This window comes from Manacus candei, unplaced genomic scaffold (assembly GCF_025592945.1).
Source record: "Manacus candei isolate 608988 ecotype Guabito, Panama unplaced genomic scaffold, ASM2559294v1 h1tg000014l, whole genome shotgun sequence".
In the NCBI taxonomy this organism is placed as follows: Eukaryota; Metazoa; Chordata; class Aves; order Passeriformes; family Pipridae; genus Manacus; species Manacus candei.
The window spans coordinates 10,308,481-10,380,569 of NW_026138062.1; positions in this window are offsets into that span (position 1 = coordinate 10,308,481).

Below are 72,089 nucleotides of genomic sequence, written 5' to 3' on the forward strand. Positions count from 1 at the left end.
AGAACTAAAAGTATTTATTTTTTGCACTTCCCATGCTGGTCTTAAAAGACAGTAATATCGTTTTAGACTTATTGTCATTAATAATAATATTTATGAGAGATGGTCATAGGAAAGAACCTTGGTTTGAAAGATTACATTAATTTTGCTTACATTAAAAGGAAACCTGAGTAAAGCAATATGCATTATGGAGGTTCAGACTTTAACATAGAAACTTCAATAAATTGAAAAAACTGGTGACTGAAATGAACATTTCAAAGATTTGAATTTCACATCCACATCATAAAAGTTTAGATTTTCATCACACTTCTATGCACTGAGGAGTGGTTATGGAAAAATTAAAGAAAAACAAAATTATCCAAGGAACAACAATCCTAAACTTGGCCTCAGTAACAAGAAGGGATATGATTATTTTTCTTGATTGATTGTGGACACTAGAGAAGGCTCAGAATAATTTTCATTAAACAGCAATTAAAGAATATAGAGGTATTAACTGGTCATGAATGAATAAAGTTTCTATCATTATAAAATAAATGTTCTGGGACAACCCACCAAACATGTCAGTGGATTAAAAGGTATGCCTTTTTAAAATAAATTTCAACAAATATGATATGATTTTCTATGATTTTAAAGGACAATGCTTATGCACAAGAGATTTTGACCTGTAAAAGGAAAAAGAAAAAATTATCTGCCTGATACAAAAAAATGATGCAAGAGTAGTAGGGTAAACGGAAAACTAATTTCGAGCAAAACAAGAGAATTAAAAAAAAACCCAAACCCCATTTTTACTATCCTTCAGAAAGAAACCTCGGCTGTTGTTGTATTCTCTTATGAGTCTTCTTTTGTCTTGAAATATAGCTTCTGACCTTTTTTTTTCTCAGGGAAATCTCCATGGTGTCTAATTAACTTTCTTTTCTGTCACTGTTGCCGTTCAAAGACTAAAGAAGTTTTTTTAATTACTAGTTTCAGCTTCATGTGAAATAACAATTGCAAATATGAGATGGTAATTAAATTTTTATATCTGTATTCAGACATATAGAGTAAATACATGTACCTTTAAGGCATCTATTAATAAATTCCTTCTGTGCTGATGGTTGGTTCTTCATTATCACTACTTATTGACTATACATTCAAAAGTATCAATCCTTAACAAACTTACACTATATTAGCTGTGGGTGTGCAGTACTATGGAATTCATGCCATACAGTTTGTACTGATGACTACAGTTCCTGATTACTCTTAGGCAATGAGGTTAACATGGTCAGGCTTGTGAGTTCCTCACAAAAGAAGTCAGAACAGAAGTAGTCTTCTTTCTTCTCCACATTTTCTCTTCTTCCTTGATATGTTTATTTTCCTTACCCACTCCCAAAAAAGGGGATTCTGGTCTGTCCCTAATACTGTTTATATTTGTCTCAGTTTTGACAGTCATAATTTCTGTGTATTTGGGATGGTCTCCTAAATACTTGCAATCCTTTAGGATTACCCAATTCCTTCTTATTCTGTAATTTGCATTCTCCTGCATGCAACTGCATGTCTTTGTTTGCTTCTTTGGTAGTCACGTTGTTTATATCCTTCGGGAAAAGTCTTATGTTGTATCTGACTATGTCACTAAAATTTTATGAAATAGTTATATACTTGTTTGCAATATTTTACTGACCTTGTATTTGAGATGAAGGAAAACAAAGAATAATTATATACTATTCACTTATAATTTATAGGACGTGGGTAGAAACAGACTGTAGGACTAATATAGTAACATGGGTAGCTTAGATTTTCTTCTGTTTTTTCTTTCCTATTTTTAGGTAATTAATTTACTGAGACATTGTTCAGCCAAGCCAGTATCCTGTTCAAAAGACTAAGTGTTCTACTGAGTTGAAATCCCTCCCCTTTATTCGTTTCTTATCTTCTCTGATGTATTTTGCCTGCCAATTGGTTCTACACACTTGTGTTATCATTCTTCACATTTATTTATCTACTTTTACTATCTATGATGCCTGAAATCATATTTCCTTTGGCATTTTTGGCAGAACAATAATTTTCTGTAATTTAGAAAGAAATCTATGTGAAAATTGAGTTGTTTTCTAGAGAGAACAACAGATTTTGAGGGGTTTTGGTTATATATGTCATAATACATCCAAGTAGTAAAACTATGAAATGTCAGTGAACAGTTAGACGTGATCCAGGAACTACTCTGTGATTCTTTCTCTTTCTTCATTTCTCTAAAATCCAATAATTCTGGTCAACCAGCCCCCCACCAAACACTCAAGAAAGATGTTATTTTAGAATAACAATATTTTTATTTTGACATAATAACATTGTATAAAAAGCATATATATGTTAGCTAATTAAGGAAAATGAAGAATTTCATAAAAATATTATCACACAATTTCTCTTTTTAGTAACAAAGGAAATGCATATACAAAGAATTCTTGAAAGACTTGGCATAGGTGTAGATAAGTAGTAACATAGGAAGATATTTTCCACGTTTCCCTTTTTACAAAGCCGTTTGTGGTAAGAAGTCATGTATAACTGAGCTATTTGTAACTTATGAAGAAGAAATCCATGATAACTCAGTAATTTTTTAACTTTTCTCCCTCCTACATAGACAGAAGTTAGTCTCACATGTAATAGTGCTATAGTAAGATAACTAGAACCATTCTATGAAATGATATTCTGGTATATTCATGTAATGCTCTGAGATTCAGTGACTGATGATTTTCAAGTTGCCACCAGGAGACAAGCCTTCTGCCTTTGTTCAGTTCTGAACTGACATATGTAAAATGATAGAAATTGGTTAAGACATATGTAAAATGATAGAAATTGGTTAAGACTATTACTTTGTCTTCTCAGTATTCTTTGGCTGAATAGAACCATGTATTTTCTTCTTTTTCTGCTGTATTTCTCAATTTTAGAAATACCTTCTTCCTATGAAGAGAGGCCTGGTGTTGTTCAGCCTAGAGAAAAGAAGGCTCTCGGATGACCTTACAGCAGCCTTCCAACACCTAAAGGGGGCCTACAAAAAAGCTGGAGAGGCACTTTTTACATGGGCAGATAGTGATAGGACAAGGGGGAATGGTTTTAAGTTAAAAGGGAAAAAATTTGGATTAGATATTAAGAAGAAATTCTTTACCCAGATGATAGTGAGGCACAGGAACAGCCTGCTCAGAGAAGTTGTGGATGTCCCATCATTGCAAGTGTTCAAGACCAGGCTGGGTGAGGTTCTGAGCAAGCTGATCTATTGGGCAGCATACCTGCCCATGGCAGGGGAGTTGGAACTAGATGATCTTGAAGGTTCCTTCTAACCCAAACCATTCTATGATTCTATGAAATCAACCCATGTGTGCTAAAACAGGTTCATGAAATGTCATCCAGGAATAGTCAAAGATATTGAAATAGCATGACTAGATACTAATGCAGTTGCCATCACTTCAGTTAATTGTTCTATTACTGCTTTTTAATTTTTACATTTTTAAATTTTCATTATACTGTTCTGGATAACATGGATCATCATACTGATATTTTCTTTAAAAAGGGAAAAATCCTGCATAATTAAAACATCGTTTTCATACTAAGATTTCAGAAAGACTTCATTATTTCTATCTGTATGTAGTATGAGCTTTTACATAATTCATTTTTTTGTAGCATCAAGATCAAATTATTTCAGCTTCTTGTTTGAAGTCTTTTCATGCTGTTTGCAATTGACTGAGGCTATCAACCACAGTACATTCATAGTTATTCGGGATTCACGGAGCTTGTTTGCTGGAAATAAATTAATTAATTCATTGCAGGGTTTGAGTTCTATGTCTTTAAATAAAATTAACAACTGGAAAATATATTAATATTTTCTTTAGAAAAGTACTGGGTGTTGACACTAGATTATATCAGATGGGAAACTTCCAATCTTCAACCTCAGAAGGGTTCAAATACAATTCTTAATACTGAGATGTCATTCTTTGTATTATCAGTAGTTGATTTGCTTGTGAAATCTTTTCACTACCGTATTTGTTCTCTTATTCTTTCCACCAGAAATCTTTTATGCTGAAATTTAAGATTAATAATTGACTTTTGTATGATGACTGATTAATTTTCCCATCTGCAGGGAATCTCAAAAGTTAGTTTTTCAAACTTTTTTCACAATTACTTTTCTTCAAGCTCTGGTGTTTCTAATGAAAAGTACTGAAATACATTTATATCAGTCAATGCTTTACCTGGCAGTGTCCTATACCAGGAACTAAAAGGTTTTCTTTTTTTCCTCTGTTATTTAGGCTGAGTAAACAATGCTATTGCACATGACAGAGTTAAAAAAGGAGTAATCAGTCTTGAATGATTTACACTACAAAGAGAAATAAAAATGGTAACAGTCTAAACCTATTGTCACAGTCCGGTCACAATTGTTTATAGAGAACAGATTATGTTTCCTTTAGCTTTCTGTTGTACTTGCCTGTATAGCTGCAGAGAAATAGTTTTGCACACATAAACTTGTCATTACGTTCCTGTTGGAGTATTTTAGAATTTATTTTTCCATTATTTACTTGAGTCTTTTTCAATCATTGGAAATATGAGTTGGGCAAACGTGTGTGACGTGGGTCCTTTTCTTTGCTTTCAATTAGAGATGATCTCAAACAAAACCAGAAGAAATAAAGGCAAAGACATTTTTTGAAAAGATGTCAAAATAGTAAGGAAATTAATACTCCTACTTTGTTCTATTTTACTTTTATTGTGTGCTTGCTTTTTTTAACCATCTGCCTAATGAAAAGAGCTAGGTGAGCGGAAAACTGTACCTGCATCAGCATTGAAGATTATTATGTACTTTAAGCATGATTAAATGACAGCATGATTAAACAGGATCTGTTATAAATAACAGACACAATAAAATGGCATATTAAAAACTGGTTCACCTGCATAGATAAGGAGAATATAACACGGAAAAGAGCATACCAGTCTTTGAAATGTTAGAGTTGGTCTGTATATTTAAGAAAACTTCTGAAAACCTGAAAATTCAGATTATTAGCCAATCTATATGTCAGTGAATAGTTACAGGTTATTAAAGCTACTCCTAGCAGTTCAGCTTGTATATAGAAATGTAAAGGCATGAAACATTTACAATCAATTTTAAACCAACATCCGAATGTATATGATTCACTACTTTACTAGAATGTTTTTAAATCCAAGTTTAAACTGTGTTTTTCACAAAGTGCCAGAGAGATAGAAGTACCTTCTAAAGAAAGTGTATCTGTTTCTCCAGCAATAAGTCAGATGATGGATATGGGAACTTCTCATGGCATACAAACAACATGTGTAAGGCCTAATCATAGATTTCAAGGATGTAAAAAAGTTAGTTTCTCTTTTTCTTTTTTGTCTATTTTCATCTTGTTTTCCTGAAAATCCATTTTAATTTTTAATTAGAAAATGACTTCCCAACTTTCATCTGCATCAAAAAGTAATATGTGAAGATTAGGTTTTAGGATCAGGACCTGAACCTTTACAAATTCTAAGATTTGTGAGTAATTCTATAGGTTTTGGGGCATATAATGAAGCCGAGCAGAAAAAGCTACTGGAATATTTATGCCTATTTAACAAAAGGAATGACTAGGTATTCAAACTCCTCTTGTTTGTCCTCTTGTAATAATATAAAGCTTATTTCTGAATATATTAATTTATTTATATAAATAAAGCTACAGCCATTTTATGTTCTATTGATCTTAAATATCTCACTTTGAACCTCAAACAGAAATCTGGTGGAATGTCCTTGGAATGAGCATCTTCTTCATTAGTATTCTCTCAAGGAAGAAATTATGCCTTCAATCAGAATAATAAGTATAAATTGCATAATTCATGGGCCACGCATGGACCTCTAATAAAAATGGCATGATGTTATTAAAGTAGCCTGAGCTAAAGAAAACATTAAGGAGTTCTGCTGAAGTCTAATTTTTTAAAATGGTTTTGTCTATTTTCAAAGAAAATAAAAGCAAATGACTGGAACTAATTTGCTGCATCTTTCTTTTTGTGTTGCGTATTTAAAAATATTTAGTCCTTCCTTTTGAAATCTTTTGTTTTGATTCCACTGTTTGTTGCTGTACTCATTTTTCATGCCATTATTATTAAGCAAGGCATCAATATATAATGTCCCGATAAACAATTCATAGACCAACAAAGCTTGATAAGTATGACACAATGTTTTCTCATCCTATAAAACTCTGTATTTCAGAATTCTTTCATTTCATCTATGCAGAAAAGCTGCACTGAGTAACAATGTCTGTTCTCAATTTCTGTGTTATATACTTTTAAATAGACATTAGTAGAGATGGGAAATGTTCCAAAAGGAGCAGAGAGATGGTTCCTTTACTTGTGGGTGAGTCTTCTAAAGAACCCTGTGAACTATAGGGAATAAAGTGCAAAGGAAGAAAAAGAATCACAGAAGAAGGCTGGGAGTCTACTGAGGGGAAAAGAACTAATATCAATCTTTTAATGAAGGATTTAGGTGGTGACCTTGGACTTCAGGCACCACACCCTCCCAGCAATCCCAAGACCACTAGCTGTTAAACAATAGTCATATCTAAAAGAGTAAAACCAGAAATTACAAACTTTGATATGGAAAAAATATATCTTTGGCAAAAACAAATGGCTACAGTGTCTTGAAAATGTCATTTTAGCCGATATTCTAAAAAAAAAAAAAACAAAAAAGAAATTAACAAAAATAAATAAATAAATAATTCTTGTCTCTTTATGACCAAATCTGGCATAAAGGAAAGAGCTTTGCACACAGATCGCTAAGCTCTGATCAGCTTTGGACCTGTCATTCATCATTCTAAGGGAGTTTCAGTGGCTTTTTGGAAGACATATAACACAGAGAGTTGATAGAAATAGTGAATTATGAATATGGAATAGGAAAGTGGTCACACACACTTGCATTAAGACATTCCAAATCACTTCTAAATGTAATACGTAGTGGGTCACAGGGGTGTAATGACAGAAAGATATTGAATAGGGTTTTGTGCTTTTTATTTTCTGAAGTCAATCTACTCACAATCTTATTTTTATTGTTTGTTTCTCCAGAAAGGTATTTGGATTTCAAAGGCACACTGCATTTTATCATGTAGCACTCAAATCATATTTATTACCACTAGTGTGTTTTATTTTACTCTTAGAATAATACAGTGGCCATAAATTTGACATCAGTTATTTTTATACAGATCTATTTGCTTAGTGGGTCAGAAAGCAATTGTTTGTCATATCAATCATAATTGTTACATTATACCTCTAAGGTTTATGATAGATAGGGTGAAATTGCCTGAAAACAAAGTTCTGTGGTTCTATTTATTTATTGGCCCCTAACATTACCTCTACTTCTGTAGAAAGTTTATCTTAAACTTTAATTAGGCAATAATTTACCTTCATGATAAAATGAATTTTATTTTTTAAATCCTACTTCACTTGTTGAGGAACATATACATACAAGTTTTGCATGGAAGACACAATGACTGTAAAATCATATAAAAGCATATACCAAAAATTACTGGCAATATCTTTTAAATTTTTTGTGGAAACTTTAAATTTTTGATATGATGTTCAGTGAACATATAGGTTGATATTTATAGTTTGTGGTTTTGGCAATCACTGTGCAGTCTCTCTATAACCTAAGAATAGAAGTAGGAATTTTCAATGGCCAGTTTCTTCTCCCTAAATTAGTAAACCAAAATACTTTCTGGAAATATTTCTTTCCTCGTTGACTATGGAAGAAGCCTGGGTAACTATTTCAAGTTAAATACCTGCCTTTTAGACAGAACTGTAATGACATAATTAATACATTTATCTCAAGACATATTCAGAGAAGACCTGCAGTAAATAATTACAGTTAGGCATTCATGGTCATCTTACTTAGGACAAAGAATCTGTCTTAATAGTTACAGGACAGTAGAAATAAGCTTCAGTACCTGCCTAGTCTCTATTTCATTGTGTCTATAACTTTACGTATACTTTCAGAACAAGTTTAGATAAGTTTTATAATTCATTTATTTTCTCATGATTTTCTGCAATTTTATGTGTTGCTATTCATATTAGACCATGTTATTCTTATTTTCAAACTGTATCCATGTAATAAATAATATAACCAACATAGAGTGTTAATTTGTATTTTTAACTTTCTGTGTAAATGCAGTATTCAAATGCCATTTCTATCTTACTAGTACTGTTATGAAATAAATTTACTTAAATACATATTTTTGCAATAGCTTCATAGACCTTTCTATTAATAATTTTTCCAATAAATAAAAAAATCAGAGTATTATTCTTTGATAGAAATATGTCCTGAATAATTGTCCTGGATATCATAGTTCTCAATTCTATTCACAAGAATTTAAATACAGCTGTTAAGAAACATGTGTTGTTTTATCATATTGTATCTTTTCTCATGACAACTTATGAAGTGATTCATTTCCATGTGCCTTTCAATGTCAAAACTTGTTCGCATAAGTTTCTTGTTAGTCTAGAGAAATACCATTTTCTAGTATCAGAACAATTTGTATTCAGGGAGAAATTAAGATCTGTCTAATGAACCTAATCAGGACATTTTGTTCAGAAAGTGATTTCAAGTCCTCTTCTCCTTATCATGAAGCCAGAATAACTTATGTTCCTTTGGTGATCAAAGCAGATGATCTTTAACTGGCCCACAGATACCTTCTCTTTATGAAAAGAGCATTGCTCTAACAGTGGTTGAGTCTATGATTCTAGTCCAAGTCAGAAAATAGATGAGGTGATATATGTTAGTCATCACTAAACAAGTCTTTTTTATAACTAAATTAAAAAAAAATATATAATTAAAGCTTCAGATGAGCCTTAAAACAAATTTGGGTAAAGCAAGTTCAATACAGTCCAGTCCTGATCCTAGTAGGATTAATGCAAAGTCTCTTAACTCTCTGCTCTTATCAGTGTTTCAACCTGATAATTATCAGGCTGAACAAATAGTTCAGGCCTATTTGTGATTTTATTCTGTCTGCCTTTTACCCATGCATGTATTAAAATATGGCAGCATAGTCACATAAGATGAAGATAACAGTATTCATCTACCAGACGGAATCAAATGACCAGCACCCAGATGCAAACATGCACCTGAATGACCTGATACTACCCAGATCCCAGAAATTAGAGCCATCTGTTTTTTAATTGATGAAAGTAGCAAGTCATTCTTCATGCTAAACAGATCTTGACCTACAGAAAAGTGTTTATAGACATCGGTGAAACACACTGGAGATTGGGTCAGAGAGAACATAACCCCTTTGCTTTTGGCTTCTTTCAGCATGGCTCCCCGTCAGAACCAACAATCTATCACATGCTTACTGCATCATTAGTATGTATGCTTAAAGTTTGATTCTTAGTTGTTAAAGATAGATCACATCTTAATCAAATGCAACAAATACCTGCTTATTTGAACATCTAGGATTTTGTTGGTGTCTCAATTGCTAAGAATTTTTTCACATCACAGTAGTCCCTAATTCCCTGCTATTGACAATTTCAATGATGGTAATAACATTTCTTGAGCTACAGGCTTACAATAGCTATATTCCCAGCTGTGCCTTTCATGAGGGAATATCCAGAAAGAAATTGTAAATAGTCATCACAGTTGATAAGAATTAGGCTCTGGGAAGAACTCTTGACTGTAGAAATAGTCTCCTAAGCATCCTGCATCAGAGATGCAAAACTTGAATGAACACTAGATCTATAAACATATGTCCCATTAGAGATTTTTTTGTGTGGTTCTTCTGTTGCAATTTTAATGATTCTTTTCTTCTCCACTGAAAGCTATGATTCCCTTGCCTGCTACCAGAAAACAAATATCAGCTTTCGCACTTATGGGCAAGCAGAAGTGTTTTGAAGACATTTTTGAATTAGGAAAGTGTCTAAGATATTGTCGCACAGAGAAAACCATGTTAATTAGAATCTTCTCTTGTATCTCAAGACAAGCATTTACCAGAATAGTGATACATATATAGAGGTAATATATGCTAGAGTTCTGCAGCTAACATCAAAGCTTATTATAGAAATTCAAAGGGAATAGTGAATTTAAAGGAAAGATTTTATTTTTTGTCTTTCTCAAGGTAAATGATATACTATAACATCTTTCCAAAGCATCATACTAAGTTTTCAAGAAAAACTATCTCTGTAGCAAATATATCCAGCAGTTAACATATATTTTTCTTGTGATTATATTGATTTTTTTTCCTAATTTTAGTGTATAGTAGCTTTTCTGAATCCGAATCTGATATAGCACACAAACAGAAAGTTATTCTCTGTCAATCAAAACCACAATTGATGGAGGATGTTTAGAATTTACTGGACATAAATAACATGAGGACAGCACAAGCTTTGGGATAAGACCTCCAGGCATTTTATTTATTATATTTTTAAAATATATGTCCACTTTTATCTGTAGGGTTCATTTTTTTTTAGCAGAGAAAAGGACTTCATTTTTTTATAGATATCACAAAGTTTGCCCCTACTCTCAAACAGGAGACATTGTAATAATGGGTTAAAGAATGAGAATCTAAGGTGTTTCATTAATAATAACAGCAACATACTAATAGAAAAGATAATTAATGAATAGCAAATAAATTAGTCAAACAACAACATTGTCTAAGGATTTTGATATCAAAATGACATTTGAGTTTTAGGGACTTTGTATATGGTAGAGTTTGTTCAAGTCTACTAATGCTGTATTCTGGTAAGTGTTAAATAAACTTGTTAACATTTGGTTAATCTATCTCTACTCATTCTTTGTCTTCTAAAGAATTTCACTCCTAGTTTCAAGCTAATTCTAGGAACTCGCACTCAGTGCAAAGTTCATTCCACTAAAACATATATTAATCTCTAGTGTCGGTATTACTATATTTTAATATGCTGACAGCCAAATTGAATTCAGCCTGTTAATATATCTCACATACCTTGCATATTGTGATGTCAAAAAGTCTCTGATGAGAATGTTTCTGATCATTGTCACATTATGCAGTGAGTTTAACCCTGAAGTCCTGAAGTGTAACCATGAAGTGTCACTGGGTCTCCCCTATGATGATCAGCAAGCAGTATCCTGCAGCTAGTCTCAAACTTGTTTCTGATGTCAACTAATATGCTCGACCTGCTATTTTTCCCTCAAGATTATTTTGCATGTTCCTGTACAACACGTGTATATAATGCAGTGAACACCAATACTTCAGAAATGTATTCCTTTAAAACAGTTTCTGTTACCTGAAAAATATATTCAGTGCTGCCTTTCAGGCAGCAAAATCTCATTGCATAATAAATAATCTAGTGAACTGTGATTCAAAGGTGAGGAATAAGAAGAACTACCAGAATATTTCACTTAAAATCATCACTGAATATACCCAACAAATATGGACTTTTTTTTTTTTTTGACAGTTTTGTGGCAACCTGACACAATACTGCATATATCATAGCAAAAATGGGCAAATCATTCCTACATGTTATTTATTCTGGAAAATTTCATTTTGAAGTTATCTACTGTTCACATTGAGCCATGGAAGCTAACATAAAGTCCTTACTAAAATATCTTTATTTAAAGACACTTTCTAAACTGTGCAAAGAACTTTTGCTGCATTAAAAGTAAATTCATTGTGTTCTCTGCTAAGAATATCAATGAATGTGGCAAATTTTAGAGTGATTGTTATAGGAATAAACAACCCTCTGCAAGAAAGACTAACATTAGGAATACATGTTGCAGAAAAAACCTCAAACAGCCACTAAATCAAAATAAAAAGGAATTAGGTTAAAATGAGTGTGATTATGTGCTTTAAAAGTAGTCTACTATTAAACTCCTTGAATTGGAGTCTGTAAAATAATTCATCCTCAAAAAAGGACACAAGAAAATTAACAATAGACATTTATTCATAGAAATCCCTGTCTTTGCCTGACCTTCAATCTTGTTTTACAGAAGAGGCAAGCATCGGCAGTCCATTGTTTAAGAATCAAAGATACTTACCAGTAAAATTAATTAGAATTTTTTTTCATTTTACCTTGTTTTCATCATTGCTATGGATACATGATATCATTTCAGGAATGATGAGACATCAGAGTTTATTAAAATATTGGTGTGGTTTTTGCCACAGTAGATCTTCTTACGTGGCTGGTACCATTTGAAAACCAAGAAAATGAAAATTAGGGAACAGTCTCTTGCTGTCAGACTCAATCTACTGTCTTAACTCCAGCCTGGAAAAGTCTTAAGTCTCTCACAGACTGGAGAATTAGGTTGTCAGGAACCTCATGTACCCAGGGAAGAAAACTCTATTCAGATACACTAGGGGTTTTGCTGACAGCCAGATGGACATCAGGCTGGAGAAATAAGCTGACATTTCTAAATGCAGTTTGAAAAAGGCATATGTAAAGTCCTGTACTCCCAGTACTAATTAGGGGCCATCCTGCTGGAAAGCAGCCTTGCAGAAAACAACCTGGAGTCCTGGTGGACAAGTTGAAAAAGAACGAGCAATGAGACATTGTGGCAAAGAAGGTTAGAAGTATTCTGTGCTGTGTTAGGTAAAGCATTGACAGCAAGTCAAGGAAGGTGAATCTATTCAGTACTGTTTGGGCCATACCTGGACTGCTGTGTTCACTTTTGGCCTTCTCATTACGAGACAGTGTGGGAGACTGGACTGTTAATGGTTAATGACTTACAACAATCGTGTGCTTTGCCGAAGCCAAATCCTGCAAGGTGGGATGGTGCCTTTTATCATGGTAATTGTTGTCCCTTACCCAACTCTTCTCAGTTGTAAAAACTTCCTCCCCTCCTCTAGGGAAAGTCTGATGGAGTATAACTGTTGACATGAGAGGCAGATGTCATGTCTTAGAAGGGGTCATAAACCATCAAAGACCCCCAAAGCATCCCCAGACTCATTTTCTGAGGCCTTCCACTAGAGGATTGAGAGCTTCCCCTGCCCAGGGGATGTACCAGGCATTCCCACTTGGCTAGAATGTATATTAACCCATAGAACTTCCTGTTTCACAGGCTTCTTCCCCACCCCCCATGGATCTTGATCCCCCATGGATCAAGACCATCACTTCTACCAATGGACAACTAAATTGCAACAATCAAGTCCCGTCATAGATCCGTGGGTGGTTATTAAGAATGTTTCTACTCTTATCCTTCTTTTTCTTCCTTCCTTTCTCTTTCCCTTTTACATTTTCTTAAGTGCTTTCATATTGCCATAAACTATAGATATAACCCAAACGGCTACACACCTGTTTTCCATTGCAACCAAATAGTACTAAAATAAGTCCTACATATATATATTTACATTCAGTGTCATTTCCCTCTGATCTGCCCCAAGAGATCTATTAAGAAGAACCTGGGTTACTCTTGCCCTTGTGGGGCAGGTCATAACACAGAGACACCGGCCTACTGGAAAGAGTTCAACAAAGGGCCATAAGGAGGGTTAAGGGACTGGAGCACTTCACATATGAGAGAAGGCTGAGAGTGTTGGCACTGTTCCGTTTAGAAACAGAAGACTTAGGAGAGATCTGATCAATGTGTATAAATAACTGAAGGTAGAGTCCAAAGAAGACAGAATCAGGCTTTTTTTGTTGGTGCCCAGTGACAGGACAAGAGGCAATGGGCAAAAACTGAAACATTTAAAATTTGTCTGGAAATGGTCCAGGACAACCAGTTCTAGGTGACACTGTTAGAGATGGGGAGTCGGACAAGATGACATCTATGATAACACATTTAAATAAGGGTAGAAACCACTATGCAACTGTTGTGAGAGATAGCAGTGAGAAAAAATATGAGAGAAATAATGCTGCAGACACTGAGATCTGAGATTCTCCTGTAGCCCATGGAGAAGACCATGGTGAAACAGGTTGTTCCCCTGCATTTCATAGAGGACAAAATTGGAGCAGACATTCACACTGCAGCTCACAGAGGACTCTATGTTGGAGCAGGTAGGTATGTATTGAAAAAAGATGCAGCCTGTAGAGAGCCCATGTGGAGCAATTCATGAAGGACTATAGTCAATGGAGAGGATCCATGCTGGAGCAGGAAAAAAGTGTGAGGAGGAAGGTGTGGCTGAGAAAAACTGCTACACAATGACCAAGGACAATCTCTCATTCTTTATCCCCCTGCACTGCTCAGAGAGGGGAGAAGAAGGTAGAGGAGTTCAGAATCAAGGAGTAATGTTGACCCTAGGAGAAAAGGTGTTGGGGAGAGAAGGTGGTTTAGATTTTGGGTTTGTTTCTCACTAAATTACTGTATTTTTAATTGACAGTAATCAGTTTAAATATGAATACTTCCTTTCCATATCCTTGTTATGAAAACAGTCCGCAAGAATTATGTTCTGAGGTATGGAATTTCTGTGAATTTTGAAAGTACACTGAGAATGGAAAGTCAGTAATATATACATCATTTTATATTAATACTACTGCTGGCCTCTTCTGACTTTCACAAATACCTTATGGGTTTTTTCACTTCTGTTTTCTTAGGTTTATAGGTAAAATATTTTTCCAAAACCTCCAGTGACTCCATACATGTTAGTGTTGGAAATACTTAAAGAGATATGAATAAAAGTGATGTATTTTTCTGCTGAGCAAAAGAAAAAAAAAATAAAAAAAAAACTAATTACTTTTTCAGATAACATGTAGCTACTTATCCATGTCGGCACTTCTTAGGATTTAAGCTATACTTCTACAAGTCTAACATATTGAACAGAGAAATATACTTACATTTCATCTTCATTTCCTTCTCTTACTCTGTTGGCATACCAGCCATAATCTTAATTATGAATATTTACACAATGTGATACATAGTTTTTAGCTTGTTTAAGTCTTTTGGTCATTATCCCATTTTGCTGCTTTTCTTCATGCTTGAGAGGTATCTATTATTTGTATTATGGGATACGAATTGGTACATCTGCATAATGAGGTGCTTAACTGCCTTCCTGTGTGCCTTCCAAAGCTTTCAGAGCTTAACATACATAATAAAAATTTCAAAAAAACCCCAACAGTTCAGTCACTTGAGCAGTAGATTGCCTCCCCCTTTTCTCCCAAGTACTCCCAATAAAATGTAATTTGTGAATTACTCACCCCAACACCCATTACTAAGCTCACTGATTGCCAAACAAGACAGGAAATGGAGGAAGAAATTATAATAGTTTCAAACCAAAACACTGTCAATTTCTGATTTAATTATATTTTATTTTTTTGATCTTTCTTACTTCTGCACATTGCAAGCATTGAAAAAAGGAGCAACACTCTTGCTTATATTTTACTGTGGTTAAATCCTTATTCAATGGCCTGAATAAAGATCATCAATGGGAAGACATTTCTTGGTTTCATAGAATCATGGAAGACACCTCAAAGAAAATCTAATTCCAAAGTCCCCACTAAGAACAGGGATACCTTCCGCTAGACCAAGTTGCTCAGGGTCCCATTGACAGGACTTTATTATATGGACTTTACAGTTATAATATGGACTTTACCATTATTATGTGGTTTCAAATATGTGTATTGCATTGTATCCATGCTACACAGTGCACAGCCTGGACATGCCTGGGCTTGCCAAAAATTTGCCTTCTCCCTGCTTCCCCGCTCCTCCCTCTGATTAGCTGAGAAAGCTGCAGAGAGGAGACAGTTATCATTCGCCCTTTCCTCCCCCGGTTTCTCCCACGTTACTCCCCCTTTGCCTGTGTCCTTACCATTTGTTCCCCCACTTGTCTGTCTCATGCTCCACCCCATGTTCAAGCCCTTTCTCCCCCTGAACTCATAAAACCCCTGCACACCTCAATAAAGCATTCCATTTGCACCTCTGCCTTGACTCTGGACCCATCCGTGCTGTGTCACGGCCACATCCCCCCTCAGACCATGGCAGACAAGTCTTGTAAATAAATTCTAAGTGGTAATAATTTTATCTGTAGGTTACAGAACAAAGATGTCCAGGGCCCTGAACATGCTCCACTCCCACTTAGGAATTCTCTGGCAAGGAAATCTATAATGCAAAGTCAGCTCTCTGATAAGGGAAACCTGTTTGAGAGGCCTCAGCTGGCCTTGTAGATACTAAGGTAAAAGCTGGAAGAAATCTCAGAAAAAGTTCCTCTCAACATCTCTACTAAGAAGCCTTAGTGGGGTGTCCCCTCACGTTTCCTCAGGAGCAGTTTTCAAGCCGAGGCTGTCATTCTTGAAGCCTGTCTGTGCCACATTTCAACTGCACTGCAGCTGTGCCTATATTGGTCATGTACCTTGCTGGCTAAAACCCTTATCTTGGTTAAGGGGTGTGAATTCTTGGCTTGAACTTGGACCTGTTTCATTCCTATGGGCTCAACCGGTAATTACCAGACTGTAGCTAACATGGTTTTTCTCTTCAGGCCTGATCTTCACCCTGTACTGTGCATTCATCTTGCACCTAGGTCATCTTCTAAGCCTCATCTGGTGATTTTGACTCTTGTCACCAACTTTGCTCTGCATATTTTGTTTAGGTATCATGGGGCTGCATCCATGTTGGTGAGGCCTTCTTATGCTACCTATTCTATGTATTCTGTCCTTCTTCTGCAGAGCAGTCTACCTTTGCTGTGCTGCTGTACACACAGTATTGTACTTAAAAGTGAAAATGAGAATACCTGCATGTGTTTGCACAGTAATCAAATCTGCTCTTCAACCATGAAAAGTGCATGAACACAAATTCACTGAGTGTAAAATGGCAAAGCATTGGTGAGGGGCAGATTAAATGGAGTACTAATAAAAGAGTTTTTATGTCTTCTTTTCTTATTCTCTCTCACAATGTGATTGTGTCTCAGCTGTATTTCGTAGCACATGCACACTGAGAGGTGTATGGGTATTGGTCTGTATTTCCCTTGTTGGCTCTGAAACATACAGTTCTAGGAAAAATAGTGTTGGAGAGTGTGCTGAAACCAAAGGTAATGCAGATGATTTTTGGAGAAAGAAATGTGAGTATTGATGATGGAAATGTCAAATAATTAATAGATTAATAAAGTGTATGGAGTTAAGAAGGCATATGGATAAATTTCAGAAAAAGGAAATTTTTGGCCAGTAATGACTCTCGTGAACTACTCAGTCTTTTGAATAATGGGCAATTTTTTTGCCTTTTGCTTTCCTTCTTCACATTATGCTGGATGTGGATATACTGTACAAAACACTAGAGATGAGAAATACAGTTGTAACAGCATGCATATTGTAAAAATTTCAAATTGCTATTTCAACTAACCTGGAACAGGCCAGTGAATGTATAGACCTCTATAAAAACAACCTCATATCCACTTTTAACACAGCAAGAGAAGTTACAAAAACTGACCTCGTCTGAATTATGGAGAAAACCTGTGATACAGGAGTCTCTGCACGGCAGACGGAGACTCTGGTGCAGATTTTGTGTACCATTTGCCTGGATGAACTAACTACTTCAATCAAATGTTATCTGATTTTAGGAAAAAATAAATCAAAGACAGCTAAGTATTTTTTAAAGACATGAAGCTTTCAAGTAATTTAAATTCTACTGCATCACAGTTACTTTCTTTCAGTCAAAATAATTAAATGAAAATTTTCAGTTAAATGACAAAACTCCTTCAAATTCCATAACAATATTGGAATAAGGAATTTTATTCTCTACACTGAAAAGTGTGGAACTGTATTCCAGTAAGACGATAGGTACAGAAATACTCAGTTCTTCATCAAAGCCATTAATAGAGGATGAACTATTGAGATCTACCTCAGAATTCAGTATGAAGTCTTTGTGCTTCTTGCAAAGCTGAAGAACAGATGGGCACCTCTTATTTTACAAAACACTGTCAGATGCTGGTAAGAAAATATTATCTTTAAAAATGAATTTATTGTTATAGATTAGGTAATAATTAGCTATTTAAATGTGTGACCTTTTTCTGTTTTCCAGCGTATCACAATAAATACTCCTGTCCTCTCTAGCGTAAACTCCATATGAGTACCCTGTACTGTTCTTGCTTTGTACAGTATTGTTGTCTTAGAACACTGTGTTAATGCATACACACACATAAAGGTCTACTGCAGAACTTTCTGTTGAGATCCAATTATCAAAAAAAATTAGACTTTCCACTGTCTGGAATATATTGCTGCAAAGGAGAACTAGAATTTGCTCTGGATTTATTAATTTAAAGTAAGAAGTATCTGGCCCTCTGAATTACAACAGACACAGTGTATCACTTTTAATATCTTCATCCCAATGAGTATTTAATAACTTACACCAAGTGACATGGGTTCAATGGGAGACAATGACCTTTCCTGCCCTTTCCTACAAGATATTGATGGAGCTCCCTTTGTTAATATCATCATCATGGTTAGGCTTCATGAACTAAGATTTGGGGAGGGCTCTACCCACGTTTGTTACAAGCCCGCTGGTGGCTAAAAAGACCAATACGAGATAGGCACGTCTGGCTGCAAAAGGCACAGCAGAAAGACTCCTTAGATGGTATATTCTGCAAGACACGATTCTTTCTGCGTTGTCTTTTCTCCTTGAGAGTGATCCTGCGTGCTTTCTCAAAAGCATCAGCAGCGTTATAGATGGTGTGTCTCCAGGCCTCCCGACTGGAGGCCAGAGTAGACCAGCTTTGTTGATCAATATGGCCAATTTGCTAATGTACTGTCAATCTAATTGTACCTTACCTCTTCAGGGCTCTAATCTACCCCACTGGGCCCTAAACTGGATCAATCATAAAGAAATGGTAAAAGAGGCACAATAAATGCCCGAAATAACAAAACTTTGTTAGAACATATTCCAGTAGAGGACTAAATGCAACCAAAACCAATGGCAGTTGCTACCGACGTGAAGTAATTGCTTCAGTATTTAGTGACGAATGAATCAGGGGAAAAAAATGTGTTTTTTTTCTTCAAATGCAAGAACATTTTTGCTGCAGAGTTAGCTCTTAGAAATGCGTAAGTTAAACTTCCTTTTCAGCAATTATCAACTCAAAGAATGATGAATTACAGCAAAGTACTGTGGCTGTTTAGTCATTGTCTCCAAGAAATTACTAACAATGCGCAATACAGCATTATTGAAATGCATATCTGAAATATGAAACTTACACAAATGTCCATGAAAACAGCTTACTATTCCCCATATCTTATTCATAATTTATATCTGTGGCTTTTAAAAGAAAGAAACAGAGACACAGACTGGCAATTTTAATGCTGGTTAGAGCCTGCTCTTAGCTACGCAATGCTGAATTAGACAGTCAGCTGTACTCCAAGTAAACTGAAACAGTTCTATTCTGCCCAGGGTGCCTGGATAATGATCACACACTGAAGGTTATGGAATTAATGGATAGAGAAAAAAAAGTTTCATCTCCAAGTTACACCTGTACATCAAATATCTGCTTATCACTGGTGTAAAAAAAAAATAAATATTGATGTCTTGCTGAAAGGGCATAAAATACTCACTGAGATGTAGGAAAGCAAGGCATTAATTGTGTGGTGCTAGGACTTATTTTTCAAAACAATTGTAACCTTTTGACAAAGAACTTCAACAGATAGAATCATAGAATAAAACAATGGTTTGAGTTGGAAGGGATCTTAAAGATCATCTAGTTCCAAACTCCCTCATCACAGGCAGGGACATCTTCCACTAGACCAGATTACTTAGGGCCCCATCCAACCTGACCTTGAACTTCCAGGAATGGGCATCCACAACTCCTCTGGGCAACCTGTTCCAGTGCATCACCACCCTCACAGTAAAGAATTTCTTCCTAATACTTAATCTAAACTTAACTCTCTTTCAGTTTAAAGCCATTCCCCCTTGTCCTGTCACTACATGCCCTTGTCAAAACTCCCTCTTCAGCCTTCTTATAGGCCCCTTTCAGATACTGAAAGGTTGTAAAAAGTCACCACAGAGCCTTCTCTTCCTCAGGCTGAAAAACCCCAACTCTCTTAGCCTTTCCTCATAGGAGAAGTGCTTTATCGCTCTGATAATTTGGTGGCCTTCCTCTGGACTTACTCCAACAGGTCTATGTTCTTCTTGTGTTGGGGACCCCAGAACTGGACACAATACCCCAGGTGGGTTCTCACCAGAGCAGAGGGACAGAATCACCTCCCTACTGGTCATATTTCTTTTGGTGCAGACCAGAACATGGTCCACTTTCTGGGCTGCAGGCACACATTGCCAGCTCATGTCCAGCCTCTCATTCACCAGCACCCTAAAGTCATTCTTGGCAGAAGGAAATTAATTATTCTAGCAATTGTCATTCAAAGCATTCTAACTCCAAGAGGCACAACTGTGACCTTCTCTGAAATTCTCAGGCTCTACATACCTCTGCAGCCACTGAGACAGGAATAAGTTATATTTTGAGATGCAATACATGTCTTTTCAAACCTTGCAGACAGGAGGTAATTTGCAAGTAGGGCAGAAGGAACAGAAGAATTACGTGGGTATGTAAGTTTTCTGAATGTTTTTCAACAATATAATAAAAGCAACATTATTTCAACTTCTGTTATTCTTTCTAGTCTTATGCTGCTTTTACAGAGGAACATAAGAGGAATGACCCATAAGGAAAACCTCTCTGCACGACTTTGTTGCAAATACTGCAAAATTACCCAGTTTTTCCCATGTAAGACTTCAACTGAAAGATGCAGATAGTAAGTCTTTTCTTTTATTGAACTGTGAACTTCACTTGATTAATTGTCTCTCATTAGGAGGCAGAAAACACAGTCCATGTGAACTTCTGGCCTACAGAGTTTATCATCAGTGAGCAAAGTCACAATCTGTCTGTCAATATTTGCTTGGATCTCTGAAGGTTTCACCTATGATGCATGAAGTGCTGTACCCAGTAAAATCAGTATCAAAATTTCCATTTGATTTCAATGAGAAAAGATACTTCAGTCCTGTTCTAATGCTTAGTTGTCTCAGTTTCTCTATAGGGATTTAAGTTGAAAGTTATTTGAAGTGCAGAATCCTTTGTAGCTTCCAAAGCATCAGACACTACATGTTGTAAAATCATTATAATTTCTATTACAAACTTTTCTTAATTAATTTTGAAACTTTATCCTTTTTTTTGTATGGAAATAAAAGAATTCCATTTACATTTTCCACATTTTTATGCCTAATAAAATTTAATCCAGTGACACCTCAAATTCTTAAAGTGTGCAGGAAAATGATGATAGATTTTTCAGAATATGTATAATACAGTGCAAACATTATTACAATTCATAGAAAATCACCGAATCATAGATTATGCCGAGTTGTAAGGGACCCACAGGGATTATCAAGTCCAGCCCTTAGCCCTGCACAGGACCATCCCTAAGAATCACACCATGTGCCTGAGAGTATTGTCCAAATTATTCTTGATCTCTATCAGGCTTGGTGCTGTAACTGCTTCCCTGGGGAGCCTGTTCCAGTGCCCAAACATCCTATGGATGAAGAACCGCTTTCTAATATGTAACCTAAACCCCTGACACAGCTTCAGAACATTCCCTCAGGTCTGTCACTGGTCACCACAGAGAAGAGATCCGAGCCTGCTCCTCAGCTTCCTCTCACAAGCAACTGAGAACATCTCCCCTCAGTCTCCTTCAGGCTGAACAGACCAAGTGACCTCAGCCGCTCCTCATACTCTTCCCCTCAAGGGCCTTCACCATCTTCATTGCCCTCCTTTGGATACTCCCTAAGAGCTTAATATCTTTCCTATATTGCAGTAACCAAAACTGCACACATTATTCAAGGTGAGGGCCGCCCCAGTGCAGAGCAGAGGGACAATCCCCTCCATCGACCGGTTGGTGATATATTGCCTGATGGCCCCTAGGACACACATTGTGATAAACAATTACTTTTAACTTTCTCCCATTTTATAAATTCCTTTTCAATTCATAGAAATTATAGTTTATAGGTGATCTGTTATATTTTTTATTCTGAAGTATGCATCAAGCTGCCAGTTTCATTGGCAAAATTTATCTCTTCCATGCCATAGAATTTTATGCAAAATATAAGAAATAGTAAGATTTTAAGAAGACTTTGATCCAATAAGTGACATAAACATTGCCTGAATCATATAGGCATGAGGTGTACATCTAAAAAAGAAACAAGTATAACTAATTACAATAAAAATCTGAATGAGATCCAAAGCATTTGGCTGAACATTCAGTACTTGGCTTCAGCCACATTAGAGAAAAGCATGGTTCCCAGATCCATGATCCTTAGGAAGTAGCAAGATACCTCTTGATAACTTCTGTTCAGAGCAACAGTATGCCATTACTAGACTGACAGCAAAAAGATGTCTCAGTATTCAATATATATGTTGGAATAAACATGCATCCCTTTTTGAGGGGGATCCGGAGCACAGAGGTTTATTTCTCTTGAAGACAAATATCTTTCTGTAAGGCACAGAAGAGGGACTTCTACCTACATAATTGTGTATTGACTTGGGTACTCTGACAGGAGTTAGAGTTTCGTATAAGTGTTCTCTGGGCATCTTTAAAAAAAAAAAGCTGAAAAATACACAGTGGCATTTTAAAACCTAATTATGGCTGATAGTTTATAAGACAGTAAAAAAAAATGCTTTTAAAAACAAAGTGCATATACAGAGGAAATTAAACCAGATGAGACAGCCATGTATCTAGGTCTTGATTTTTTTCTCTGTCCTCTTTTATTTAACCAATTTAGACATATCATAGTTGTATGAATCAGATGGGATATTTTTTCTGGCTCTGCTGTAAAAGGCAACAAAACATGTTTTTACAAATACACCAGCAATAAAAGGAGGGCTAAGGAGGATCTTCATCCTTTATTGGATGCAGAGAAAAGAGTCATAAAAGATGATGAAAAAGTGAAGGTACATAATGCCTTCTTTGCCTCAGCCTCTGATAACAAGAACAGTCATTCTTGGGATACCCAATCCCCTGAGCTGGAAGAATGGAATGCTCATAATCCAGAAGGAAATAGTGAGCAATCTGCTATCCCACTTTGACACACACAAGTCTGTGAGGACATGGACAGAAGCCATCCAAGACTACAGAAAGAGCTGAGGAAGAGCTCACAGTGTCACTCTTTAGTGAGATCACACAGCATATTCAGGACAGCCATGGGATCAGGCCCAGTCAGCATGGGTTTATGAAAGGCAGGTCCTGCTTGACCAACCTGATCTATTTCTATGACAGGGTGACATGCTTAGTGGATGAGGTTGTTGTTTACCTAGTATGTAGTAAAGCCTTTGATTCCCATTTCCATAGCAGTCTCCTGGAGAAGTTGGCAGCTAATGATCTGAACAGGTGTACTCTTCCTTGGGTAAAAAACTGTCTGGATGGCTGGGCCCAGAGAGTGATGGTGGAGTTACATCCAGCTGGTGGCCAGTCACAAGTGGTGTTCCTCAGGGCTCAGTATTTGGGTCACACCTGTTTAATATCTTTATCAAGTACCTGGATGAGGTAGTCAAGTGCAATCTCAGTCAGTTTGCAGATGACACCAAGTTGGGTAGAAGTGTTGATTTGCTGTTGGGTAGGAAGGCTTTGCAGAGGGATCTGAATGGACTTGACAGATAGGCTGAGGGCAATTGTATGAGGTTCAAGCAGGTGAATTCCAGGTCCTGCACTTAGGTCACAACAACCCAATGCAACACTACAGGCTTGGAGATGAATGACTGGAAAGGTGCCTGGTAGAAAAGGATATGTGGGTTCTTATTGACAGTCACTGAACATAAGCCAGCAGTGTGCAGAGGTGGCCAATAAGGCCAGCGGCATCCTAGCCTGTATCAGAAATATTGTGGCCAGCAGGACCAGGGCAGTGATCATCCCTCTGTACTTGGCACTGGTGAAATTACACCTTGAATTCTTCGTTCAGTTTTGGGCCTCTCACTGCAAGAAAGACATTGAGGCTCTGGAGCAAGCTGGTGAAGGATCTGGAGCACAAGTCTTATAAGGAGTGGCTGAGAAAGCTGAGGTTTAGCATAGAGAAGAGGAGGCTGAAAGGGAAACTCTGAAACTACTTGAAAGGAGATTGTAGGAAGGTGGGGCTCAGCCTCTTCTCCTAGGAAACAGCTGGCAGGACAAAAAGAAATGTTCTCAAGTTGTCCCAGGGGAGATTTAGATTGATATTAAGAAAAGTTTCTTCAGTGAAAGTGTGCCCAAGTAAACGGTTGAATCACCATCCCTGGAGGTATTTAAAAGATGTGTAGACATAGCACCTAGGGACATGGTATAGTGATGGACATGATGGTGCTAAGTAATAGTTGGACTCAGTGATCTTAAAGGTCTTCTCCAACCTTAAAATTTCCTTGATTCTATGATTCTCTTTCAGATGCATAACTTTAAGATATATGTGTGCCACTTAAAGTACACAGTGTTCTGAGTTACCAGAGCTAAATTTCCAGAGCACTGGAATCTATATGACACTTAAGTATTTATGAGAAGCTGAAGAAGTACTTCAGAAACATAATCAGTCTCTATCAATAAAAAATTATTCAAATTATGGATAGTTTGCACATTGAATATGTGAGATTAATTCTACCAATCTGAAAATTTACCAAGAATTAATTTCTTATCTTCCTGTTGGCATGTAGTTACAGTTTCCACTGATATCTGCATGGCTTCTTCATCCTTTAGTTAAACTATTATCTCATAATCTGTCATCTTTAATGTGTCTAGGAAACATGAGAAAACATTGGGAGTATGTCACTGGAAAGATTACCATAGCAAAGAGTGTATCTGCCCATGCAAAAAACCATCCCAGACCCCATGATAAGAGTTGTTATAACAGTAGTTGTATTACCATATTAGGTTGTGGGCTAAATTAGGGTCAACATTTGTCAAAGTAAAACATCATCTCTGCCAAAGAGTGCTTACAACATAATTAAGGAAAAAATACAACACTTCACTGTAACAGAAAAAGGGAAATGGAAACCTCACGTAACCTATCAGTCTTTTCATTATAATGTTTTTATGTTGTTGATCAGGTGCTGAGCCAAATAAGATGACAGCTATCTAAAAGTTGTGGGGAAGGAGTGGCCACAGTAACAGAGAGCACTCCTCCCCAGACTGTTTTGTAATGACAGAGCAAGACTTTCTTCCAGCTCATGGACAGAGTTCTTTCAGGTAATTCAGGAAACAAGAAGATGCTAATGTGTATAAATGATGATGCAGTCTCTATTATTAGTACAGGCACTAGTAATAAAACTACAGCATTCCAGTTCCTTAGTAGTTTTTAAGGAACAGTACCAGATGGATTAAAAAACTAAATGATGATTGCTTTATTTTAAAAGGGTCAGCTATTAGGTAGCAGGTGATGTAAATACAGCAGAGACACATGAGTAAAAATGTTAAATATAGGCATATTTCTCAATTCCAAGCAAGTTTTTTAATATTTGACTTTTGAACATATTGTTTCTTAAATTTTAAATTTTTTGAGTTTGCTGTTGGTATGATGGAAACCATGTTTAACTTATGTGTTTTATCCATTGCTTTAAATCGTATAAGGTACATTTAGAAATGCCTACCTAGGTGCTTGTATTGAATCAGTAAACATCCTAGGAAGAAAAAAATATCCTATCAAACTCGTGCACCAAAAGGGAAGAGCTATGTCAGAGTCACAACAGTGGACTTTATGGAAGGTTTATTACCAAAAATGTTCTTCAATGTATTTTTGTACCCCTGACCTATCTGACAAAAGGAAGCTGACTTGTGGTGCTCGGTTGCCAGCTGGGGTTAAACCCAAGGTATTAAACAATACTTTGGACAAGTTTGACCTTTCTGTTGAATAGGCTGTGTGGCCGTAGAGCTAAGATATATGACTTTTCAATGATAGATCTACAGCATGGAAAAGAGCTCAGCAGAACCCCAAATTTTGTACATTGTAAGGAAGGGTATAGCATCTGTTCATCTTTTAGTCACAAATAATGTAGGTTTATACCTTCTCTTAAATTTATTGTTATGTTAATTGCAGTTTTTGCAAGAGGCAGATGGGTCATAATTTCAGGGTAATGTAAGCAAGTGCAGCTCTACTGAAATCAGCGTTTACTCAAGGTCTGAATTTGCCCTTGTTTGAATAATTCATGAAGGCAAGTGCATACCCATATCATCTGAATTTCTTTTCTCTCAGGAAGTTTTGATATAGAATAGTTTATTGTTATATGAAAAGCAGGTTAATGTTTTCTTTATTTAGTTCAATACCTCCAAAAAAGGTTTGAAAATAACAGTTTTATAGAAGTGGAGAGCTAGTTACCAGTTGAGTCTTCAGTATCAACAAATTTTTAACAGCAAATGTCAGCTGAGTGCTGACATTCTAATCTATCTGAACTTGTATTAGTATTCCTTGTTAATTTCCCCCTTCTCTTTATTTACACACACAAAATCTACCACTCATTTCCTTTAACCAGAAAAAGATAACAACAAGCTTTTTCAGCTTAGTGAAAGATTTAATGAAAATGCACTTTGAAAAAATAGTTTTTTGACTCCCATCAACAAAGCAGTATGTCTTTTAGGCTTTATTACTTCAATTGTTGTTATTTCCTCAATATTTGCTACAGTACCTTCATATAACACATTTACAAAATGCATAATAGGATGACCAAATGGAATAAAAGCAAGAAATAAAAATTATTTTGAATCAGGAAGTAAATGATTTATTGATAAACATATTAATAGTAAGTGTTTAGTAATAATGGGACTATATGAAAATGCGATTATCGTTTGTTCTCATGACTTAATGATGAAAATTTTATAAATTTTGATGGCACATATTGATGTGCCAACCAAACCAGACAGTGGAGTTTTATTAGTTTGACTTGTGTCCTAGGAAGCACTTCATATATGCATTAGAACATTTTTTCTCTGACTACTTTCTACATTGCTTTTTAAATTTTTTTTCTTCATTTGAAACATATCACTTTAACCAGCAGAACGTAATTCAGGAGGCTGTGAAATGTGACTAAACATTTCTTCTAAGAGATATGACTATGTTAAGCTGGAATCAAAAACATGGGTTTATAGTTTTCTAGAATAATAAAACCTTTTGCCAGTTGGAACTTTTGAACCTTTTTTCATGGAATTTATGAAATATGGTTTATTTCATGGAGAAGAAATCAGGCATAAGAAGGAGATGATTGCTTAGCTAATGAGAAATTAAAATACAAAAAATAGAAATAAAAAATGAATTTTGCATCTCTGGCTAATTTCTTAAGGACGAAAATAGCATCCTCATTATATCTGAAAAGCTTTTTCATCTTAAATGTGAAATACAATCAGTTTGTCAAAACAGAGATAGATGTTGATTGACTCCAAGATATCACTGAAGACATTGTTATTTTACTCTGAACTGAAAATTTTAAAGTCTTAATTAGAGAGCCGTGGAGTAGGTATGATGTGCTGAATTAATTGATGAATTGGTTATGTGATTAAAGTATGATTAAACAGATTTATTTTTATTTCATAATCCATAAATGATAAATGACTCTAAAACCAGTTCTGTAATTAAGTTACACATACAGTAAATTAAGAGATTAATGTTTAATTAACTAAGGTCTTAACTATAACACTTGAGGCTCTATTCATTAAGGAAAAGCTACAGTAGCTATGCTGACGTAACCGTTTTTTCATAGAACTTTAGTAAAATGAAAGTATTGTATATGAAGAATTAGGCTGATTAATGAAATGACTACAGGGTTATCTTTCCCCTCAAATAAGAGATTTCTAGGTGTAGATTCTTGCTTTTAGTAAATTATACCTACATCTGTATTCATAAAAATTTACTGATTTCCATCACACAAGATACTGATGCTAAGCACGTTAAACAGCTGCTGAGTCAAATTAGTCTTGACTGTGACTTCACACCTGCATTGTGATTACATTGCATTTATCTTTCATTGAGTAAAGCTAAAAAATGGCAGTCTGAAGATTGTGAAATGTAATTTCACACAAGGTCAGAAAAATTAACTGAAGATGTAAAAATTACTTCAAATTTTTTTGAATTCTTCTTCTTGCTACTCAGATATAGGGGTGTAGACAGAAGTCAATGCATCATGTAAATCGACAACACATAAATCAAGATCCAGTCCCTCCAGCTCCAAACCACTCCAAGCATCAAGAGAAGAACAAAGAAAGAGAAACAGGGGGAGCAAGAAGAGAGAAGGAGAAAGAGGAAGAGACAGATTATATAGCTACCACCAGATTATATAGCTACTCCAGCTCTCGTAAATCCAATGACAGGGCTGTGCCACAAGGCAAACACATGCCTTTGGTTTTATCTGCTCTGGTCTCTGTGGCCAACCCCTCCAGGCGGGCTCTCTGACCCACCAGCCACTCTGGGGGTTCCAGGCCAGGGTGAGGGGCAGTGTCCTGCCAATCCACCCTCACTGTCTCTGCCAATCTGAGCTGGGTAAGAGGCTGCAGGAGGAGTGGTATGTTATAATTTTCCTGGGCTGTTGGTGACTGACAGCTGCTCCAGGGCTTCCCCATGTGGGCTCCAGGGGCTGCCATGAGGGATATAATGCCACCTCACCTCTGTGAGGTTCAACCCATCCCTTCCCCTTCCACAGAGACACACACACACACACACACATTTCCCATAAGGTGGTTTTGACCCAATAATAACTGATCTGATGTCTAACAGATGGCTACAAAACCAAAATGTAGTACCATGCATGAGCTTCTCTGAAAAACATTAACTCTATAGCAGGCAAAACCAGTATAGAGTTGCACGGATGATCTGTTTGAATCTGGAAACAAATATTGACCCAATTGGCCTAAAGAAAGGAATTCAACAGAACTGAATATTAGGGAAATAACCATCTGGAAAAAGTGAAGCTGCAGTACTTTTGTGCGAAATACACACCGAGTGAATTTTAAATTGTTTTACTTGGTTTTAATTGATTTTACTTGGTTTTATTACCCACAAGCTTAAGACTACGGTTTTATTTTTAGATTAACAAAGAGAAAAATACTATAGCTGCAAAAACATATAGGTATTTCTATTAAATCATTTTAGTTCATTGTTCCTGTATAGTAAGCACCACAAAAGTTCGACATGTAGCTCTTCAGCACTGCAGCATTTTGATATTTCTAAGGTATTGTCATAGCTACAGAATACAGGGTTTGAATTTAACACTAACTGTGAATCTTACAATAAGGTCATGGCTTAACAAGCCCTTATTTCCACTGTCATTGCTAAAACTAGCCTAGTAACAATGAGGCAACATCATGTATGCTCTGAGATCCCAGGGCAAGTTTAAAGTTATCCCTATTGGTGATCCGTATGTGACCGTGAGTTCAAAGATCCATAAAAAAACGTCAACAACTGTATTTTTAATTTTCTATTCAATACAATTGACAATGCTAAACCATTTCATACTAATGAGTCATTTCTATTCTGAACTCAGATACATTTGGTATCAAGACCCAGCATGCAAATTTTACGAGGCCGTGGAGAACTATTTTTTTTCTCAGATGAGCTAGAGAACAAAGATATGATAACAATATTAACCAAACAAAAATTAGTTTTGTCATAAGATTATGAATTGCCATTGTAACATTTCCAAGCTCAGCAACTAAATATATAAAATTAGGTCTTCCTCATCACATTATCATAAACTAAATTGACCGTGAGTAGCAGCATCATCATGAAACTGATTATGGCAGAATATCTTTTCATTTTGCCTTCAGAATTATTTAACAAAAAAAAAAGAGAAATGAAGTTGAAGCTGTCAACTATACTTGTGTTTCAACATGTATATTTCAAATGCATAAATATATGATTACATGTTTAAAGAATTTTACAACCTTCAACTGACTTCAAAACAGAAAAACTTTCCTCTTCTGGGGGCTGACAAGAGGAGAAAGTCTGGGGATTACTGAAAGTCCTGAACTCAAAATACTTTTGCAGTAATTGCAAGATGATTCAGAGAGAGCTGTGGCGATTATTTGACTTGAATTAATGCTAAAATAATGCATTATTTACTACTGTACTGTAGTTTTCATTTTTTTTTTTTAAAGACCTCTTCACTTGGAGTTTAATTCCTTTTCAAGTCTCCACACACAGAATAGGTTCCTATTTGCAGATGGCATGTTTAAAGATATAGCAAAAGAATGACATGGAAAGTCAGTACAAAAATGCTTCTAGTTCTCTGTGTGGTTTCTGACAGGAACAATGCAGGTGCTTAGGAAAGAGGATAAGAATAGGATATGTGTAGTGATGTTGTCCTAGATGCTTGCATTCTCCCAGTGTATAATTGTTTGTGACTCAAGGTCTTCCTGACTCAGATGTGATTTATTTCTATTTAATAGACCTCAAAGGACTTTTCTTTGAAAATCTGTCTAAATCTTCTTTTGAACACACATAAACTTAGAACAGTTAAAATGTCCTCTGGCAAAGAGTTCAATAGCTATTTCTTTTTATTTGTTCTGAATCTGACACCATAGATTTTTCACTAGGAAAGAGAAGAAACAACATTCTCCATTACTCTCAGAATTTTATGGACTTCTATTTTAGCCTTCTGTAGATTGCAGACCAAAAAGGCCCAGTATAGATTCATTGCTATTAGTGGTATTAAGTCCTTCATCTCTTTATCTCTGCTGTAACTGCATCAAATAAAACCAAAATATTTCCTCACATTTTCAGCCAGAAACATTGTGTCACAAAGGGGAAAAACGATCCAGTTTTAGCCTACTTGCATTTCAAATGAATTCTCATTGCTGTAGTCCACTGATATGGAAATAGAGAAATATGGCTATTCTTTTTCCCTTTTCTAGGATGTCCTACCACACAATAATAAATGTAATAAACATTTCAAGGTTTGTTGGAAGGCAAAATGATAGAAATATAGCCTTCAAATATGTCTTTGTCTATTCTTCTATTCTTAAATGACATTATATCTGTTTCACTGCATAAAATACTGTTAATCCCCTGATTAATTTGTTTCCTTATTTTTCTCCAGTTTCATGCTACTTCAGACTACCATGCTCATTTTCTTCACTTTTAGTCTTCACACAGTGATTTAACCTCCTTGGAAAAAAATCATAACCACACATTTTTTGATTCCTTTTCTTGTGCATTGCTCATTGCTGAGTATGAAAAGGTAATAATAACTTAGGTCAGAAGTACTTAACAAGAGTTACTTAAAACCAAAACACTCTTACTGTACATAAGTTAATTTGGTTAATGCTTATTATGATTTCCATATTGTTTGATTTTTATTGTCCAATGTCTAAGTCTAATTCGGAAGAAATATTCAAAATATGCTTTCCAGGATCAGTAATAATCGAGATATATATTGGGAAGATGGAGTTTATATTGCATTTGCAAAAAATATATCATAAGTAGACCAGATCTTTTTATCACACAGAAACTGAGTCAATAGAGCTACAGAGAATTTAAAAAATTTATTAGTGAAATATTGAAGTTCCCAGGAGCTTTTTTGTACTGTGTAGGTAGAATATATTTTTCCTGTTTTTTTTACCACTGATGAAGGATTTTATACTGACTCTAATACTGAACAAAAGTTATTATGCTATCCTCTATAAGTGACTAATAGCCCCTATCAAGACATTTCTCTGCAACGTAGTGGTTGTTTTCAAGGTTTATATTTTTAGTTTTATATCCTACTGTGCTTATCCATCTCTTAATAAATTGGACCTCAACTGAAGTAACATGTAACACTCAGTATTTAGTTGAATAAACTGAAGATCAGTATAGCTGATGTTTATGAAAGGTGTAATATGCTAACTTTCTGGCCCTCCCTGTGAGCTAAAGTTTAGGTCCAATTCTGTACTCTCAAAGCAGGAAAACAGATCCTGCAAGAATGAGGTTCTATTATGACAGTGATTACAAGTGTCTTTTCCATAAAAACAGTGCTGTAATTCAATTATAGCCTAACTATAATCTGTGTAATCTATTACATTTCAGAGATTTACCCAGTGTTTTTGTTTTACTTGTCTAAGGAATAGTAGCATTTTAATTCTATCTTTTCTTTTTAGATATGATAGAAATTTGAAATGTCATAAAAGGCTGATGAAAAAGAGGAATTATAAGGGTAAGAATTCTAACTCACCCCCCCTATGTACTCATCCTCCCACAGGATAGAGAACCTTCACCCAGGGAGGACTTGGAAAGAAATTTAATAAGAAGACAGGACAGACTGCAATGAACAGGTGCAGAGTATACCAGACAAGCTTACTGATCAGCAAACTGCTTACAGCCCTTTTTAACCCCTTTCAACTCTGTTTTCCCACAGCTGACTCCACAAAAATTATCAAACACCTGCCTTTTCCTGCCTTTGGTTGCTCCTCTAAATATTTCATAGTAAATTCTGTGTAATCCCGAACTGCCCTTCTCCTGCATCCTGTAATTAATCCCATAACCCTGAGCAGTAACACTCCTCAGTATGCAAGGTAATCTGAAAAGCCAGTCCTCTTGACTGTTGTAATGGGTTTCCCACCTTGATCATGGGACTGATGGCTCTGAACCACCTGGAAGGTTCCCAAACAAGGTGTTGGTTCCTTGTGAGTCCTTAATTTGAATTCCCATCTACCAAATGATCACTCTGTCCTCCTCTGAGCCCATGGAGATGGGCTTTTGACAATCTGATGGCCTCTATGATGGACCTGGGAGTAATCCAGCAGTGTGTTATTTGGGCACTATTTGGTCGCCCCCTCTTCCCTCCTCCCCTCATCTGAAGATGAGTTTTATCACATTAAAGCTATTTGATTTTCTTTGGGGAACCACAAATATGATTTGATTTAGATGTGTGTTATTAAAAAATTAACAGATGGGATATTAAGTAAGAGAAAGATCAGGTACCTCAAGAAATAGCAACAATTAAATCCTGCACTTTTGCAGTACTTATGATCTAGAATAATAGTGAATAATAGATATTTGTTCCCTTAGATGAAAGAAAAAAATTGAAGAAAATCTAGATAGGCTTAGTTACCTACACTACAAGTATTCTACTACAAACTTTTCATGAGTCTGATATAAATCCTATTGATGTGAAACAACATCTCAAGAAATATTGTCACATTTCATCCTTCCATAGTTCTTTTCTCTGAGTTTTGAAATACTTTCCTGTCATTTTTCACTAAATCCATACTTTTGGGTTCAAATCTCTATATATCTGCTTTATAGAGAAAATAGTAGTTTTGCTGTTCTTTTATAACTATATTCATGTGGTGTCAGATCTAATCACCTCTGGTAGTATCTATATTCTAAATATGATCAGGCAAGTACCTAGACTGTATCCTTATTTAAAGAACTCAGACTACTGCCCTCCCAGTATTTGCAGTTCATAAAATTTCTGAGACAGAGTATTATGAATTTAGTTACCATTAAGAGCCCTTGTAGATTGTATCTATCCATTTTCAATCTTTATAGATTGCATTTTGATGACTTTGTGGTCTCCTCAGAGTCCTTGTAAACTCTCAGCATCAGAAGTGTCATTTGGTTGGAAATGTCACTCTTTTAATTGTCTAATGGGTAATAAATTACTTCCTTTACTTGCTTTGAGACTGTTCCCTCTAGTTTCGTTTGAGGTCCCATTAATTCACCCTTTCCATGCCCGTCTTGTGCTGTAACACTCATAATAGAGGGGTGAAATCCATGTACATGAAATAATATAGCTATTTAAAATCCTTGCTGAACTGAGATTTTACTTTGTGCTGATTTTGGCTGGGGTAGAGAAAATATTCTTCACAGTAGCTGCTATGGGGCTGCGTTTTGGGTTTTTGCTAAAAATGGTGTTGATAATATAGACATGTTTTTGTTATTGCTGAGCAGGGCTTACATAGAGCCAAGGCCTTTTCTGCTCCTCATACTGCCACACTGGCGAGGAGGCTGAGAGTGCATGGAAAGTTGAGAGGAGATGCAGCTGGGACAGGTGACCCAAAATGACCAAAGAGATATTCCAGATCATGTGACACTGTGCTCAGTATATAAAGCTGGGGCGGGGGTGGGAATAAGTAGGGAATGTTTGGAGTGATGGAGGAACACTTGGGACCCCAGTAACTGTTGCATGCAACGGGGCTCTACCCTCCTGAAGATTGCTGAACACCTGCCAGCCCATGGGATGCAGTGAATTAATTCATTGGTTTGCCTTGCTTGCGTGTTCAACTTTTGTTTTCCCTATTAAAAAATTTTCTGTCTTTTACCCTTCCAATTCTCTCCCCAGTCCTGCTGGATGGGGAGTGAGTAAGAGGCTGCTTGTTGCTTGGCTGCTGGATGGGGTTAAAATATGAATTTTTGTTAAAAAAAAATTAAAAAATGGCCATGTTATTCATAAATTTCACCTAGACATGCCTATATATATATACATATATGAAGAAACCATCTCCGGTGTTATTTCTTCTCTTTTTTTAATATTAAATTTATTTAATTATATATATGTAGTATAGGCAGAGAGGAAATGAGTTGAATTTATGAACATTTGGTTTGTGAAAGTCTCAGGGACAATTGGAGGTCTTTTTAAACTCCATGAACTGATTTTAAGGTGAGTGAAGAGCATGGGAAATGGGTTTATAAGGTCAAACTGATGCTATCATATCTTATTTCCACCTGGAAGAACATAAAAATCTTCAATTCTGTATTGGAGGACTTGGAAAGCCGAGGAATTTTAGACTTCAGTAGAGAAAATATTTTTAATGAGAAGAAGACATAATAGTAAAACAGTCAAATCACAAAATAGAATTAAAGATAAGAGAGAATGAAAGTCTGGATAAAGATTATAGGGTTGAATCAAATCAGTGAAATTCACATGTCATTCATACAAAGAGAGAAATTTCATGTAACAGAAAAAATTATTTAGAATTTAAGACTGAAAATAATAAGCTGGGTACACCTTCACTGTTCAATGAGCCCAAGTTTCTTTGCTCTGTATAAAGTATCTACATTTGCATGGCAACACTCACATTGTACCAAAACCTCATGTGCATGCAGTCAAATTTGCCTTTTGTTTGCAGGGGTGAAATATCCTGTCCCATAACCATGTAGTTGCTCATGCTAACTTTTTCAGTCCCATGAAGAGTAAATTTATTGTTGTGCAACTGATGTGGAATTACTCAACCCATGCAAATGGTTGCAACAATATGCTGTTTCATTCATTCAGTCTGGATGCTGAAGAGTGGAATCTGTTGTGAGGATTAAGCATATTTCAGACACAGAAAAATGTGAAAAATTAACTAAATAAAAAAGCACCTGATAGAGAACCACAGGCAAGCTGCAGCGTATTTTACTGCCTTATAAGGGAGGCAGCATGCCCTTCAGAAATCACACATGGACTGGGTAAGATCAGACACAAACCTGACCATAAAGAAAAGAATTCTTTCACATTTTCTTTTGTTTCTGGAGCAGGATTGAAAGCATAAAATATTACAGCAGCTTCAGATGCCTGAAATTTTGTATGGAATTCTAGAAATCAGCTTCCCAATCCTGCCAGATTTCTTCTTCAGCATCAGAATCTATATGAGGTGCTGCCTGGTGAGAATCAGATTCTTATTTTTTTTCAGTTACACAATCAGAGTTAAACTGTCTGATTGATATTGACACTTGTTGGGGCAGTGATTTGCAAAGCAAATATTTCTCCCTGCAACTATGAGCTTTGAACAGACTTCTTCACTGTACTGTGTTTATCAAGGGTGTGCAGTCTGCTTGACTGGTTCATATGAAGATGATAATTGAAAAGAACATTAATTTTAGTAGCTCATTAAGAATGTTTTGATTGATCAAGGAAGGAGGATGGTTAGCTCACTTATGGCATCTGCACCTGTAAAGTAATCAGTTTATAAAAAAATATTTATTTACAGAAGCAACATTCTCCTGGTTCATTCATGAAATAATGACAGAAAAGAGATTATCAAATGTGGATTTTGATGAGTGAAATCAAGATGGGAGCCAGGCAAATAAGGGATGGTTTTGAACTAACCATCCTCTTTATGATGTCAGTACCCTATATTGGTGTATATTGTGCCTGAATACTGTTTCATCAGTTTCATTGTATTGGTATAGATTTTAGAAGCTATGCTTCAATAGCTTTGTGCTTAGTTTAATTTATTTATGTAACTATGTACATATGTACTTATTTATTTAATTTATTTATGTAGCTATATATGTATTTATTTATTAACATACCTTGTCATTACTACCTGCAGATGAAAGGGACAATGGAGAATGTAGGAGGTGAAAAATGGACTGGAAATAGGCAGGATTTTAGCCATGTGTCATGCATGTATGAAATGAGGAAAAGATCATTAAGGGAATGGTAAGAATTGGATCACTTACATAAAAAAATAAAGAAGAAAAAAATAGTATGTAAGACCAATGGTAAGAACAAATCCTAAACCAAAAGAAAAATCAAGAACCAAAAGAAAAATAAGAAATACATAGAAAAGAGTGAAGACAGAAGATAAATAAGGTGTGAATTTATAGTGAGGGGTAAATGGGGCAAAACCAGGATTCAAGAGAAATGTGGAGATAAATTCATTATAGTTACATACCTGGTAGACAGGAGAAACTGTTGGCCCCCATCTTTCCTCGAAAGTGGAAACTCACTAGAAGAAGGAAAGCTGTTCTTTGCTGTACTGAGCTAGCAAGAAACTAGGAAAAAATTAGAGGCCAAATTGTCTTGCTTAAATTTATGCACATAACTTCTTTCCACTTTCAATAAAAACTACCTGAATAGCAAAAAGTAGATTCCTATATTTTTGAAATAAGGAAGAAATAGTAATTAAACATTAACAAATAAATAGCCATAAATGTAAATTAGCTAAATGTAAGCACATATGCATATACAGACGAGACAAATAACTGTATTTTTACATTTGTTTAAATAATATGATAAATATGCTTTCTCTTTAATTTAAATCTTTGTGAGTCCAGTTACTTTATTTCCTAAGAGGAATGATCTTATCTTCTGGGTCATTTATCCTTCATGAGCTCATACTTTCAAGGTGAATGGATTTCAGTTAAGGAGAACAAATATATTGCTTCCAGACATGCTCTATAAATGTTGTCTAGTATCCTGTCAGTGTTTTAAAAGCCAAGTTATAAATAAAATGCCAAAGGTTGTTTTAACTGATGAGAACAAAATGCTTCCACTTTATTATACACTTCTAAAATGTAAAGGCAAGTCAGTTTTGTTAGAGAATCCATTAAGGTTCTACATCTTTACAAAATAGGAGGAAATAAACTAGAAGTTGTGTTTGAAATAATTTGTTTAAAAGAAAAACTATGGGAGTATTTACTGGGGACTAGGTGATGTTATCCAACAGTACATTATCTAAAATTTACCTGTAAGAGAGATAGAAAGAAAGAAAGAAAGAAAAGAAAGAAAGAAAGAAAGAAAAAAGAAAGGAAGGAAGGAAGAAAAGAAGAAAGAAAGAGGCTGAAGAAAAAAAAACTTAACTTTGTAAAGAAAATTTATCTCTGTTCTTAATGTTGAAATGTTTGACTTTTTATCTCTCTCTTTTTTTTAAATCTATGTTTAAGAAGAATTCTTCATGATATACCGTAGCTATTCTTTGACACAGATATTTCTATGGTAGAGAATGAGGATGCTATCTGAAAAATTCTTTCTTTATGTTGTATGAATTACTGTGGTTCTTCAGGTGCCCTCTCATTAAGTGGCATTAGCTTCTCCCATAATTATGTTATCTCATATTTTAAGACATCTTTTGGATAAAATCTTTCTGTATTTCTTAGTCAGTGGAGCCATAATGCAAAAAACACTCTTTAATTTTAGATCTGTTCCTGACCATTACCTCCACGAAGCAGTGGGAAAATAAAAGGCAGTATTGACTCTCGGACAAATTTGTCACAGGGTATTTGATGGCCCTCTAAATCAAAGTGCCTATAATTGACACTCTATATCAGTGTCCATAATTTTTTAATATAGAAATTAATATTTTTCCTACAGTTGGAGGACAACTGTGTAATATTGAAGAATAAACAAGATATTTGACTAAGTATAAATAAAATTATTAGGTAAACTAATAATTCTTATTATCTAATAAATGTTAAAGGACTTGCAGTACACTTAATAAAGCACAGCATAAAGCTAGAATAAAACAAAAAAAAACAAACTCAGAGGGCTTAAATATATACACACAGTACAATTTTTTTTATTTTAACCACTTTTGTGAAAAAAAAAAAAAACACCTGAAATATTTTAAAAGATAGGGAATTAATTAGAGTTCCCTCCACTCTTCATCTGTAGTTTTGCATATATCCTTCAGTACAGGTAGCCTTCCTTTCTTATTTCTGTAATATCTTTGAGATCCATATGAGACCTAGAAGGAAATATCTTCTTGCTTCAGAATTTCACCATGAATGGTAATTTTGATTTTTAAAAATTATTATTATTTTGTCATGCTACTATAGTAACACTGTTGTTGCTAGTAATTTCCATAGTCCCTTGTCTCTTCAGAACAATGGTAAGTGTAGAATGATTGGCATAGTGCTCTGGAGTTATCCACACCTACTCTAGTTGAACATAGTTTAGCTGTAAATTATTTCAAATGTCAAACTGAAATGAAGAGAGAGACCTGGACTTATAGATGTTTTCTTATTGAATTGAGACAGTCTGATAGAGGCAATGGTTTCAATCAAATGCTGTCATTGTTTGTCTATTGCCTTGGGAAGCACTGCATCAGGTAAAATCTCAATAAGGAAATATTGGATTAACTTACTGAAACAAACACAGATTGGGCCTTTCCTGAGAAATAATCAGTGAAGAACTCTGTACCTGACTCTGTTTGCACATGTATTCTAACTTGTCTGCACATTCAGATGAAAAATTCAGTACTTAAGTACTTGGAATAGGGAGTCTTGAATACTTGTGCCAGTAAAGAACAAAAGCTTCATTATCTAAAAAAGTTTTTTAAATCTTTAACGGATAAACTACGGATAATGATTTTTAAAGTACTTCACAATCCAGACAAAGTTCTTCTTGCTCTAGCCAGGGCAATGAATGCACATTATGCAATATTAATTCATTTTTAAATGATTTGTATAATATCATTAATTAGAAAACTCATTAAATTTAGGAGACTTGCATTTTACCTTTCAAGGTTATTCATAAGATTTTTTTTTAAATAACATACTTCTTTTTTTTTAAGATTACAGAAAGTTTAAGAGAAGTTATAGTTTATTGAAATGGGCTCTCAATCAACTTAGGAAATTATTATGCAATATAAAACTTTATTTTGTAATGCTTCCATTAAAAACTTTTTCACACTTTCTTTTGGTGCCAATTTATTATTATTGAAAGGAAAATAAAAAGGAAATTTCCCTGAATTGTAATTTGCCCAAAATGGATATCTACTTTATATCAGACAAACAGCAAACACCCTAAAGGTGTATGTTCTGTCCTTTGACTGCAAAGAGGGAATTGATTTACTGCAACAGATTCATATGTCTGTACTGAAAATGATTATTTATTGCATCTTGTGACTTCTACCTCTATGATGGACTCTTTAGTCTGACTCCTAAAGTACTCCTGAGATAAAAAAAACCATCAAATTCTTCAAACCCAATCCTACAGCCTGGGACCTCTGGACAAAATATATTTTTCAAAAGACACTGTTTATTTGCTCTAGGAATTGTGGAAAAGGGAAACAAGTACCAGCAGCCATGTGAGGGAGTAACAGACAAGACTGATGAACAAAGTGCCTGGAGTGATGTGACTGGAAGGTATTACAAAAAAAAAAAAAACTTAGTGCTAAATGTGAGGTATTCTGAGGAGTTCAGAACTGAGCAATCAAAACAGTGAACTGAAGTATGAATTTGAAGGAAAGAATTATATGATTTTAGGAGGAATATGCTGATGGATGAGAAACATGAAGAGCTGATTGAAATATGTTCTTTTTAGCAGTCATCAGACTGCAGAAAGAAGCAGACTGCTTTCAGAAGCAGAAATCCGAAAAAAAATTTTTGCAAGGTTTAATTCTGTAAGCAAATTTTGAGTGCTTTTTTAGGTTCTTTTCACCTCTTGACAAATTAATTTTAAAATATTATGAAATAGTTCATGAGTATTTTGCTTTTGTATACACACTCAGAGCAATTGAACGCTTACAAGGATTCTGTTATACTAAGATTTGATCCATTATTCTATAGGGAAAAATTAAGCCATATATAAAAATATTCTGGAAGCATAGGTTGACAATATTTTAAAAAAGAATCCCACCAAAACTTTTCCAGAAAAATACACTTCAATAATAGGCTAGAGAATACATTCTCCACTTATAAGTGCATTAAACATGGGGTTTGGCAGGAAGCAAAATGGTAAACTATTTCAGCATTAACAGAAAATATTTACTCATTATTTTTAAAGAAAGGAGGGAAATCAGGTTCCAAATAATAAAATACAAATATGTTAAATGTAATTTTTTTTGCTTATGTTTTCATCTGTAAACTCCTAGAACACTCGTATCAGAGGTCTGTATTTTGTCAATGTAGTTATACAATGCAAGACTCACGTGAGTGTACATAGATGTCTGTATCTCACCAAGACGCCCTAAACTCTCTCTACAAACAATCAAAATAAATAGGCATTTCTAGGGCATGGCTCATTTCATTTTAAAGTAGACTCTTAAAATAGGTCAGATTAATTGTGCCTTACAGTAATACTGTTACAAAGCCCCCATCTTATTTCTGTTGAAAAATGTAGATGTTTACTGATGTTGTATAGATCTTCAATCTTACATGCATTTTCTATAATTTTAATAAGGAATTAAGTATACATGTGACCAATGACACTTGTCTTTCAGATGTTTTTTCAATACATCCCAAAATAATCCTCTCCATAACTCTACCAGGCCCTGAAATGAGACTAAAACAGCCAGGAAACATTGAAGTTTAGAAAATGTTGGTGTAAAAGTACATACACCTTTTTTCAGATCTCTTCCAGAAATGTCAAAAACAGATGGAAAAGAGGTCTTTAGCAAGAGGACATACTTTTTCTTTGACCACATTGGTCACAGCCAGCACGGCTTCATGAAAGGGAAGTTTTGCTTATCAAGACTGATTTCCTCTTAGGACAATGTAACCCACCTAGTTGATCAAAGGGAAGCCAGTGGATATAATCTTTTTGGATTTCAGTAAAGTTTTCAATACTATCTCTCACGGGATCCTTCTGGACAAAATGTCGAGCATGCAGCTGGATAAGCACATCATGAAGTGGGTGAGCAACTGGCTCACGGGCTGAGCACAGAGGGTTATAGTGAATGGGGGAACATCAGACTGGTGGCCTGTTACTAGTGAGGTTCCACAGGCCCTGTGCTCTTCAACAGCTTCATAAATTATTTGGAAGCAGGACTGGAAGGGATACTAAGTTAGTTTGCAGATGACACAAAACTAGGAGGAACTGTTGACTCACTCGAAGGCAGGGAGGTCCTGCAGAGAGACCTCCAAAAATTAGAGCACTGATCAATCACCAACCATGTGAAGTTCAATAAGGGAAAATGCTGGATTCTGCATCTGGGATGGGGCAACCCTGGATGTTCATACAGATTGGGGAATGAGATGATGGAAAGCAGTGCCATGGAAGGGCCCTGAGGGTCCTAGTCAATGGCAAGTTGAATCTGAGTCAGCAATGCCCTGGTAGCCAGTAGGGCCAACTGTGTCCTGGGGGGTATCGGGCAAAGCATTGCCAGATGGTCGACGGAGGGGATTGTCCTGCCCTGCTCTGCACTTGTGCAGCCTCACCTTGACCATTGTGTGCAATTTTGGGCACTGCAATATAAGAAAGATATTAAGTTCTTAGGGAGCATCCAAAGGAGGGCAATGAAGGTAGCGAAGGACCTTGAGGGGAAGTCGTATGAGGAGTGGCTGAGGTCACTTGGTCTGTTCAGCCTGGAGAAGAAGAGACTGAGGGGAGACCTCATTGCAGTCTACAACTTGTGAGGGGAAGAGGAAGGTCAGACACTGATCTCTTCACTGTGGTGACTAGTGAAAAGACCCAAGCGAATGTCCTGAAGTTGTGTCAGGGGAGGTTTAGTTGGATGTTGGAAAAAGGTCTTTCACCCAGAGGGTGGTTGGGCATTGGAACAGGCACAAGCACCAAGACTGACAGAGTTCAAGAAGCATATGGATGTTACTCTCAGGCATGTGGTGTGACTCTTGGGGATGGTCCTGTGCAGGGCTAAGAGTTGGACTTGATGATCCTTGTGATTTGTTCATTGTGTAGTTGAGTGTACATCCTCCAACTTTTTTTGTAGTCTGTAATCTAGGTCAGGGGAAAACAGGATAGCACAGAGAAAAGAGGAACTCTGCTCTACTAAAAAAAAAAACTTTATTCTTTGGAGAATATAAAGAAATAGCATACAGTTTGGTCTAATATAAAATCAGTAGGACTATATAATGTTTGACAGCAAGATGATGGGAGCTAGAAAAGGATGATTGCTAGCCTTTTCTGCCTTAAATGTGTATCAGTCAGCCCACTGAGTGACCTCCCTTGTCTGTAAGAAACAGCATAAATATTGTAGCTGAAATCCCTCAGGAAATATGTTTCCCAAGAAGCAGGAACTCTCAGATAGAAACCTTGTAAAGAATTTAAAGCTGAATATTTTGTTCCTTCTCTTTAAGTTCCTGGCAAAATAATTTTGAGAGGTCAATACATGGAGAATTTATTTCAACACAGTATTCTAAAACAAGGTAATAATCCTCTCTTCCCAATAAATTGTAATAGCCTTTAAAATTAATGAAAGCAATGACATGGCAAAACCTACCACAAAGTATTAAATGTTCCCAGAATTCAAGACAAAAAGTTCTCCAGTACATACTAAATTGGCATATTAAAAGTAATATTTTATTTCTTTGAAAATCTACAGCACCCAGGAACTCCACAGCAAAATTAATTTTGAAAAATTTCGAAATTTTGAAAAATGCCAAAACACGTGCTATATATATGTATTTCACCCCACAGCTATTTTAGTAGCAATATTTTGCACTCTGTTCTAGTCCTTAGAATTTCTAGTTCTTTGTACAAAAATTTTTGAATATTTATTCTTTTAAACTTAACGAAAATTATCTACATTCTTATATTTCAGAACTGTTTCTTTTTGTGGTTTCTGATGACATGACCTCAGTGGAACACCTTGAAAATGTACAATAGTCTTTGTCAACCCTTGTATGTTTACCATTTTATTCTGTTTTTCATTTCTGCGATGAAAAATTGTTTGAGATTTTTTTTTAAACTGTGTAACTGCACAAGGAGAATTGTGAAAAGCAATTGCTACACAAGTGCAATTTTGATTTTCAGTGAAGTGAACTGAATTTGTAGAATTATATGAATTTGTTTAAAACAAGAATTAAATAAAAGCCATACATTGTGTTCCTAGTATTGGCACCTATTTTCTGTCACATATCTCTGGTAATGTAGCTGTATTTCCCAGCTGAATATGTGTTGTAATCACATCATTTGTCAGTACACATTTTCTCTTGTACTTATTTGAAACAATTATGTTGATAGATGTTGGAATTCTGTGATTTTGTTTAGTGAATCATTGCATTTCTTATGTCTAGGGTGGTGCCTCTTTGTACTTCAAACGATTTGGAGAAAAGTGTAAAAAATTGTAGATCTCAGTGCCCAGTTGCTGGTGGTTAATCTCACAACTCTGAGTTCCTCTTCCTGAGAATCTTATGTGATCCATGTGATCAGTTAGTTTTGTGAATTTATTTTCAAAAAAGTGAAAGGTAGAGAGCATTTAACTGAGCTGTAGAAACTGTAGATAGACTTCAAGTTAGAAATGTTGGGGGTTAGAAACAGACTTGTCTGGTCCTCTTGTGCACTTATTTTTTACCTTCTCTCTTTTCCATGCAGGATCTGAATAGACCTTGTTTCCTTTTAATAAATATATTCTTCTTTGGACTAAGTATTTCCATATGACAAAAAAAATAATTAAAAAAACTCCAAAACCCAAAAAACTAACACCAAATCACAAAAACAAAACAAAAAAAGCCCCACACCAAAACCCTCACAAAAACCCAAACAGACAAACACAAAGAAAATCAAACAAATAAACAAACAAGAATCACAGCAAACTCTAAGATTTTACCATAACAATTAGTTTTAAGGTTCTTATATTCATCTATCTGTGATTGAAGGCCTATTACTTTTAACCTGCTGATATACAACAATTGCATGTTCAGACAGTGAGGACACAAATAAGGTCAAACCAGTAGAGAATTCTCATAACTTTCAGCCAGAAGTGAATGTGCTAATGTGAAAAGTTTGTATTTGCCTATTAGATGCAAAGCCATTAATATAATGAGATGATTTATCAGAATTTTAAGCTCTGTTTCTTGTTTCTCATTGAATGCTACTAGCAATGAAGTATTGCAATGTTTCCATTTCATTGTATGTGTTTGGTTTTATCTTTTTTTGGTTTATCACTCAATTTAGTTCTGTTAATAAGATTTCCATTTTTGTGTAGCTTCATTTTCTTAGCAAGACTTTCTTCATAGCTGCTCAAATGTCAGCTATTTTCCAGGTGACCCTTTTCTAAATAAAATTACATTTTGAAAATAGATGAATATTCATATGCTTTGTTTCTCTTGTGGTGTTTAAAGAAAGCAACTGCAGTCTAATTATATATAAAAAGTCTCTTAAATAGTAGACTAAATTATGTAGTACATCACAAGTAGAATTAAAAAAATGTTGTGACAGAATTTTATCATCAAGAATAGAACAAAAAAAGAGGAGTTTTTAAAATATGTCACTTTTTACTTAACCAAACTCATAAAAAATTGACCCACAACAAAGCCACAAAATATTTAACTCAAATAGTTATGCTATGGGAAAAATATGTTGAAAATTAATGACAAACTATTTAGTTTGCACATATACACATAAAAAATAACAGAAACAGTCAGAGGTACTCCCCCGTGTTTTGTTTAGGGTTTTTTTTCCTCTCTAGTTATAATATAGAAACAAAAACATTGTCTTTATTTTTTTGTCAGTTTTGACTTTGTATAGGACTTGATAATAGGAACATACCATCAGGCTTCTGCCATGTAAAAAAAACGCAAAACCAAAACCAAAATTTGTTCTTTCACTCAAAATTACACATAAAACATTTTTCTTACTGTAAATAATGCAATTGAGACATTTAAGCTTTTAGATGTAGAACAAATAATAGAAAAAGTATCTTGTAAGAGGCAAAGGATGGCAAGCCCTACCAGGTTAAACAGAATTCAGAGGACAATGCAATATTGAATATGAGGAGAAGATGTCAAACAAGTGTTACATGATATTTCTATGGAAAATAAACCAACTAAACACTCTTAAACAGATGTGTCACTAGTGAAAAGCTTTAATATTGGTTTACAAATCCAGGCAACACAAAGAATGATTGTAACAGGAATAACAGGATAATTTGTTTGTTATTTTATTAAACAGAAAGGCAGGTGATATAGACTTGATGGTAACAAAAAAGTAGAGATTCTTTTTAATCTTAGATTTTGATATGCATATTTTTGTATTAGAGTTTATTTTAAGTCAATGAAAAAATGAACTGCTAGTGATTTAGCAATGTTAAAGAAATAAAAGATTTTCTAAAGAAAAAAAATGTACATTTCAAAATATTATACCCTCCTCAGTTTTGATACCTATCTTACAAAATTTGAAAGAAAAGTACAAGCTCAGATTTTCAGACTGCACTTGAAAATAAAGTTATCAAGGCTGAAAAATAACTTAAGATCTCAAGACTCTTATATTTATACTGATTTATAAGTTGCAGCCATTTGTCAGCCAGGGACATGCTGCATTTTACATTAGGGAGCTGTTAGACACAGAACAGAACTAACATATAAGCAGGGTATTTAAACTTCAGTGCTCCTGTTCCCGTCTGACTTTTGGAAGCACAGCCAAGAGGACTGTTACTTTTTCCTTGCTGTTTTCAGCTTCAGAGCTCATCTATCATGGCCTGGCTTCAGGAGAGATAGCAGTGTTCTTCTATAGCATTCCTTACAGTAGCATATAGGATACTTCTCTTTGCATGTGAGAAACACTAAAACAACTGCAGAAGGCATTTCTAACTTGAAGAATGCAGGTATCTGTCTTCCTAGACATATGTTCCGGCAGTCACTACCCACCCCACTCTACCGAACACAGAAATTTAACTCTGTGTTTTGAGAAGAGATTACAAGGACCACAAAGTTCTTAGCCACAAGTTTTTATGTTCAAATTGCCTTGAACAGGCTGAAGCTGCCTTGAAGTCCACTTAGTTCAAATGCTGGGTTTAATATATCAGGTGGGTAGGGAGTGATTTGTTAACACCAAGAAATTTTCCCAGAACCTATGACATTGTTGTTAAAAAGGGCTCTCCATTCCTCTCATCACTCTACTTTTTGTCTGTACTTGTTTCATTCTGAACTCATGTTTCTTGACCACAAAAATGTACAAAATTAGGAATGTTTTAGTCACAGTATAAAAGACATCAAGGAGAAATTATATGGAACATTTCTAATTCATCTAGTAAATTTCTTTTGAAATATATGAGAATGCAATATTTTGGTTTTAGAGGTAAGGATTTAGGTGTTTACAGTCATTCTCTTGTCTCTTCTGTTTGTCTTTACTTTTCTTGTTCTACACAGTAATGCTTCTATCTTTCAGTGATGTTCACCTGCACAAACTATTATTAAATTTAACCTCTCATTTGTGTTCTAAACAAATTAATTTAATCTCTATGATACTCTGATTCATACAGAGTCTGGTCTGGCTAAATCCTAAGTCCTTAACACACTTTCCAAAAAAGCCAAATGATGAAAAACTTGTTGAGATTTTTGTTTCTTTCTCTTCAAAAGAAGTGTGAAAAAGAAAATTACTTTTGCCATTGTTTTTATTATTTAAGAATTCTTTAAAAATACACCGTCATGATTTTGCACTTAATTTCCAGTCAGACTATTTTTTTCCCTGTAGAAATTAGAAATTATTCTTTTTTTCACTTCATCATCTAAGCAAGAACAAATAAGGAGAAAAAGAGAAAATTTTTGTAAAATAGTTTCATAATATGAAAGCCTACATTTGAGACAGAAATCAGCACAATTTTAAACCATATCCTTCTACAGGCAAATCTGGACTAAACTTAGACTGTGTTAACAAAACCACTTTTGATGGCTCTTTGCAGGTCATAGAGTACTTTCAGATATTTCTGCAGCACTTCTACGCGGTGTGCTGCTGACACGGCATCGAATCAGTTGGCTGTTCCAGAAATATCAGCAGTTCTATTTTGCTATTTTACTGGATAAATAAGATAATGTGTGGTGGTAGAAAACTGAAAGTTTGTATAATATTTTCTGTACTTCTAAATAATGAATATGTCAACTTGTCTCTACTTACATATCAACCATATTTTGGCCTTTGCAGTTTGTCAGGGTACCATTTTTTTGTCTGCTATTGTATTGAAATATACAGAACTCGGTAGCAACTTAGGCAAAAAAAGTATGTGTGTAATAATTTGTTTAAAAATGTTTCAAAATGAGAATGGAGAGGGAAAAAAAGCCCACCACTTATTTGATAAATACTATGGATATGTAGATTTCAAATTTCTCATTTAGCTTTAAGTTTCATTAGTTCATAATATTAACGACAATAACTTCTATATGATTCCATTTTTCTTTTTTCTTTCTCCAGTGATCCTCAGTGTCCTGTTTCCTGAAATATTTTCACTAAAATTTTTAAAGAATAAATGACTTTTGGATAATCCACAATATAAAATATGAACACATTCTATAAAGAAAGAATCTACACCAATTATAATAACCTAGATTTCTATAATTATCAGAACAGTAGAAAGAAAAGAACTATTATATTTTATAATATTTAACTGTGGTTAAAATATTTCCAAAAGTATGTTTATCAATGGTAATTATCCATTCAATACTAAAACAATATCACCTTAAATTGTGGAATAATTATATATGTAAGGACAAATTAATTTAATTCTTTACATTGTACTAGTACATTATTTGATACAGAATATGGAAAATCAAATATGTTTTCAATGTTCTTTCCAGTGAAAAGTAAGCCACTTCAAGAAAGAATAGAAAAGTGTAAAATACATGGAAAGATAGTAATAAGAAATAATTCACATAAAATATTACTCTATACTATTAATGTTTATATTGCATTTTTATTGCTAGATATGTGAGTTAGATACTACATGTGAGGAATGGAAATACTTTATTTTGCCAAAAGCAGAAAAGAAGGGGTCTGTTTTGCTTTTTGTCTTATAGGGCTTATTTACAAGCATTACTCTCTTGATGTGCCATCACTTCCAAACCAATTATGTAACTCCACTCTCAAAAGTCAATGAAGCTCTAGAAATTAAAGACTCTTGTCAACACTACCTTTTTACCTCTGGGTAAAAGTTTAAGTTGATTGTCTTTAAGTACCATGTCTACTACAGTAATTCTGAGAGAGATTCTTCACACTGTTGCAGTACTGATCAGAGACTGTGGATAATATGAGTACTCTGACCATGGATTGTTCTGGTTTTTTTGGATAAAATACTAATGAGCAATCTTTCATGATGTAGTCTATATAAACAAGACAAATGTAGAAAAGAAAAAAAAAAGGCAAAGACAGATGAAATAATTTGACCCTTTTCTTAATAAGAGAACAGAAAATTTAGAAAAGCTAAGTTGTTACCAAAGATTTTTCATCATATTTGAGTTTCCAGTGGGTTATCAGAGAGATCAGCACAATGTTTCTCCAGTTCAGCTTTTTTAATCATCTACAAATAAACATGAAAAAAATGAGGATGAAAAGAGAAAAATGAGGGAGACTAAATACTGTTGAAAGAGAATCAGATTGTAGGACAGCCTGAGATTCTTACCTTATTCAAGCAAAATATGTGTTAATGTAGTTATATATAAGCTGATACATCTACATTTGAGGATACAGGCCATATTGACTTTATGGAGCAAAATGAAGCAGTGTTACCAGTGCAATGCTGTAGTCAGAAAGGCTATTGCAATCCCTGCACATATGTAGAGACAGAGTGAGCAGGAAAGGGATGGCTCTGCTGTGTACAGGATTGGCAAGGGAACTGTTGGACTTCTAAATGCAGATAGCTACTGCTAAAATGAAAGCTGGACAACTGGAAGAGGTAAAAGGACAAAGTATAACGCGCAGAGGGACGAAGTGTTTTACACTTATAAACTTTACCATTGCTAGATTTTCAGACAAGTTTACTCTGACTCTATATTGTGGTATTAATTATCTTGTCATGTGGGAAGACTGAAGCAGAAACACAGTATACATTGAGTTTTAGAATTCTAATTTACTTAACCTAATTATGTTGTCATTCATAATGTTTTATGTATCACTTCTGTTTCTTCGGCAGACAAATGTGGTGAGGAGTGAATAAAAAGTAGGTTTTCTCCTCCGCTAGAGGGGAGGGGTACATGTTGGCATTTAAGTAATAACATCAATCACCTGAGGTCCTGAGCCAGAGTAGAGTGAAATAGATCTGTCTGCTCTTTTTTTACTGTTCCTGGACTTGTTGTGACTATTTGTTGTACCTTCTTGTTACTCAATTTGTTTTTACCATATAAGAAGCACACATCAGAAACAGAACATATCAGTTCATGCTTTTGACAGGCCTGGGCACATGTATAATGTATATGTTCTTTTTTTGTGTGTGTTTCTTATGCTAGTGTTCAAAAATGGGTTCTATCCCGTATTCTATGCCCCATTCCTCTTGTGAATGATAAGTCACCTTTCTGTACTTATGCTTCCTGTTCCCTCTGATGTTTGGGATATTGTGATTACTATGACATAAGAAGTCAGCAGATGTCAAAGGTGATACTCATCTTATTCTGACTTTATGAATGAGACTCAGTTGCTGATTTTGCAGGACACGGTAGATGTCAGTCGCCTAAACATAGGCATTTTTTGTAATTTAAGATAATCAAGAATATCTGATATATTCATATGCAATTGACAGACACTACGCAGAAAATCATCAATCCTCCTCCAGTTTTATATAACTGATGAACTCATGCATGATGTATTATACACTTTAGCAGCATCTCAATTGGCACAAGGCACTATAGTGTGGTGTACTTCACTGAGCCTAAATGACAATTTTGGTCACAAAATCCAACAAAAAACACCAAACAAACAGAAGACAGTTTGAAGAACCATGGACTTGATGTGTGGTATTATAATTTAAGAACTAGAACTGAGAAAAGGGAAAGGTGGGATAAGTAAAAGGTAATGCTTTTACACTAGGAAACGTCCCATTTTTCATTAGTTGGCAAAATTAAAGCAATTGCTATCATCTGTGTATATTCTTTAATTTTCATCTCTTTTCCACTGTACATATAAATAACATTATAGGTATTCAAAGTGAAATTATTATTGTTTTATTGATATTTTTATTGATACTGTCGTTGCTTTTATTATTAACGTTAATGTCATCCAGTATGGTATGATGTGAGACATATTCATATCTTTAGAAAAATAATAAGCAAGTTGCACTGACACAATCCTGTCAAACATTTCCTTTCAGTGAAATATTTTTTAAAATATTTAAACCAGAAAGTATATTACATCGTGGAAAGATCTGTTCAATAATATTATACCATTTTTTGTGTTAAAAAGAAATTATTTTTATTGAATATCACAGAGTTTTTTGACAAGTTAGCAATCAGAAATCAAGTTGAAGCAGAACTGGTTCACTAATAGCTTGTAGTAGCACATGATTTTCATGTCTTTGAGCACATAGATCATCAATATGTCAAGAATAGCACCTGTGTGGCAGTACTGCAATGTTTTGGCCTAGCAGAGATTCAGTACTGTGAGGTAAATGACACATTAACTTCCTTAGTGCCGTAGGCTGGGCAGAGGTATATCAATCAGGCATGATAAAAGAGGTAAAACTAAACATCTATTTTTGCTGTTATTGTTTTGTAACTGATACTTGATCAAATTCACAGACAAATATATATAGCCCCTCTTTATATATACCTCTATATTACTCTATATGGTAGCATTCATGTGGAAATAGTGTAATGCATGGAAAAGTCCAGAATCATCACAGCTCTGGACCAATCATTAGACTGAAGACACTAGGAAAGACAGCAAAAGCATTCACACTGCCTAGGTGAAGTACCTTTCTTCTTTTTTATTTGTGGCATATAGAAAGGGATGGGAGACGAGGAAAAAAAAAGATCCTTTACGCCCTAAGAGCAATGATGTCTGGAGAGAAAAACAGATGGATCATGGGAAGCACAGTTGTGACTGCAATCTCATGTCAACTTACTTACCAGAGTCATGGTCGCAGGAATTGTACTTCAAGATTTTTCCTTCTAGTTGACATTCTAGGAATCAAAGATAAGCAAAAATCAAGTAGAGCCACATGTACTTTCTGTGTTCTACGTAAAAACAATATAAACTACAGACGTGAAATGCTTTTAAAACTTCCTTTCTCTCTCTAGTCTCAAAGTTGGTATGAAAGTAAGCATTTATTTGACAAGTTGAAATCAGCAGAAAAGCAGAGATTACAGATTCATACAGTTAAAGCATCACATAAATCTAATGTGAAAGTGATGGGAACATGAAAAAGACGGTGCATGATTAATGCTTCTGCAACCTGGATTTTTTTTTTTTAGTGAAGAAAATGTACAGTTGGAGGAGACTCTCTCTGATTTTGTGTGCTAAACTGCCATGCGTCATCCATAAAAAATGGTTTTATAGGTATGACCGATCATCATGGCACGGGTATCTTTTCCTGATCTGTCCTAGACTTCCTATATAACCTATCCAAATCACTTAAGCTGTTTAAATTCTAGTTCTCACAGTAAAATAGTGTTGCTGGCTAAGGATGCATAAAACTTTAAATAAAAATATTTGATCAGCTGGAAGTTAATAACCTGACTTCAAGTTTAGGGAATGGTAACTTTTATACAGCAGAAAATTAAGCAGGTTCTTTGCCAAGTTGTCATGTTATAAAAAAGAAATCAAAATGTATGCTTTTTCCATGTTTTATATGAAATTTAACTTGGTACACTGTTTTGTTTCAACTAGAATGTTAAAAAAATATTTGGTACAAAACAGTATAAAAAGTACAATGCCTTGAGGTGTCCATGGAACAAATGGGAATGTGAAACTCTACTCAAGAGGTGGATGTGGAAACACAGAAGCAGAGGACTCCTCTCAGTACTGAAACTGAAGATGATAACACATATTCTGACTTGTAGTTTAGAAGCAAATAATCAAAATTCACAAACTTCATCCAAAAAATTCTTGTAATTGGTGCAGAGAAGTAAGAACATGACCAAGTTAATAGGTAAATTATATTTGCTTAAAAAACTGAGAATATCAAAATGATAACAATATTTATTCTGAAAAAAATCCAGTTTGTTTCCTGGCAATTGGAACTAAAAACAGTTTAAAGGTGGGAAAAGCAAAACAGTAGATTATAAGCAATGGTAAGTTGCCTCTACAACTGTTCCAGGATCTCAGTGGAATGATCACTCAGCTTACAACTTGATATCTCCTTCCCATGAACTGTCTTACCTAGAGGAAGTTATTGATACCATATGAATATTTAAGAAGGAAAGTCATTGCCCCTAGGTGTTACAGGAATTATTTACTAGACCTCCACTGACTGTAATAGGAGATGAAATGGCTAGTTACCAGGTAGATACATATATTTAGATACTTAAATGTATCTGCAATTTGTAAGTGAAATGCATGAATCCAGGGGTTCATACCAATTGTGTAATCCTAAGCCCTGTGCTAGTTGAAGTTTTTAGAGGAATCTTACCTGGCATTCAGCAGTTGACTGAAATGGGAGCTGATCCTCTGTAGTTGTGGGTCCTGTGTTCTATCTTCCAGTCTTACTCAGAGGTCTCAAACATCCTCAGCATCTTCAGTTGAACTAAACACCTATTGCTAAGCAACTAAAGTGAATACTTTTGGTTGTTTTTTTGTGTTTGGTTTTGGTTTTGTTTTTTTAATACCAAAAGTTAGGTAGCATGGAAACTAATTTTTGTAATGAATATTCAGAAACAAAAGGAAGATGAGGAAACATAGATTTCAAACACTTAAAAATATATATTTTTATTATGCCTTGTAATGATACAACTGAGACCCTGAGACTAGCTCAGTTAGTTATAGCATGGTGCTAATAATGCTAGGGTTGTGGATTTGATTCCCATATGGGCCATTCATTTAAGAGCTGGACTCAATGATCCTTGTAGATCCCTTCCAGCTCAGAATATTCTGTGATAACCCTTCTATTGCAGTGCATTATTTTCTCACGGTGGGGGGGGGGGGGGGGAAGGGAGGAGAAGAAAAAGAAAAAAAGGAAAAAAAAAGGAAAAAGAAAAAGGAAAAGAAGGGAGCATTTGACTAATTCTTACTAACCAACTATTGAATTGGAATGAAAGGGTGAAAAACTCATAACTCCAATAAGCACTACAGAAAATGCTTTATGGGTCTTAATGATTTTCAGCTTGAGTGGAAAGTATATTTCATTGTCAAACCTATATAACATTTTCATCCATCTGCCTGTCTGAAGTACTGCAAAGTAGCAATTGTTCCATGAACTTAGGAGTGATTTTCTCAATGTTTTTCTCCCCACTTTCTGAATTTTACGTACATGCAGGAAGTGCGCTGGGGAAAATTTAAAACATTTTTGTAGCATACTTTGCCAAAAGAATAAATTAGTGTTGATATTGATTAAAAGTTCCCCAGCAAATGAAGCACAGATTTAAACTAATACCATAGTCTCTCAAACATATTTTTTCATAAAGTTTTTCTTTGGTATCTATGATGTGAATATTTGCCACTGACTTTTATGTGTACTTATCAGTTATATGATGCGGGACGCCAAGAAACTAGGAAAGAATACTGCACTGGGATAGAGTTAATGTTCTTCATAGTAGCTTATATGTGACTCTGCTTTGGATTTGTGATGGAAACAGTGCTGATAACACAAAGTTGTTTTAGTTACTGCTGAGCAGTGCTAAAACAGAGTCGAGGTCTTTGTTTCTTGCAATTACAACTCTCCTGTTGCAATGGTGAGAATGTTTGAGACAAAATATACTTACATGCTTATGCCCGGTCTTCTACACTACCATGCTTCTAACAGCCACAAAACACTGACTGATAAGCCCTTCTAAGTCTCTGCAGACCTCCAGTTGGTGATTAGGCTTGTACAGCCAACAGCTATCTTGAGTGACCATAGAAACTGTAGTCTAAGACCACAGGTAAGTGGAGGAAGCAGCAGCCTGGTAGAGTGGACTGTGCTTCCTGTGTGTTCTAAAACTACTCTCTGTTTGGTTTTTTTTTATTTAATAACAAAATTTCCTTCTCTAATCAATGCTGTACATTTTTATTGTCAAACTTACCTTATAGAATTCAACAGGATAATATGGTCCTAATCATTATGATTATCTGAATTTAAAGTTTCCTGTACTTACATTATTAATTACATGTAAATGCCATTTAAAGTGAAAAATTAAAGTACAGGAGAGAAGTGGGAACCCATCTGCCTCAATTATATTTACAATCATTATTATTCAGTGAACAGCTACACTTTATCCTGAAAGGTCTTCCACTTCTAACTTATTGTTTGAAACTTCTCCTGACACCAGGCCTACATACATGCACAAATAAAAATACTCTCAAGGTTTATAGTTGATGTCGTACTCTGAATCCTAATGGTAAAAGCAATTTGGGGGATTAAAAAAAAATCAAAGCAAGAAAGAGAGGGAAAGAGAAAAGGAAAGGGAAAGGGAAAGGGAAAGGGAAAGGGAAAGGGAAAGGGAAAGGGAAAGGGAAAGGGAAAGGGAAAGGGAAAAGGAAAGGGGAAAGGGGAAAGGTAAGGAAAAAGGAATGGGAAAAGGAAAGGGAAAGGCAAAATGAAAAGGAAAGAGAAAGATCTCCCCAGTAGACACCAAGGAATTGAAGTGGCAAGGGTCTCCCATAGGAGTGTAGTCCTCTGGAGGTCCTCTCTGGTGCAGCAGGTGATTACCTCACTATACTTTTCTGATGGTAGTTATGTAGTTTCTACAGGAACTTGCTCCAAGTCCCTGTCGGTTTTCCCTCATTATTATGCTATTAGTGCTGACTGGAGAGTGCTTTGATCAGGTGCAGAAATTGCACTTTGATTTGATGCCAAGTTCTGTGCATATATATATTACTGGTATGCTTACCACATATTTAGATGACAATTATCTACTTTGTCATACATCAAGTCTTGATTGTCCTCTAGTACAAATTAAAATCTACAAAAAAAAGAGGGAGTATAAAAATAGGGCAGGGATAAGAATCCTCATCCCAGTGACAATCACTTCCCACAATAATAATAATAATACCACCTTTTTCAAGTACATAAAAATAACAGCAAAAAGAATAATTGCATGGCAGAAATACAACAGAAAAAAAAGAAGAAATACTGATATAGAAACTTAGTCAAAAGGTTACACAGTTGCAAATGAAACGGAGATTGCAGTGGTGAAAGTGAAGGCCTCCAAGTATCCAAGGGGAGCCCCTTAGTACTGCAAAAGTTGAAGTGTTTAAGGCACACTGTAACACAGGAGATAAAAAGGAGAATATACTAATTACAAGATTAAATCCCTTCTTTCGATCGTAAGAATAAATCAGTGGAACTATAGGACATCCTGGCTAAATTTAGGAATCACCGACGATGTCACAGTAATATAGAGAATCTAATTCTCTGAATTTGTAAAAACAGAGATTTTTTTTTGGTGGTGATTGAGAAAATACAGGAAGCAAAGACAAAAAACTGATTCTGTCATTGAAAACATCTTCCCTGAACATCACTCACAAACATGAGCTGAAAGCGGAGTTAGTATTGTCACCATTCTTGCTCCCAGGTAATTCTATGGCCTTGTTTCCATCTTTGCTTAGAAAAAATATTCTTTAGATGCAGATTTCTTACTGTGACTTGTGTGTTTTCATTTAAATTATAATTCTGCAAGCACTACTATTTCAGACGAATTCAGAACTTAGAGTTCATCAATACAGGAGAGAGTAGGAAAGAAGATAAGATATTGAAGGGTGCAATATGCAGATGTTTTTTAGAAGAATTTCAGTTCAAGGAACACGTACTTAAAGTTATATTTTAAATACTGGTTTTGATTTTACTTACCTAAACCTGTTTCTGTTTTTAAGGATTTGTGAGAATAAAACCTCATTACAGGTTAGGTGGCTAGGAAAGAAAAGAAAAAAAAAAATGGAGGAAAAAGCGAGGGTACTCTAACCAATTTCAGGCTATACAACAGTGGCTGCTAGTTTATGTTAGTTTTGGATGAGAAAAATGGGGATTTTTTTTAATTATTATTTATTCAGTTGTTTTAATTTGTTTTGGAGGATGGTATTTCTCCTGGAGGAGGCAGCAAAGTTAGCTGCTAGATTTGTCACTTGATTAATCTTTAACTCGTGGTAAAAAAATCCCAGGCAGAAAGGGACCTGGGAGTTTGGATTGACAGGAAGCTGAACATGAGCCAGCAGTGTGCCCAGGTGGCCAAGAAGCCAATGGCATCCTGGCCTGGATCAGGAACAGTGTGGCCAGCAGGTCCAGGGAAGTGATTCTTCCCCTGTGCTCAGTGCTGGTGAGGCCACACCTGGAGTACTGTGTCCAGTTTGGGGCCCTTCAGTTCAGGAAGGATATTGAGGTGCTGGAGCAGGTCCAGAGAAGAGCAACAAGGCTGGTGAAGGGACTGGAGCACAAGTCCTATGAGGAGAGGCTGAGGGAGCCGGGGTTGCTCAGCCTGGAGAAGAGGAGGCTCAGGGGAGACCTCATCACTCTCTACAACTACCTGAAAGGAGGTTGTAGCCAGGTGGGGATTGGTCTCTTCTCCCAGGCAACTATCAGTAAGACAAGAGGCCATGGTCTTAAGTTCTGCCAGGGGAGGTTTAGGTTAGATGTTAGGAAGAAATTCTTTACAGAGAGGGTAATCAGGCACTGGAGTGGGCTCCCCAGGGAAGTGGTGGATTCTCTGTCCCTGGAGGTTTTTAAGATGAGACTGGATGTGGCACTTAGTGCCATGGTCTAGTAACCACAGTGGTAGTGTATCAAGGGTTGAACTTGATGATCTCGGAGGTCCCTCCCAACCCAGTTGATTATATGATTCTATGAATATAGATTCCTCTTTCTGTACAATAGAAATTGAAGTAAATTAAATATTCTTTAGTATTAGGAGTTACTCTTGGTTTGTAACAACAGGATCTAGTTGCACAGCTGCAGTCTATGATAACAGACTGTATTAGAAAGAGTGTGTAATATATGCTGTGAATCTATTGTAAAAGCAGCTGCTTTTAAGTGAAAAATGAAGATAAAACATGATAAAAAATGACAGCTAAACTACAAAAATATTAACTGCCTTGCTTTTCCTAAGGAAACTTTAAATTTAATCCACATTCAGTTACTGATCTAAATCATCATGTTTTAAAAATACATTATGATGCAGTAGGTGGAAAACATTTCATATCAAAAGTTTAATACATCAAGCTGCAAGGTTGGTTTCAGATGAATTACTCCTGAAATATTTTAGTCAGCTGCTAGGATTTAAAAGCAGCATTTTAATATATTGATGTATGACCCACTCTAACCACTGCCTTCCATAGTGCTTTAAAAAGATGAATAAGAGCATTAAATAGCTTTTTCCTTATATTTTATTTTTTCCTTTTTTTTAAGCATACCACATACTGCTTTTACTATTCTGTCTTTAAATTCACCAACAAATGTATAAAGCACACTAAATTTGTCATTATCATAAAAGTTAATTTGTGAGGCAATAACTATTTTAGACCAAGTTATAAATTCTTTTTTCTTCAGCTAAGTAGTAAATACCCTCATTTGCCACCGACTGAGAATCTGTGTGTCAGCAGGATCAAGTTATGAAATCCCTTACAATTAGATGTTATATAGCAGACCAAATAAAATAATACCCTGTGTTGCACCTTACAGTTTCTCAGAGCTGTTTGCAGGAAAATCTCAAAGACTGCTTTAAAGGAACTGAGATATGAACAGAAGGCAAGTGGATAGAGGTAGAAAGAGCAGCACAGGAGTTTTCACTCAGGGCAAGAGGGTAAGCATCCCTGAAAATGGGGGAGGTACTGAAATAACTGGAGAAGTAGTGTCTAGGACTCTGCAGATGAGAAGAAACTCTGTAGCTTTATTAATATAATAAATAAATAAACCCACACGACCCGGTTGGTTGGGGGTTCAAACAACCAAATCCCCTTATTGGAAGTAAACAGCATATTTTATATGCACTTTAAAACAACACATGATTCTCTTAACCAATTACCATGGGATTCCCCTGTGCCCATGTGTGCAAGAGTACAATTGGGACTTCATCTCCCAGAATGCTCCTTCCAGCATCCCTAAAACACGCCCCCTACAAAACTCATCATTTACACTGGAAGATTAGGAAGCATGGCAAAGTTTTGAAGGATGATATGAAAAAAAACCTAATAAATGGTAAGAAGGGCTCCCAGTAACATCATTTCATAATGAGCAGGAGAGAGGGCTTCCCAGTGTTGAAAGGGTAACTGTTGAACTCAAGGCTGAGATTAATAAAACTGAAGCAATGATCAGTTGACAGGATGGAAAGATTTGAAGAACAGATTTGATGAGATGAGGAAGAGGTAGAGTATGGGTTAGTTAGTAAAAGATCAGGAAGACATAGGAAGTTAGAGCATCCAGGAAGTTAAAAGAACAATGAAGTGGTAAAGAACAGAACTTTTTTCTAATCAATACTAGTGATTCTAAATAAGCTTTTTAGTTTAGGAAAGAAGATACTTGTAGACTGTAATTTATCTCTTTCTGATGTTGATTCAGTTGCCTGTACATAGCACATAGCACACAGACATCTACTGCTGTTTGAGACATTCTGGATGATCTGAGATATCCTTTTCAGACCAGCAGTGGTGTCACAGAGGAACAGGAGCACACAAGCTTTTTTGAAGTGTCAACTACAGACCATGTGATACTGGATACCTCACAAAATAGGAGATGGATATGCATGAGTGGTTAAAACAGGTCCACATGCTTACTTTTGGTAAGCATGACCACATGACACCAGGAGAAGGGGTCCACATGTTGCTAGATGCTTAGAAACCTCAATTAGGCTCCAATGGCCTGTTTTGTCCACAGTTAATAAAGAGTTTTTGGGATAATAGCTCAGAATTTTAGATTATAGGTATCTAAAACCACATAAAATAAAACCTATTCCTGTATCATTCTGCAATGGGACACCTTGCAACTGTCATTACTGCCTACAGACATTGAAGGCATTAAATTAACATATTGCTTTTCATCCTTGGTCGCAGGGATAGCTCTACAGAACCAGGGAAGAATCCAGCTTATTAGACAAGTTAACACTATGCTTTGTCATTTGTACTCTTTTTTTTTTTCTTTTAATATTAAGAGTGGGTTTTTTGACCATGAAAAATGTTTTATGTCCCATAATAAAAAGTCTGGCCCTCATACAAAACTTCCATTTGTTTCAACTAAACTCTAAAACACTTAGTCTTCAGCGTGTCTGAATCCTCTACTGCCAATAAAAAGATAACCTGCAAAATGAGCAATTCACTAAAATTCCCACCCAAAGGGAAGTAAAATTCCCAATTTAATTTCCAATTAATTCCTCCTTAGTGGAATATTTGCATACTTTCAGGAACATAAACATAAATGCACTTTAATATGATTAATTCTTCTTCATTTCCTTGGATGTTTTTCCTGAGAAAAATGCCTGGCATATGATTCAAAATGTAATTTTCTTCCCAACTCTTTAAAGATAATCATTGTCCATATTTATGTGCCCACAGTCACATGGTTACACATACAGTCCTGGCATGTTTTCTTCATCTTTACTAATGCACAGATATATATTTGCGTTTTTTATGTTCAAGATGTTAACCCAGCAATCCCAAAGCATGCCAAAGAGGACAACGGACCAAGTAGCAGAATATCATCAAAACCAAGGTTCGATGCCAAAATGCTTCCAGTGCTAAATGTAGCAATTTCAGGTAACGCTTCCTAACCCACAGACCAAATGCTAGTTCCTGCAAAGCAAAGTGGGTATGTTCATTCTACATGGAACCTGACTTTAAACATTGTCTAAGTTTCATAGCATACTCTAGAGGCCTCAAAGTGTGCATCACATACATATTGCTATATGGGTGAGTGAGCATAGGGAAAAATTTGAAGTTATGCAGCACACAACCACAATGTAGAACATAGGAAACCACACCACAATAGTCTTATTTTTACCCTCCCATAGGTACTTGTCTCCAGAATGAGGTATGTTGAGCTCTACATATTTTTCTGAACCCTGAACCTGTGCTTTGCTCTCTAGTGACTTACTCAGGGTCCTTCAAAAAAGAGTGGAAGAATAAACTAACAATTAAACTGCATGGATTATCATGGACCTACACCTATTATTTTAGTGCCATTAATATATTTAAAGGAATCTGAGATGTTATGTCATCTATCTGCTTGATTTTTATCTGATAGGGACATGCCTATGCTCCTAGCATATTAAACACCTAACTGAAAAAAGCCAGTGGAAAAAGAGAGGTCTTCTTTGTGAGTGGATAATCTCACCTCAAATGTAATTTATCTTCAGGACCAGCCTCTCCCACTCATCCATCTATTAGAGAAGTACAGTCTTATAATTTAGAATCAGGTCCTCATTTTAAAACTTACTTATGTGTTTTACTTTAAAGACCATTTGTGTGTGTATAAATAGATACACATTTGTATATGTGCATTATGTACATCTGTGAATATATATGTACACAAAAGGTCTTTGAGATATTTATATATATAAAGAGTCTTTTAGTCTAAATACATACATCTGCACATATTTATATATTTAGCACACACATATATTTATCTGTATCTAATATTTGTTTCTTCTGGGCATCTCTTTTTTTTCTTTTTGTTTTACTACACAAGCTTCCAAACTTAAATAACTGTTCTATATTTTCTTTCTTTGAAATACAACATATCAGTCACATTGTAAGATATACTGAACATTAAATCTCTAGGTTTTTTATGGGCTAATATGCTTTTCCAACAAAACCTCTTGAAGTAGAAATATTTGTTTCACATCATGTTTACAAGTAATTATGAATGTTTTAAGCTTGCTTGTGAATACTTCAGCCAAACTTGTTGCCTCCTTTAAAGATGTGGAAAATTGCAGGTTTTAAGCTTTAATGGGAGAGGGAAGAGCAAGCAGAAGTCGGACATGTGCTTCAATGCCGATATTCCCATATGCTCCAGGAAGCAGAACATAGCAATGCAGAAAACAGAATGTGTCTATGTATCAAAAATTATTTCATGTTAAACAGACCTTAGAAGTCTAAGTGTTGGTAGAATTGAATAAACAAATAATAAATATAACATGGGATATAAATATTGGATGGATACTGAAAAAAAATAGTTTATTCTTTGGAAAGTAAGTTCTTAATGAAAATTAAAGGACTGTAAGGACATAGTACATCTAATTGCACTTTTGAAATTCTGCCACTGTTTTTACCTTTTTATTATTATAGTTAAAAAATTAAGAGAGTGTTCTTCTACCAAAACTTGTATTTTAAGAAGTTAGTTATTCATAGCAGAACTAGCCACTTCAGTCTATATTTACAGTCAAACAGAAATTAAGATTCTAAAATAGACCATTAAGATTAACTGCAATATTTTTGCAGGTGCATACTTCTCTGCATTGACTGTAAAGAAAGCTTAAAATAGCTACTTCTGATTTAAATATCTAACTTTTCTTTATTTTTAGTTCGGTCTTCTGATCAGCCATTAGTGACTGCAAATGCTAGGAAATATAGAAAGAAAAAAGACTGGGATTAGACAAAGATAATGGGAAGGGAAAAGCTTTGTGGAGACAAACACAGCAGAGAAATAGAAAGACCTGATATACAGGCGAAAGAGGTTGCTATAAGGACATGACAAAAGAAATGTTAGTTTTGTATATTCCTTGCCTTCTTTTTGTGTGTTATTCCCTGTCATCTCTCTCATACTGACATTTTTTACTGGTGTTTATATGGAAAGGTGACAATAAGGTGAAATGTTTCATAGTGTTCAGTAGGACTCAAAACTCAAAATGTTCATCTGTGTCAGAAAGTGTCAAACTCATCAAGTTCACCATTTGGAGAAAAAGTGTCAAACTCTGATACACTACTGCTTGGCAGTGTAGGAAAACTGACCGTATTTCACACTGAAAAGTTTTAGGTTCGAGAACCAAAAAAAAAAATTACATTTTACATCAGGTAAATATAGAAGAGTTAATCTTGAAACATCTACAGCTTCCACCTGTAGAGACTCTTTGATATTACACCTCTTTCTATTATTTCACATAAATTATAGAAACACCTGCTATAATGAGAGACCAATTAAACTAATTTTGTGGAATCACCACAATGAGGTTTTCTGCCCCAAAATAACTAAAATTTTGCTTTAGACAAGATGCATGAAGTATGTATACCAATGAATCAAAAGGAGAAAATGAAAGGAAAAAATTATATCCTCGATCTGTCTTTCAGTAGAAAGTGACTTAATCCTAAGCAAACAAAAAAAGGAGACTCAAAAGAACTGTTTCAAGCTTTTCTCTCTTTTTTCCTCCACTGGACACTGATTTAGCTCTTGTGAAAGTATCATTGAAATAATGAGTGAAATTATCAATCCCTGATATTATCTTTCTAAAAAATGTTATGATCATATTTTATTAAAATCACAGAATCATTATCCAACCCTCATTTTTCTTTTCCAGTAACCACTTTCCCCTGTGCTAGTTCAGCTCTTCTTTTGTCAGGACTTGAGTCATGCTGTCTCCTGTCTAAGAGTTTATCTCTGTGTGTTCAGTGTCAGCACCTTGGCATACCAAAGGTACCTAATCTTGGTTTAGACTGCTTTGAAGAAAAGGTCAGAAAAAGCTTCCTGCCCCCCTACCTCCCCAGTTCCTTTCTCTTGCACGTACATTTAAACTCAGGCCCTCACTCTTTGATTTAGCTAAGCTGCACGCATGCTTTGGCTTGTTTGTGTGTCTTACTCAGTTTAGAAGGGTTCTCTATAAATCTTCCCCATTATATATATGTATTTTTATATCTATATAGAGATGACAGAAAGTAGGCGTGATTCCAGAATGCATGTTTTATCTATTGGGTTTTTTAAAAAATTATATTTTTCTGATTTCTAGAAAACTCATCAAAATTTAGACCACTTGTATGCTAAGCTGTTTACTTAATAACCTAAATTATATTATGGGTTGTTCCTGAAGGTCCTTTGTCAGTCATCATCTTTAAACATGAACAAAATAATTTTACACAGTATGTCCTGTTTGCTGACAAAATGCTGAGTATGCTACCATCTGCAAACCACACAAAAATAAAGAAATTTGCGGCTGTAGCAGATTCACTTCAGAAGCATATGGGTATATACAGTTTCATCCTGTGTTAGTCCCTGAAGCCTCAGGGCAGGAAGTAGACGCTGATTGAACACTGATTGAAGTGATTCACCTGACTTATTTTAGGTATCTACTTTAGGGTGAGAAGCATATCCTAAATACAGAAGTTTTTTCCTGCTTATAAAAGGAACCCAGAGGAAAGTTCAAAAATAGACATCAAAACTCAATTAAATAGTCTAGCAAGGCACTATTCTGAGATGTTCTGTGGCAATCTGAAAAATTTTTTTTTAGCTACAATTCCAGAAAGAACTGTCTCTCATATGTCCTGTGTAATGTCTGCCATTCTCATGTGGATGCTGAGATTATTGATGACAACTCAAAGGACAAAAGTTTGCCATTGATCATATTGCGCTTGCCACCATCACATCTGCCTTTCACTAAGGCATCTCAGTTGAAAGTGCTTCTGTTTAGGCAGCTCCCTAGCCATGTCTACTGGAAGATTCAATCCTAATTTAAGATGTTGACTATTACATTCAGATACTTAAATTAAAGTGTGTACAACCTGGACATGAACACTACTCCTAATACAAGACAGAATTGATCTTACCTTCATGCCTGCCTAGTAGTTTCGGTGTGAGATTTATGGTTGTGTAAGCCTCTCCTAATCTTTCTTTCACTCATCTTCCATTTTTTCCAAATCTTGTGATACTAGTGAGAACAGAAAATTAGCTCAGTTAAAAAAAAGACTTTTGCCCTCTAAAACCTATATTTCTTTCTATGTTACTAGAAGAATATGTTTACTTTATATAGTTCCTTGATCAAGTCTGAAAAATTATTCAGATTCAGTGAAGCCTAAAGTTCTTCTCTGAGTCAAATTATCATATATAAACTTGAAGTGTTCATTATTTCTGGCGAAGGAAGCTAGTAAGGGTTTTATAACAAGAAAACTACAACAGTAATTGGGAAGAAAGAACTAAGAGTTTATGCTAAAATATGGAATAATTCTGTTATGCAAACAAGAATAGCATGCCATTATAACAGAACAGCCGAACACTTGACTCTGGGCTTTTTTTGAAAAGTTAATATACAGAAAAAAAAGGGAGAAGCTATTACTTGATGTTGGACAGAAATAGACAAGCAGCTTCAGAAGTTGGATAAGCTTCAAAACGATAGTTCAAAATGGCAAGATGTCCTTCTATCGAATTAAGCTGAGATAATCTGTCCAAAAAGATGTATAGCAGAGATGAAAGACCTTGCCAGAAAACACAAAATTTTGCAATGATTTTGCAATGCTCCTCTCATGAAAAAGACTGTAATACATGAGGTAATTGTAGACTAAGTCATCTGCTACTAGATGTCTGAGATTTCCATGTCAAAAGATATGAGATTTTACTATTATATGAACTTTAATCCTGAGAATGTGATTTCAAAATATTGGTAGTAGGAAAGCATTATTTCAATATCTGCTGAAGGGAGGGTTATAGCAAACCTGTACTTTATAGACTTTGAGTAAACAGGAAAATGGTGAAAATGAGATTCCAAGACATCACAGATATTTGAACCTGTTAAACACTTTCATGAGGTACAATGATCATATATATTTTTCTTGAAAATAAGACTGTAAATTGACAAGAAAAAACATAAACAAAAGCAGCCATCATAGCATTGCACTTATAGGAAGTATGATTCAGGAAGAACTGTAAAAAAAAGTAATTCATTTCAAGCTTTGCAAACAGTAATAGCTTAGATTTCCCAATTAACCCAGAAAAAAAAGAAAAATATAAATGTTTGGAAGAATTGTAACCCAAAGAAACAACAACTGTTGTAAAAGAAAAGACTTTTCGTTCAGGTTTATTTGCTGATTTTTCTCGTCATAGTGCTTTGTGGTTTTGATTTGGTTACCAAATTCACAGCGTACCTTATCTACATGCAAAATTAGTGTCTGTGAACATAAGACATTTAACAATTATTTTGTAAATCTGTCTATAAATATATTTCATATTTTTCCTCATTTACCAAAAATTTTACAATTATTTTAAAATTTGCATACTTAGTGTAATTATTAGGTTTATTTTGGAAAAAAAAAATTAAACTGCCCTCAAATACCTTAAGTTTCCTTATATTTGACAGTGTCTTCTCTTAAGTTCTTTTCCAAATTCTTTGAGAGGCTAATTTCTGTAATGAGTTCTCTCTTGCACGATAAATAAATAAGTAAATAAATATAGAAAGTTTTCCACATGATAAGAATGTACCTAATACTTGCCAACCGAAAATTAGTTGACTAGTTCAAACTGGTAATCTTAGTTCATTCTCTGTATAGTGTAGAGAGAAAGTGACATATAGAGTGTGATTCATTTAATCCTAGAATTGACTTCTACTAACCAAACCATGTTGCCTTTTAAAGATGTCACCATTGATCAAAATCTTATTTCCACAATTAGTTTAGACTAGACATCTACTTTCAGATGGTTGAATCAAGACTAGAGCAACCTCCCACTGCACTAAAGTAGTTTGAATTAATCTTTGCTAACCAGGATACTGTAATAGGCAGGAAAAGTTTGAATAATTTTACCTAAAACCAATCAATTTGCGCTTAAATTTTAATGCATTAATATCTTTAAAGGAAGTGACAAAGTTACTAATATGTATGATGTACATATTAATACAGGTACCTTTGCAGTGGCACAATTTTACAATTTAAGATCTAGTTTTCACATTAGATCTTCAAAAGCATCTACCTTATTGCACTGAGGACTTGATCCAGCTGGCAACATATCAAAGATTTTGCATGGCACTCTGACCTCAGCCTGTAATATTGATGTTTCTTACAAGTCCTTGATATCTCATAGGTCCACCAAGATGAGTTAAATTTGCTTATGATGGGTCCTGGGTGTCTAAGAGTTAAGCAAAAATTAGATACCTGAATAAGTTGCACTGGAACTCTTTCTGCATTATCACACCCCCTCTCTCTAGTATGTGAATGTATGTTTTCCTGCCACTGAATAAAACATTCCCAAAACTAAGGACAACCAAAATTCTTAGACGGTAGTATTGTTTTCTCACTAGTTTTCTGCCAACATATCTCTTCTTACTTCCTTTCCTTCCCCAATGGTCATCATAGCTAGGCTTCATGAACGAAGATTTGGGAAGGGCTCTACCCACATTTGTTGCAAGTGCGTTGGTGGCTGAAAAGGTCAATATGAGACAGGTATGTCCAGTTGCAGAAGGCACAGCAGAAAGACTCCTTCTGTAAGGCATGATTCTGTTTGTGTTGTCTTTTCTCCTCAAGGGTGATCCTGTGTGCTTTCTCAAAAGCATCAACAGTATTATAGATGGTGTGTCTCCAGGCCTCCCAATTGGAGACCAGAGTAGACCAGTTATGGTGGTCAATATGGCCAAGGCTGAGATGTTGTTTCAGGCAGTCCTTGGATCTTTTCTTCGGGGCTCCTTTCTTGCAGCAGCCAGTGGCAAGTTCATCATAAAGTAGGATCTTAGGGAGACGGTGGTTCTTCATCTTTGAGACGTGCCCTGCCCAGCGCAGCTGTGTTCTCATCAACATGGCCTCAATACTTGTGACTGCTGCTTGTTCAAGAACAGATGTATTGGTCACAAAATCTGACCAGTGGATGTTTAGGATTGAACGGAGACAGTGTTGATGGAAGCGTTCTAGGAGACGCAGGTGGTGGCGGTAGATGACCCATGATTCAGATCCATATAAGAGAGTAGACATCACTATGGCTCTGTAAACACTGATCTTGGTACTTTTCTTCAGGTGTTTATTTCACCAAACTCTTTTATGAAGCTTTCCGAAAGCACTGTATGCCTTTGATAACCTTTTGTCTTACCATCTGAGGAGATGAGGCTAGCTAGGTAATTAAACTGCTGGACTGATTTGAGTTCTGATTGGCCAATGGTGATGTGGGGATGATGGAGGACTTCCTGAGGTGCAGGTTGATGAAGAACTTCTGTCTTCTTTAGACTGACTTCCAGCCCAAAAAGCTCAGTAGAATGTTAAACGCTGCAGAGCTGCTTCTGTGTGGGCAACAAGGGCGGAATCATCAGCATAAAGCAGCTCCCAGACAAGATGATTTAAGGTCTTGGTGTGGGCCTTCAGTCGTCTTAGATTGAATAGACTTCCATCAGTACGATACCGAATGTAGATACCGTCCTGATATTTGAGGTCTGCCATGGCCCTTTGGAGCATCATGCTGAAAAAGACTGTGAATAGGGTAGGAGCGAGAACACAGCCTTGTTTCGCGCCATTCTTTATTAGAAAGGGTTTGGAAAGTGTGTTGCCATATCTGACTTGGCCGTGCTGATCCTCGTGGAGTGAGATGATCATTTTAAGGAACTTGGGGGGACAACCTAAACGTTCCAAAATCTGCCACAGACCTCTTCTGCTCACAGTATCGAAACCCTTGGTGAGGCTGACAAAGGTTACATAAAGACCTTTGTTCTGTTCCCTACACTTCTCTTGCAGTTTTCCCCAATGGTGCATAAGGGTTGATGTACATATATTGAGATAGATCTATAGGTTTTAAATCCAAAACAGACTAGTAGGAGTGACATTTGGTTTTATAAGTCTAGCACAAACTGTGGAATTGCACTAGTTTATTTCCTGTATGAAGTTTCTCTCTCAGACTGACCTAAGTTGCCATTTAGGGTCTAGGTTTATGAATGTTCAGTGGAAGTTGCTTCATGTATCTACAGCTGTAAAAAATGTACACTTCATATCTAGTTTGGATGTATCTACTTTCATATTTTAAGACTAAGACACTGCTTTTTTTTTTAAGAGCCAATTATTTGACAGGGCAGACAACCTAGTGACAAGCAGTAAGGAAAAGACTGATTTTTTGCTTCAGTTTTCATTGATAGAGCTTTCCCTTTGGCTTTCCGGTTCCCTGTACTTTTAAGCAGAGTCTGTGGGAGTAAAGTAGTATCTGCAGTACTGGAAGAAAGAGGTAGGGTTCACTTAACTTGCCTGAACATGCATAAGTACACAGATTCAGATGGCCATGCACCCAAGGGTGTTAAAAGAGTTGACTGATGTCACTGCAAGGTTGCTGTCCATGAGTTTTGGCAGGTCATGGCAATCAGAGGTTTCAGATGATTCAAAAATAGTAGATGTCATGCTCATCTTCAAGAAAGAAGTTCCTACAGAGAAATACAGACTTGAAAATTCACACAGATTTATGGATAATATCCTTTCAGAAGCCATTTCTAGATACATGAAGGACAAGAGAATGATTTGGAGCTGACAACATGGGTTTACCAAGGGAAAATTCTTGATTAAACTCATTGTTTTCTATGGTGAAGTGACTGAGGCTGTGGATCAATACAGGATAGTGTATTTTATACACTTTGACTTTATCAAGGCCTTCGGCACAATCTCCCATAGCTTTATGATCAAATTGGTGGAAGGTAAGTGGATCAAAAAGTGCTCAAAGACTTGTGATCAGTCCAGCTTTATGCCAGTAACTAATGACATCAGTGACTAGTAAGACTAGTAACTAGTGGAGTTCCTCAGGGAACTAGTTACTAGTGTAATTAGTACTGCCTGATGTCTTCACTAACAAACTGGATAATGGGACAGAGTAGACTCTTAGCAAGTTTGCGTACATCAAGTTGGCAGTGGGAGAGCTTGGTATTGTAGAAGGTAGGGCTATTATTCAGAGAGTTGGATAGGCTGAAGAAAAGAACAAACATAAAACTCACGAAGTTCAACTTAATGCAAAGTTCTGCTTCTGGTAAGAAATAACCTCATGGGCTAATATAGGTTGGCAGCTGCTTAGCTGGAAAGAAGCATTGCAGAGAAGGACCTAGGGATCCTGGTGGACAACAAGTTGAAGATGAATCAGTAACATTCCCTTGTAGCAAGTAAGGTCAATGGTTTCCTGGGCAGCATTAGGAAGAGCCTTGCCAACAGATCAAGGAAAATGATATTTCTACTACCACTGGTGAGGCCATGCCTGGAGTTCTGTATCCAGTTCTGGGCTTCCTCGTACAAGATAGTCAGAAGCTGGAGAACAAGACATATGAGGAAAGGCCTAACAGAACTGTGTTAATTCATCCAAGTTGAAGCTTACAGGACATCTTAGTGCTGTTTGCACCTTCCTCATTGTAATATACAGAGAAGATGGAAATAGACTCTTCTTGGAAGATCACAGTCATAAGATGAGAAGCAATAGACACAAATTAGAATATGGGAAATTCAAATTAGCTATTAAGAACCTATTTTTTACCACGAGGTGGTCAAAGAGTAGAAGATGTTGCTCAGAGAGGCTGCAAAATCTCCATTCTTGGAAGCTTTCAAGACTCATCTGGACACAACCATGGGCAGCCTGACCTGATTACATCTGTTTTGAGTATGTATTGAATTAGGTGACCTGTGTGGGGTTTCTTTCTTTTTGAATTATGGTAATGCAGTTCCATGACTGTTGTGCTGAAGAGTCATCAGCAACCATTCTCTTTCATTATTTATAAACTTATGATTTGGTGTCTACTTGTTTTCTCCATCTTAATCTTACAATTATATTAAATGGTCCTGTAGTGTTAGCATTTAACAAGGATAGAGTAGAAATCCTTAAACTATTTTTATCCCTTTCTAATTTTTTCTTATCCTTTTGAAGCGTGGATAAGCTATTGCCATTACTTATAAAATTAATGAGATTGTGATCTTCTGTCTAGTAACTTCCCAATAAATAATCACTAATGTGATTAAATACAGAAATTTTGCTTTTACTAGAGACAACATTGTTCTTGAAGGAAGTTTTTAATCTAAATACTACTTGGAAAAAAAATCAATCTTTAATGCACTCTTGGCTATCCTTTTTAGTTATTTCCTCAAGTTTTGGAAGAAAATATTCTGACATGTAATATATTCTGGCAGCATAAGCTTTAAGAAAAATCTTAATTAACATGCTTATCATAAGCATATTAATTAATTTCACGGAAGATGGAACTGATCAATACAATGATGACACCACCCCAGACATATATAGAACTGTTGATTCTATAAATAAAGAAACAGGCGTGGATTCCAAGCCATCTAGAATGATGACTTTATTTAATACAGAAAATATCTTTAATCAGGAGATGGGAAGGTTTGCTTTTATTAATTACTTGTGGTTTCCTTAATTAATTTATATATGTGAACAAAACTTTGACTGCTACTGATGTGTTCTGCTGGTATAGTAAAAGCAAAACATTACCTGTACTTCATACTTTCATGCTCAGCCACTGTCCACTTCCTGACCTTGACTGGGCATCCTGTAACACGCTCCTGCTACACTCCTGCCTTCCTCTCTGATCCTGATATTCCAGCTATCAGCTAGCCTGTTGTCCCATCCCATATGGGAGCTTCCTTCAGATAAGCTGCTCCTTCACACTGAAGACAAAACCCTCTTCACCACCTTCCCTGCCTGTCATTCCCAAAAACCTTTATTTGTCCAATGCACCATTCCAGTTCCACCAAGTCTTAGTCCATTCCACCACGTTACAATTGCGCAACAGCAGGGTATTCTGGTTCCTCCCACTTGTTTCCCAGGCTGTGCACATTTTCATATATATCCTTTATGAAGGCATTGTTCCACTCTGTTTCTGAGGTCTCTTTTTTTTCCTGTTACCATGGATCTTTGGTTTTCCATGTGTGTCCACCATTTCCACACTTGACTGTGGCCTGTAATCTGTATTCACTTTTCTTCCTAGTTTAGGAATCTGTCCACCAAGATGGCAAGTTTGCTGGGTCTTGTCTTTGGCCACTTTCATCTTTCTTCAAGCTGTAGGATGTTTTCTCTATTTTCACTACTCATGTTTGCGAACTAGTAAGACTGTTTGAAGAAAATAAATGGCTTATCTTTTTCCCTTTTGCAGTTCTCTAGTGCTTTTGTCATTTCATTCTTGAATCAGCCCCTTTAGAGAACTGCTAACACTTCTTAAATAACTTAATTTTTAAGGCGGGCCTCCAGTGCAGAAATTAGTTATTCTCAGTAGGGACTTGCTTATTTTTCTGTGGATTTACATTTGAATAGAGGTAACATTCATTTAACAATCATTTACTGTAAGGTCTGTGTTACCTTTTTTAGGATTTCAACTAAATATTGAGATAGAAAGGCAAATGAAATGAGAGAGTCTCAAATGCTGCAGACAGCACAGCATGTCAGTTAGAAAATGGAAATGGCAACTTGATTGAGGAACACAGTCTGTACCCTGAGCCATGATTAATAAATCGTGCAGACTGATTCCTTAACTTGTCCTGGAATTTTTTACTTTTTTTATCATCAATCCATTTCATTAGTAAGAACAAGATGTTCTGCTCCTTTCTACTATGCAAGAGAAAAGTAATTAGAAGATGATTTAGCTGGATCATCAGATGATATATAAGCAACCCACGTATCGATAGGACAATGGTGATCATTACTCTCTGTTGCACCTTCTGAACCATCTACTACATTATACAGAGAAGAATAAAACAAGATCAATAATATCTTTCATCATATTTCTCTTTCATGATATCTCCAATTTTCAAAGAAAGCCATTTTTAGTCTGAACATTAAGCATACATATAAGCCAGTTATACAGGTTTAAATCAATAGACGATGCAGTATTAGGGAAATTACTTAAAGGTAAGCCACAATAAACACTTATTTCATCTCCGTTTAATTTCAGACTTGATATGGTAGAGCAAGTGGCAGATATAACTGTGGCAGAAAATCATACATGAGCATTACACTGAGCAGGACTGAATGTTGACACAAAACAGATTTAA